General features: G+C 43.1%; 1 protein-coding gene across 3 annotated transcripts; it reads right to left on the reverse strand.

Annotated features, from left to right (window-relative positions):
- Positions 1–7280: 7280 nt before the first annotated feature.
- On the reverse strand, positions 7281–54703 carry LOC144146814 (uncharacterized). 3 transcript variants are annotated; one of them, XM_077678740.1, is made up of 8 exons: positions 54556–54703; positions 44802–44882; positions 37865–37891; positions 37349–37456; positions 27011–27115; positions 24340–24447; positions 14171–14275; positions 7281–7670 (listed from the first exon to the last, which is right to left on the reverse strand). In XM_077678740.1, the coding sequence occupies exons 1-8, from the start codon at positions 54602–54604 to the stop codon at positions 7420–7422; spliced, it is 834 nt and encodes a 277-aa protein (XP_077534866.1). In that variant the 5' UTR covers positions 54605–54703; the 3' UTR covers positions 7281–7419. The 3 variants fall into 3 exon arrangements, with proteins under 3 accessions (XP_077534866.1, XP_077534867.1, XP_077534868.1); XM_077678741.1 differs by lacking the exon at positions 37865–37891; XM_077678742.1 differs by lacking the exon at positions 24340–24447.
- Positions 54704–72089: the final 17386 nt, after the last annotated feature.

The raw sequence follows: 72089 nt of genomic DNA on the forward strand, positions 1-72089 counted from the left end.
GACGAACAAAAAAAGCATGCGAATTTCATTATACCTTTCCCTTGTGCAAGCAATAAAAACGTGTGAGGTACGGTGTTTCTTAACATAATGCGTTCGAGCCTAATAGCTGCTCGGTGTTTTTGAGCTAGTATTACTAGTCCTGAATTTCGCCAAACGAAAGACTCGGATGTACGTAGGCTTAATTCAAAGGAATAATAAAGAGCTAACCGTTAAGAGATTCTAAAAAAACTGCGCGTCCAATACGCTTTCTGTGAGAGGAGAAAATTTCTAATTATATAACATACTCATTACTGATGTGAGCACCTAACCTTTCTTTCTATAATATTGCCTATTTCTGAAGCAGTTTACATTAGGTATGGGGAGGCATTTGCATTGCATACGTGGTTCGTACTTTAAGAGGGTATAATTCAATCTGCTTATTATGCGGCATTGGAGTAATTGTTTTTCTCCCGGTCAACAGCTGCAACCTTCTCATTTGATGCTTGTTCTGCTGGGATGACACGACGCATCTCCAAATGCTATTCTGCAAAAGTGTTTGATGTGGAGTCACTATGATTCCGCACCTGAGGAGGGCTACTCGCCTGATGTTGCGAGTTAAAAAGAGCCACCTGCCCTCTTGTGCTGCAGCATAAATGTCAGATAGTAGCTCGGCTGGGAATAAAGGCGGGCACACGTCAGCAACGCTGAAATGTTTCTTCTAAGCTTCCAATGCCCCTGAACCGCCCACGTGTAGCTTCTGCTAATTATAAGGTGCAAGCAAGTTCTGGTTGCGGCAGTCTTCCGGGAATGCGATATTTTATGGCAACGTGAAATTGCTCCTTTTTTTTGAAAGGCTGGACATGACAGGGAGCATTTAGCCTGTCGATTACGGAACTTTGGTCCTTTTGATGTCTGTCTCTTGATTTTTGTGGCATTCAAATTATTGGTTTTGACATATCGGCATAGGTCGGGTTCACTCTGATAGGATTAGGCGTGGCGGTTCTGCATCAAGGAAATCTATTAGAGGGAACATAATCGTGGGCCTGAAAGATAATAAAAGCCCCCACTCTTCAAAATATTCAGTGAAGTAAATATGTCTATAGGGACAGTAAGTTTCTACTTTGTTGAGGGTACAGAACATTACGAAATTTTTAGTGGGACAGGCATCGCATAATTTCGGTGGGAAAGAAATTCTCCTTTCCTTATTTTCGTCCTCTGAAAACCACCTAGACGTGAACTGAATGGTGATAGTAAATATGTCTCCTCAATTTGTCGTCTCGGGAAAGTGAAATGTGTTTTATTCAGCAGTGGCAAGCTTTTCAAAATAATTGTCGATTCAATAGCATACTTCGTGCGAATGTGAAATAAGCCAGGTTTTTTCGGGCAGTTTTGTTAACACATAAGCTATTAGCATCCATCTCGGGTGTTGAAGAAGCTATAGAGATGGTCTGGACAAAAAAGCACAACATCGTGAGATTACTTTGTAAAAGTTTCGTAAGTTTGTTATCGTTTTTACATGACATGATAAACTCAATTAAAATTGTTGTTCGTTTTTTTGTGAAAAATTATGACAGAAAGTTTCGCAGAGATATTTGATATATGTTCCTTCGGTTCGCCGCTCTCAGATCAGGTAAAGATATTGACAATATTATGTCCTTGTAATTTTCAGCACATTTCAAGCGGAATATTTCAATTGTTGCAAGCTTTAAATTTAGAAATGAACCTCAGAAAAGATATTTTGGACCCCGCCGCAGCTTTTCGTATTTACAGACACTTTTTAATGTTCTCTTATTTAAAATTACAAGAGAAAAATTGCAGTTGTATCCTGCCATCCCACTGATGATTGGACGGAGGTTACAGCATAAAATATTCCTCCAGTTTACCGATTGCATCGCACAGCGAAATCCTAAGCTAATTGGGTGGCAAGACAAAGAAAACTACGTTATACAATATTAAAAACACAAAAGGCGGCTACTCAGCACATATTTGCCACCATAAAGTATGAACGTAAAACTCTCGCTCGAGAGATTGTAACTCGAATTGAAGCACTAAAGTATAAGAATATTTTTGTGAGCTTCCAGTTGCCACTAATAGTGTTGCGATAAGAGCAATAAGCAACGGGCCACAGCGCCGTAGCGTGCGACCAACCACACGATTTGAGACACCAGCTGCTATAAATCAGGGGTATCTTATTCTTCTTCTTTTAGTAGCTCGGTCGCAGCTGCAACAGCATCTACACTTCAAATAGCTACATAAAGCCGCGCCCGCCACTTTGATATCAGGATGTGACGCCTTTGCTGTGCTAAGTGGCTCCAGTTGTTCTTAGAAATATTGCCACCATTGAAAGCGGTAACATGGACTGCACGTCGCATATTGGTTATATAACTATAAAACACCTTTATATTTTTTAGTACATGACGTAAATTGCCAAAGATTATGGTTTTTCTAAACAATATCCTGTAGGGTTTTCCGCCGTTTCACTTTGTCAGCCCACCACAAAAAACAGAAGAACCTTGCGGCTTCTTTAGGTGAAATATTCAGTAAATTTAATGCATGTCTGAATAAACATATTTTCAGCAGGGCAAAGAAGTATCACATATTTAAATTATGTGAGCACGCGTACGTTGCCACCAGTCATATGTATAATTTCCGAGCGATCAAGAGAGTTTATGGTCACAGAAGAAGGCTTACAATGTGACTTGCTAACGCATTCCACCACTTTTCTGGCAGATTATTGACTACGCACCTATTTACAGCAAGAAAATAAACAAACACTTTTTGCTGCTTTCATGCCCCAAAAGTTGAATGACTATATGACAGTCAAAAGGGTACTTTTCGCAATATCTTGCGATGTAGTGGAAGCGTGCTGGGTCCTTAACCCGCAGGTCCGTGGGTCGAAACCACGTTCTGCTACCATGTACCATACCACGTGCTTTCTATTTTTTTTTTTTCGTGTCGCACTTTGTGCCAGAGTACGAAGGTTTTATACATAAAATGTGTTTTTCCGAGTGCTAGTATGTTCTGAGTTTTTCTTATGATCTTTCCGTTGTGCCTACTTGACACTGTAGAAGCTGATACCATTGACACTATAGAAGGCGGCGTCTTCCAAAATTTCACTTCGTTATTCATAAGAGCGGTAGAAAACACGCGGACGCTGACTGTCTCTCTCGCCTGCCCGTGGAAAAGACCAAAAATGACACTAATACCATTGACAGATAAGCGCGAAATGCGGTAAGGAACATAGTACTAGGCTGCTTGATTCCAATTTTGCACGGCCCCACGAAAGTTTTCTAACATTATTTTTCGACTGGGGTAACTTTTGTCAGAAATGACGTTGATAAACTCTCTAATAAGAAATGCTGGCATACTAGCAACAGGGGTTTGTGTTGATAGATTTCCCGATACTTTAGGGTAAAGTGTTGGGATAACTCTCGGAGTTTAAATTCGGTACGAGTATAAAAAGCGCATAGCTGCGAGATCGTTTAATAGACCGTATTTGTGTGGATATTTACTATGATACTGCACTAGGACCAGGAGTGGCCTGCTTTTGACTGAACACACCTTGAGGATTAGCAAGATCCGGGAGCTTTCTGTCTGGTATACAGAGCAGAACCAGTGAGGGGAACTTGACAGCTCTTGCACATCCATCAATCACAATTTTTTAACGAAATCTCTTCAATTGTGCACAGATTTCTTATGGAGGCTTGCGGCCGGAGCCTTGCCACTCACAACTTTCGTGAATACTTTGTGCAGCGCGGGGAAATAAGCATTCAATGACCAAAGAGAACCTCAGTTGCAAGTGCAACATGGCTCTAACAACATGAGCACCCATAAGTGAACTTTACGTAAAAATGTGGCCCCTACGTAGCTGTGACATTCCTGTCGGGTCCGGGAAAAAAGTAAACCGCTCGTTTGTCACGGTAAGCAGCTTGCTCGGATAAAAGAAAATTTGAAGTTAAGCGAGGAGAAAAATGTATGTTATGTCCTGTATTTATTTAAGTGACACCTTTTTATTGCTCACTTGTGTCATTTTATTCGACACATACTGGACGCCATTCAAAAAGATGTTTTTGCGGGACCCACAAAGATTGCGGCAGAAGAAAACAAGGGGAAAAATCTCGACCACACAAAAAAGTTTGCACACGTTTGTAAAATATTTATTATTGCGAAATCACAACACGGCCCATTTTTCGAAACGCCTGGTGAAATGTAAACAGTGGCTTCTTGCACGAACGAGCAGTTCTGTAAAAAGCGTTCCAAAGAACGAGGCGTACCACGTATTATAGTAATATTGTTACAATAACATGATTGTTTGATTGTAGGATTCAACGCGCCGACGCAACGCAGCCGATGAGGCGCGCCGTAGCGGAGGTCTCCGGATTAATTTTGACCACCTGGGGAACGTGCGCCGATATTCCGTACAGACGGGCGTTTTTTCTTTCCGCCTCCTTCAGGAAATAGCGGCCGCCGTGGCTTGGAATCGAACACGCGTCGTCGTGCTCAGCCGCAGACTTTTCAATAGAATAGAAAAACGTTTGGGTTCCCACTAGAAAACGTTCAGCGACATAAAAAGGGGAAGAGTTGCTGCTGCACTCCGACACATATGAAGCGTTCTTCACGCTGGCGCTGGTAAGCGGCAGCAACCCCCACAATTCCTGAGAAGCAATACAGAAAACATTACGCCCACCTGCCCTCGCGGGAACCCTGGGGTGATGCAACGCATCTCATGGGGGGTTCCATTGGCGTTTTCCATCGTATTGATTACGCTTATAGCAGAGATTCTCACGCGAAGGGGAAGTGGGCGTAATTTTTTATTTTCACCATGCAATGCACATGCACTGCACATATGCTCACGTACGGTCTTTATTTGCAGACGAGAATGAGTGCCTTGTGGCCCGTAAAGTGCACAGTTTGGGGCTCGACGATTGCATCAAGCAATCATCGAGTACTTCGAGAAAGTGCAAGCGTAACGCGGACGACCGCCGACTGAGACCGTCGGAGCGCGGCTTGCCGCATTATATTCACAGCGCCCGAAGGAGAGGAGAGCGCGGAGAGAGAGAGTACTGCACATGCGCACCGCGCTCAGTGCCGAGCCTAGCGCCGCTCTCCGGCGCCTAGCAACGTAGTGAGCGCGCGCTGCGCCAACCCGCAGCTGTTTGGGAGACAGTGTTCGCTATCGGAGAGAGGAGAGAAGGAGAGGAGCAGCTGTGCGGACAACGCCGGACAGACGCAGGAAGGACAGAGGGGTGAGCATGAGATGTCTTGCATCTAAAAATTCGTTGGCGCTTTATTTACACTATAGCTTTCGCGTTGATAACTTAAAAGGAGTGTGTAGACGCCCTGAGATTTTTTTCTGTGAAGCAATGAAAGGGCAACGACTGTCTTGTGCTTACCAAAAATGACAAATTCCACTTCTTTTTTCCACAATCGCCATCGCGGCAAACAGGCATCTAAAAAACCTAGCTTATTTTTGTTTAGAGCAAATTCCCAGCAGGTGGATTTGATTCCAGAGAAAAAAACTGTGCCATAATATCTGAAGATAAACCGCACCCTTCAAGGTATTCATTTTGTGTATTTGCTGATGTGGTATTTTTATGAATAGAATTTTACGAGATATCACTCTCTCAATTATACAAGAACGCATCGTTCAAGTATTCTGGTAGGAAATCGCCCGTTATTGATATTCTGAAAAAGGCATGTAACTTTTGAAAAGAAGCATTTGTGAAAAGCACGACATAATTGGGTGGTCTCATAGTCAAAAACATAGGTTCCCAATACAAAACTACACTTGTTGAATTGTGTTGCGTCCGAGCTGTCGTCGAAACGTGCGACGCCTTTCGCGAATCTAATCCCATCGACAGTGAAACATTGGCACCGGTGCTCAAACTAATTCCAGAGCTTAATAACTTCGAATTTGATGATTTGCACTACATTCAGATCCAAGAAACGTGAATGGGTACGAGGGTCGGACCAAGCTACGCTAACAATTTTATGTGCTCTCTAGAAACCGCATTTCTCGACAAACGTTCTCCTAAACCTTTCTATTACAAACGCTTTATAGATGATATTTTTATGATTTGGCCACAAGGCGAACAAGAACTTCTTTCATTCATTAGAGATTTCAACAACTGCCACCCAGAAATTTCTTTCTCCCACCAAATATTCGGCTGAAACAATTAACTTTCTTGACGTCTGAGTGTCATTGCATGACGGAAAATTAACCACAAAGCTTTACAGAAAGCCCACAGATTGCCATCAATATTTGCACTTTGAAAGCAGCCACGTAAAGCTTAACAAGACCAGCATACCTTACAGTCAGACGGTTCGCTTTAAAAGAGTATGCTCGCAAGAAGCCGAATTTAACCAAAACTGTGCAGTAATTCGTGACTCCCTTACAAAGCATAAACACCCGGCACAGATTATTCATGACGCAGTAAAACGCGCTAGCAAACTTGATCGGAACAAACTATTACTCCCAACCAGGCCGCCCCTTGCCCAACCAACTACTAATCTGATTCTAAGTTATTCAGCGTCAGCCCCAAAAGGTACTTCGATTCTAAAAAAACACCCTGTTATTCTCATGCAAAGCCAGAAACTTCAACGCGTTTTTCCACATCCACCCCGCGTAGTCTATCGGCATTCCACGAACCTACGAGATTCACTCACTTCATCTAAAACCACTCGCCCATCTTACACCGGCTGTCTGCCCTGCCAAAAACCGCGATGCCAAACTTGCCCCAATATGACGACTACCACCACAGCCACTAGTAAAGCTTCAAATTTTAAGCCTAATATCAAAGGACATTTCACTTGTGACACAGAAAATGCGATTTATCTGCTAGAATGCGCGCAATGCCGACTTTAGTACATTGGCCAGACCGCCGAATTTTTCAGACAATGTTTCAAGGATCATAAGTCACACATTAGGACTCTTCCCAATCTGCCGTTATCCAAACATATAAACGCAGCTGGTCATTCATTTGATAAAATTAAAGTGACAATTTTTGAATCCGGTTTCCGATCCCACAATGATAGAGAAGGCAGAGAGTCCTATCTTATTCACAAATTTATGATCAGCAGCTTCGGGCCATCCACATATTCGATGAGTATGCCACGACGGCTAAAAACTGCGTAATGTGGGTAATATTTCCAATCTAGTACGTATAATTGTGTGGAAATAAAATATGAGTAGAATGTGGGTGGAGCCGCATCCACCTGAACACCAACAAAATTTTTGCAATATTTCCCGTAAGTGACAGCAATGCATAAATTCAACGCACAGACTATTTACGCAGCTACAATGCCCTTATGTTCAATCCCTTTATTCAGCAACTGAAAGCCTAGACTACGGCATCCAAGATGAATTAAGGCCCAAGCTGTGCCATTGCCGCAACACAAAACTCATGAAACAAAAACAAGTTTCTTCGTATTCTCGTCATCCTATTCTTCATCATCCTCTTCATCCTCGTCGTCTTCTTCATCTTCTTCCTCTTCGTCCCCATCTTCATCCTCATCCTCGTCCTCGTCTTCATCCTCATCCTCGTCCTCGTCTTCATCCTCGTCGTCTTCCTCATCGTCATCCTCGTCATCGTCCTCCTCCTCCTCATCATCCTCCTCCGGATCCTTTTCCTCGTATGTTGTAGATGTCGCTGCAGTTGTTGCAGATGTACTCGACGTACTCGTGGAGGAAGCTGAAAAATGCACAAATGTGGCCAGTATAAATGAAAACTAGAGACTAGCAGCCATGGTTATATAGGAAACGTTACCCCTTTTAGAAGTTTTCTATGAGACATACGAATTATTGGTTTTTCGGGAGGGGCGATTTTGTATTGTTTTTCGTTGCCTTGAATAAATTTATCGTAAGCCTTTCATAGGAAGTACCTTAAAACGCGTACTGATTTAAAAGACACACGAACTAGCTAAATTTAAGAAACTAAAATATCGTAACTTCATTATAACAATTATATATGTAAAATACGAATACCGAGAAGTTTGAACACGTTCTACTAAAATATAAACTACGTGAAGTGTAATCACCGATGAATTTTGTTGATATCCCTGCTGTCCGTTTTATTTATTTAAATATGGCTTACTATAAGAGAAAGTGATTAATGAAGGGAATTGGGTTTAAATAGCCGGCAAAGAAACAATGAAAATCACAGTGTGACATGAGCTCAATCTACAATGGCAGCTGTATCAAGCAAAGAATACACATGAACAAAAAACAAGCATTGCGAATATTCTATCGGTAAATTTTAGCTCAAAAGTTTTCAATATCGCTTGTCACTAATGAATGGGCAATAGCGTCACAAGGGAGGTGATTCTATTCGCTACTAGACCAAGGCCAAAAAAGTCAAATGATGCTTAGTGCTGCAAATGTCAATTCAACCTTTGTGCTTATTGTCCCTGTGATAGGGCTACTAATGAATATGTATAGATGTATAGATCGTTGGTTTCTTTGGTTCCTTTTCGCGCATTACGGACATCTAGAATTTAATGCAGACCAACTGTATTAACCGTCTAAATAGTGTAGTTTTTTTTTAACGGCTAGGCGTATTCCACGGCTCTTCTGTTTTCACGATATTTATATTCGTGTTTCCGTCATTTTTTGAGTGGATTTTGTTATTTTATCATTCTACGGATATGTACAAGATGCAGATTTTTTCATGGTTTGTTAGGTTACGGAATACATTTCTTTTTTGGTAATGTTGTCTTTTTTATGTTCGACATCTTAGCTTCATTTAACAAATGCCAACTAAATGTGCCGCCTTCTGCCCATGACAGGTTTTTGTGGAAACGCTGAACGTTATGCGAATGGCAAATTTTTACTATTTTTATTTGTAATTCCAACTTACTACCTAGGACTTTTTATTCGAGTCTTAGTGTGTGGTTGATATATATAGGATGCCTTTCTACTGCATTGGATCGTTTTTGTGAGTTTTATTTCTTGAATTTTGTTAGTGTCTTTTTTACTGATTCGGTCGATAAAAAATGTTATTTCGGCAGCTACACAGTTAATAAGTGCCTTCGGGTGGTTATAGAAATTTGTGCAAATGCACGGCTTCACACTGCCCTGGCTTCTGGGTTGGGTTACTCGGCAAATAACGACAGACCGCGAAAACTACAAACTCGTTTTATATATGCCAGTGAGACACAAAATGTAATGCTAGTTGTTTATATTAGCTATTATTATTTGAATCTTACGCCACGCATGTAAAATGGGTGGCACACGCTTACGGAGCAGTTCAGAGTCGTTATTGCTGTAGCTTTGTTTCCGTACACTTGGAAAACCACGTGGCGGATGTAAGTTTGCCTTGCGGATAAACATTTGTTAGGCTCGAATAGTTACGAAATCTTCATCTTTGTTGCTACTACGCGCGGAACGTGAGTACTGGATTCGAGAAACCAATTGTGATTTTTTGGGGCTGCAACACAGTGATAATTAATACATGAGAGCCGAACTATACCTAGCCGTCCTGTCTAATAGGAGTGAACAAATCATTATTTTCACTACTTAGGAGATATTGTCAACATTAGAGAGTGCAATTTCGACACCTGGCATCCACTGCTTCCTCCTCCAGTTTCCTTTCATATTTTAATAAAATCCCAAGTGCTTTACTGTCGAAAAACCCGTTTTTTGTGCTTGTCCTGCACAAAAGTGGGATGGCGCTGCAGCAAGAATTGCAGGACATATTTGGTCTCATCGGGTATTGGAAATTGTGCCTCTTTATCAGAAGCTGAGTGCGTTATCACGGCGTAAAAATGGGCACACTTCCAGATCTCTTGTCCGTGCTCTGTAACAGGTGATCATGGTGCGAAGTGAGTAGAACGCGTAGCCACGGAGTGCTATTATTGTGGAGAAGCTGTCCCGTGAGGTGCAGTCAGTGTGCTTGGCGAAGTAATTTGAACCAAAAGAAAAAAGATCGGAAAGCAGAAAAACAAATGAAAAAGAAGATTTAGCGGTAAAAGCGTTTCTCCCCAATGCTTTCCGCAAGGCAATTTTCTTCAATCCATGCAAGCAGACTTAGGCGGCCGAGCAATTTTAGTGCATAGAGCTTAGGCGCAAAAAATTAAAGTTAATATTTGCGGTTATTGCACTTTGGTCTACATAAGCGGTGAGATTTCTCACGCACACAGGGTTGTCTTTAAAAAGTGAATTATATATACAGAGAGCTTCCCCTACTCTGTGGATCGACCTAATCGCGCTCTGTTTTCGTACACTTCCACTGAAACCGCATGGCCACAGTAAACATGCGAATGCTTCTCAAGGTGGCACCTCTTCAGACTGCATTATAATTACGGTCCATATATTCAATCCGCATTTCTTTCATTATCTCAGGAACCATAAGAAGGACGGTACAGCCCGTGGAGCGCTAAGTGCCGTGTTCTGAGTCTCTCCTCCAAACCTTTTGCTTCTCCACTGGGCTCAGGGGAGGATTCCGCAATGCTTATACACGAGGAAATTGCTTCCAAAGGCCTCCTTCACTGTAGGCTCGGGTGGAGGAGGAATTCAGAATACCGGAGTTAAAGCGCCAGCTTGAAAAAAGAGTTACCGAAATTTTATTACGAGAACGTGGGTATTGGATGCTCGAGGAATGTTTTCCAAAATGTTTTTTGTAAACGCAGTTTGGCCGCTCCAACCGCTTTAATTTGGGTATGTGCTACTCTCTAAGTGCCTCACGCTTTCCTAAGCTTCAGAGTGATCACACTTTATTCGGAGTAGTTTACCATGTTTCTCTTTCTCAACTGTGTTAATGCAAATGCTCGCAGCATTTAGCACCGTAATTAAAGTTTCTATCTCACCACAGAGTCTCTAGAAAAGCGCTTTTCCTCCAGCCTGCACTGAAGCTTCCAAAAGGCTGTTCAGTAACCATCCGTGGGGCCACGCAGCTGCGTATGTACCACTGTTATTTTTTCAAAGCTCCAAATGTCAGGTATCTGCTGTATCATCGTAACTTCGGCCTAATAATCTGCTTCGAGGTCTCGCAATGTCAACCTATACTTTCTGCTGAAATTGTGTCAACCAGAGCGACTATTCTACGAAATGCTCGCATTACTAATTTTTGCTGGCCGTTAAACGGCATTTATGTTTTGGTATGGTTCGCAGTACCAGTACACAACCTCTATTTAAAGCACTGATTCTGTCTGGGGCCTGCGCTTGAAATAATCGGTTGTTTTGTTTCAATTTTTTTTTTCGTGCATTCCCCAGAAAGCGTCTAAAACAACCGTGTTCAGCAACACATATTCCAGTTTCTAACGCTTTATGTATAACCCCTCCCATCTTTCCGGTTAAGCTTTCTGCGCGAAAGAGCAGTGACTGTTGCACGAAGAGCAGCGCGAAAGAGCAGGGACTCAGGCCTAACCTTTCTATTTCAGGTGTTAGGGTTTTGCCTACTACTCGATGAATAGGCGCAACATTAGGGAAGTTTGGGCGTTATGACATGACAAGCGAACCAGTACATAGTATTTGTCGACTGTTGGATACTGATTACAGAGTTCAGGCTTAAAACGTGGTGTCCGGCACAACGTGAGGTCGCCTTATCATCATCATCATCATCATCATCATCATCACCAGCCTATCTACGCCCACTGCAGGGCAAAGGCCTCTCCCATTATTCTCCAATTGCCTCGGTCCTGTGCCAACTATGACCAATTTATCCCCGCAAACTTCTTGATCTCGTCTGCCCATCTAACTTTCTGCCGCCCCCTGCAACGCTTGCCTTCTCTAGGGATCCACTCTGTTACCCTTACTGACCAGCGGTTATCTTGCCTTCGCATTACATGCCCTACCCACGTCCATTTCTTCTTCTTAATTTCTACTCAAATGTCTCTAACACCAGTTTTCTCCCTAACCCACTCCACTCTCTTTTTGTCCCTTAATGTTTCACCTATCATTTTCCGCTCCATTGCCCGCTGAGTCGTTCTCAATTTAAGTTGAACTCTCTTAGTGAGTCTCCAAGTTTCTGCCCCGTAGGTGAGTACCGGTAAGATTCAGCTGTCATACACTTTCTTCTTCAGCGACAGTGGTAGGCTGCTATTCACTATCTGAGAATGTCTGCCATATGTACCCCACCCCATTCTGATCCTTCTAATTCTGATTTGAGATAGGTGGCGAGGCACTGAAAGTGGTAAGCGAATATATATAGTTAGGCCAAGTTGTGGCCCTAGATCCCAACCATGAGGCAGAAATAATTAGAAGGGTCGCCTGATATATCCCTACAACTTCTCCATGCCAACCTATCCAAAAGCCAGATTTAGAGTTCAAAATATGGGAACACATGACACAACAAGTTTATTTCACATATTGGCCAGTTTCGTTTTGTTTACAAATGGCTTAATAAGTGAAGCCCAGACTTTCTTCAGCCTTTGTTCGCTAACCACTTATCTCCCTCTAGGTACATGGCGGCATTTTATAGACAATTTCGAATCACGCCATGATGCGCGAGAGCTGTCACTTACCGCCGACTAGTGGTAAAAGAAACAAATAAATATTAAAAGTTTGCCCCTGTCGGTTGATTAGATTATATTTAACTTAGGCCAGTAGAAGCAGCAGTATTTTATGTACGCAATAAAGGCAACGCCCTTAATGAGGCTGTCAAACTTAAACTGGGCCCTGCTGGGCCTCGTCAAGCTGCTATTGCAGCTTTTAGCTCAGAAACTGCACACACACAAATGTATGGTAAATTTCATGTTTAAATAAATCTTGAAAAAAAACTTTCCTGCCAAGTAAATTGTTACGTCTTTCGTTGTGAATGGTAGCGTTGGGAAAGCTCATATTCCTTGTCCTAAAACAAGTACTCAGGCCAAGATGTGTGCACATAAAATAAGTTTATCCGGGAACAAATCTCTATTCTGTGCTTGCGTCAGCCACCAAAGATTATTTAAGAGAAGTCCTGGTGCCGGGCGATTTGTTTGATAAACTCTACTTTTTACGAAATCATAACCCTTATGGCACATGCGCCATCAAACGTTGTATAGTAGTGAACGCGAATCGCCATCATAGACGCTCACTACCAGCGCGTAAGCAGGCCGCACAATCCAGCCAGTGTTAGCTGAAGAGGCTATGCTTATCAGACGGGAGAACCATTAATTAGCGGAATTTGATTATTAACATTGAATGCAACTGACAACCCACCATGAACGCCTTCTTCCAGTGAGCACTACTGCTGACAGAACGTTTAGGTATGGGCGGCATTTCAGGGCTCAGCTTAATGAGTGTTCTCTCCGGGTTGTCAATAGAGACTGATGCAATTCAAAGATGGAGGAAGAACGACTGGTTCTGAGTTGCTTGCGGAATTCGTCACGAAATACAAAGCCAATCATGACAGTTTGGCGGACCGAACCGGGTATAACATAGAACAAGGCTCCCGCTCCAATATACTTTTTGGACAAAAAGCAGGTCGGAGGGCACCCAATGAGGGAAAGGAGAAATTAAAATGTCAGAATGCATTGCTTATTGCTCAGCAAGCAAGGAGTGTCTAGTCGCCTAACGGAATTCTAATGGTCTTTAAAACTGTACGACTGTAAAAGTAATACAAACAGGTATTCAAAATTTTTGCCACTAAAACTCTAGCAAATCCCTCATCCGCAACCTCGGCCAGTTGAAGGGTGATAATACCTTGTAGTGTACAGGTGGTGGAACCTTATTGATAAAACATTTCAAAGCTGGCCCTACCACGTGTTTCGGCTCTCAAGTAGTTAGCGAGCATATCGATAATTTGTTGTGAACATCCTATACTTTTCTTTTCGTGATTCATTAAACAGCGCAGGTTACCGCGCTATAATATTTATGCCGGTATGAACACGTTTATTCGTTCTGAACTCATTTAAACCGTTGATGCAATTTGGAGACCCTTTAAAAACAAGTGCGCTAACTCCACGTAAAAATAAAATATTCGCATGTATGGCTCAGCGAGCCGTAACGTTCAATACACAGACGCCGCCAAGAATTAAACGTGCATAATCCCGTAAATATATCCAAATACGAGGCTTTTCTGTTTACGTTGGTGTTACCCACGTCAATCCAACCTCGATAAAACCCTACACTTACACAGATAAATTACTCTAAAACAAGTTTACTATTTGCGTTATAAATTATACAAGGAGTTTAGGTATATTCGGTGAATGTCTTAGTTTGAATCGTGAGCTGCGACATAGGTGGAGTGCCTCAAAAAGACAAAGGAATGCTTACAGTTATATGCCACACTTGAATTTGTAGTAGTAGGTGGAGATGTTTCCGAAACTGTAGTAGATGGTGGTGCAGTTGTAGTTACAGGTGACGACTCCGAGGAGGGAGCTGAAAAAAGTATAAGAATGGGCAGTATAAGATATAAACATAAACTGACGGGTATGGCAAATAAAGAAAAATAACCTATTCTGAGGCTTTCTGACAGATGTACCCGTTATTCGTTTCCTGATGTTAAGCGGTGTTTTTGTATGTTATATTGGAAAGTTGTTATGGAATGTTTCGCGAATTCATCGAAAAATTTGTAAGAGAAGTGGTTTAAAGGACAAATTGATTTCAATAAGCATACAAACAAGCTAGAAAAATAAAAAAAGCTCAGAACTCTCCATTTTAGGAACTGTATAGGCGAAATGCGAATGCAGACAACTTTAAATACGTTATAAAAATTTTAAAGCTAGCTTTTGTTTCACCCTGGATGAATTAGAACTATGTTCCTGCGATCAGTTTTATTTATTTAGTTATGGTTCACCCAGATCCACAGTCATTGAAAAAAGATGCTGGGTTAAAAAAGGGTAAAACAGACAGGAAAAATTACAGTGCGATATTAGCTCTATGTTCAAGGTTAGCTGTATGAAGCAAAGAATGCCCATGAACAAAAAACACGCACTACAAATACTCTTTTGAAAATATTGGGCAACACAACTTTGAGTGTTTGTTATCACTAATGGAATAGATACAGTGCCACATGGAAGGCGATCACGACTATTCCAGGGTAAAAAGAGCGAAAAATGCTTTGTGCTGCAAATGTATGTAAATTGAACTTTCAATGCGTGGGAGTCGGTAATAGTTCCTAGAGGTAAACTGTTGACTACTCTAGGATGATAACACAATTTCAGAGAGTTACTCGGGATGTGTGAAGCCCCGCAGACAAAGATGGCAGGGCGAGGTTAGATTTCATGGCAGTAGTGCTTGTTTTTTCGGCAGTAGATGGACAGAATAAATCTAGCACAGTGTTAGTGACCTGGTTCTAGGGCAGTTACGATTTTTGCCTGTCTTTGGGCCCTCGCAAAGCGTCTCAATTCTAGATTGAAACTTTTGCAATTATGTAGAGCTTTACTTTCAATGGCGCTTGTGCAAGAACAAATTGAGACATGAAACCCATCGTGCGATTTTTGTTTGTAATTATAAATTTTGTTGGGAGATTTCAGAAAAGCTGTTGTTTTTGCCAATGCCAGGGTATTTGAAAAGTAACTGAGTTTATTTATTTTTTAATATAAAATTTGATGCTGAAGGCCTAGGGGTATAACTACGCAATGCTTCGCTTTTGCCAGTGTTAACTTTTATTACCTGTGTTTTACACTCGTTAAACGCAGCATAATCGGACTCTATGGGGCAGTGTCATTATTTATAGTAATTTTGCAAAAACAACACAGTAGTGTGCCTATTAAAAACGCTCAATCATAAAACAAATGCACACGTCGTCAATATTGATAAACGAAGGCGGCCCAAAAACCGTTACCTGCAGTACACCTGCAGAAACGCGGCGGAAACTTGAGCAATACTGATTTGCGACGCCAAACTGAGGAAATTGTATTATTTTCAAAAAGTAGTATTTAAATATAATCCAAACTTATTTATAGATTAAACTTTTTGTCTAACGTTGCATCTAAAACATTGTTTAAAGTACACTCGATAAAATAGTGTATATAGACACTTAACATAGTACATCACCGCTTTAATGCATTGCGATCGTTTCGGCATATGTTGCAATGTAAAGCTTCATCAAAGATTGTTTACGTTTGTACATTTGGACATGCCCAAGCTTCTGTGAGGATGGCAAGATGCGCAGAGCATGTGTCTATTGCTGAGAGCAAGAATTCACGTTTGTTGACGATGCTGCCTACATTTATCAACATAACAGCGTGTTTCTCGAAAGGCTGTCGGCTGCCCCTGTCGCCTACTTAGGAAACATCGTTTACAGTGCCCGTTACGTTCTTATATATGTCACTGTGTTCATTGGCCTTATTGTTTTGTTATTTATGGTGGCTCTGTGAGTATAGTCGTTTCGTGTTTGTAGGTAGATTTTTTTATCTGTGCAGGAAAAGGGTATTACGGTGTTGCTTTTTCTCGAATTCGGTTGGTTTTTTTCTTACCATACGGGCAGCGAAGGATATCTGCAATACTTTGTTGTTTGGCTTTGTTGTACATTGTTGTACATTGTTTGTTGTAATACTTTGTTGTACATTGTTTGGCTTGAAGAGCTTGTGCACTAAAAATACTTGTTCATTTGTCTTCGAGGTTATAAGTTTGAAAATCATTAGGCACCTTTTGTTTGTGGATAGAATGGCTCGAAGATCCACACATTCTAGTGAGTGTGCATGCCAGTAGTCTACAATTATTCTAAACACTTTAGTTAGTGTGGCTTTATTTTTTCTAAGTTCTTATAGCTCCAGAAAAACTATAATTTAACAGAATATTTCTACCTAAATTATCTTAAATTTCATCAACAGATGGCTGCAAAACATTGCTCTATAGAGCATGCGCGTCAGCAGTCGGTTTTAGTTGCATTTTTGTGCGAAAATGTCGTGTCTTTCCGAACCGTTTACTACATCAAGCTTATTTTAAATTTTTGATGCTTTCAGATATATGCATTTCAGCTTGAAATATTGCTTTTATTTTGCATTTTGCCTCCTAGCAAGCCCTGAAGCTATGCACTATGAAATAAACGTGTGGCAACATCTTTGAGCAAACGAAAGATGCCGCGCTTGTTTTTTTTTGGTTTCCAGGCAAAGCATGTAAACCAAGAAATGCCTCTGATCTATCGCAAGGCCCGTGATTAACTTCTCTGTACCCGGAAATATTCACCGTAAAACCACAGAAAAAAAACTCTGGCAAGGTTTTTCTCAAGTCGTTTGGGCATGTTGTGATGCTTTAAATCCTTTTATACGACTTGGTATTCGCCGGGATTCGGGATGAACTTCACAGAATTACCCATTGTTGATTTGTTGGACGAAGATTATTCTCCAGCATTGCCTCATCAGCAACCCTATATGGTGTTTTTTTCTGTAAAATTTACTGCCGTAAGATTAAAACTCTAAGAACTTCAAAGAATGTTTATTGCATCTATAACCTCCCTTTCTTAAATTGAAAAGATCCTAGGGTTATGAGCTCACTTTTTTGCTCGCCGTTCCTCAGTATTGGGTCAAAGGTAAGTACATCAGATGTTTTCTATCTTGAAGCAGCCCTATTTACACCCTTTCCAGTCTGTCGTCCTGTGCTCCCCTAATGCTGGCTGTGTAAGACGGCACGGCGCAGGTTAGTATACCAGCGTAAAAAGTTTGCCAACATCTTTTTGTCACACAAGAAAAGGAAGTTCCGCCAAATGAAGCTCTATCTTGTTAATTGTCAAAGGCTGTGTAGCAGAAGTCCGAACGCAAGCCCGCTGCTGCATTGACGGCACCTTTACAGCCTAGCGAAGACGGCCATTGAAGCGCACAAATTTGCGAGATCTGTTGATCAGGCAACGAAACTTTCACTCGGGAAATAAAGCTGTATGTGGTTCATTGTTTCAAGGCGGGTCCGAAATACGTGCAAGGGTCATTGAGAGAACAGGAGTAATAAAAAACCTAAATTGACCTTTCAATATGGCAACAAATGTTCGCGCCAGAGTAAGAGCAGGCATTTTTTGAAGTCGACCTCCGAAGTTCTTGCAATCTGACAGATCGACCGACTGAATGACCGACTGACTAACTTGTGCATTCCTCCCCAACGTATTCAGAAACACTTACAGCAAAAGCAACCAGTCAAGTTTGCGAACCACTGCTCACCAGGCAACCTCAGGAATTTGTACATGAGTCCACATACCATTCGTTAGTTTTACCGCACCAATTCTTCGTAATGGGCGTCAGGGCAGGATCTTAGTACCAATTTGTATTTTCCATTCTTTCAAAGAAAATGGGTGTCTGTTGCTTGAAGCACTAGTAAAATATCTACGTTTGAGTACCCCTACCCATTTCGATTGTATCTATCTGTCACCCGTAAAGATGGTAAGAATTGCCCTGCACTTCCTTGGAGGTATTGCAATAACGTAGGTATGTTTGTTTTGCGCACCATTCTCTTTTTCTCTTCTTCATTACTCTTACACCCGAATTTCAGTATGAGTAGCAAAGTACCCTCGGTTTTTTAATTTGTTTTCTTTTCTCCATTATGTACAACCAAACAAATATAGGGAGCAGACCTTATCCAAATAATAATGTATTCGTTCCAAGTGTCAGGCGTTTTGCGCGATTGGTTGATTTTCACTGTATATTTATTCTCGTTTTCTTCGTTCTCTTCATGAGCTCTTTTATTTCAAAATTCTTGTAAAAAAGTTGTTTACAATGCATATCTTTGTTTAGTTTTTATGTTGGATACTTTTTTCTTTCTTATGATATTTTCTGTTTCTTTCTTTCTTAGCATCCTTAGCCCAATAATAGGGCATTCATTCCAAGTGGCAGGCGTCTTGCACGATTGGTTAATTTTCAATATATATATTTAGTCTTCTTTTCCTCGTTCTTTCTGTGAATTCTTTAAGTTTACCATTCTTGTTGAAGTGGTTTACAATGCTACTTTTTGTTTATGTTTGGATACTTTTAGTTTTTTCTTTTGCATTCTGTTTTGTTATTTTACGTTGGACCATTTAGATTCGATCATGCTACACAGGAATAAAAGTTCTACTTCCGACATTTATGTTCTTGTGCAGATGCCTAATGGTACAGTAGTGGCCCCTTTCATTATTTTTATTGGGGTGTCAATTGTTGCTCTCTAAGATGTTTGTTTGAGTTTTTGCGTTTGCCGTGAGATTTAGAAGCAGCATATTTTAACACGAAACTGTTTTATGTTGGGGTACTGCAAGACCTCACCGACGTCATCTGTCACGGAAATTACATCGCCAGATAAAGTTTCACTGACGCGGCAGTGCAAGGTTTTTTCTCACGATCACTCTGCCAAATAGGCTAAGAACAAACGCCAATTTAGCTCTACGAACGCGCCCGATGCCCTTCCGTAAAACGATTTCCATTCAGATAGAGCTGGCACCTAGGAAAGGTGAAGCGATGTAGGTAGTCGTGACGCTAACGAGAACCGATAGTTGGCGCTCCTGCGGGTGTGGAGCCCCCGCGTAAGAAAACTGTCGACGACGCCGACTGGTGAATGTCGCACTCAGTATTGCTTTAGTGCGACGAGAGACGCCAACTGGAAGCGGCAGGCGTTCACGCATTCACGGTGCAAGCTGCAAACTCTGCCTGACGCGTTCCACAAGCTGAGCTCGTCGCAACATACCCGTCGGCCGTACGTGCCACGGAGCACGACCGAAGTGGTGGCACCTTTGCCGAAGTGACCCGCCAGCAGTAATTGGGTCTCCAAGCCCACCCAGAAGACTGCTGTCGACCCGGAAATCATGCTCCTTTTGGTGCGGCGGACCATGAATTCACCAATCGATTCGCTGAAAACTAGTTAGGTATTGTTAGCATAGTTTGCGAGCGCCTGCAGTTTCAGTCGGATTTACGCAATGCACCTGCTCGTGTAATCCAGTGTGTATGGTTGTGTATGGCGGTGCCTAGTGGATGAAATATAAATAGTGTTGTGCAAGTTTATATCGATGCACAATAAGCATCCACCTACTCTTGTGAAGTCGATTTTTACTTTAGAGTTTTCTCGAGTTCTATAAAACAGGGATCAACCACATTTTTTGTGTGATTGCTTGGTGCATACCCCCGCAGCATCAACAATGCTGTTGCAGCAATATACCTTGCACTGTGTAACATTTTACGTACATTTTATCCGGTTATTTGAAGCTTTGCGCGCTTAAGAGCAGCGACTGTATGATAACTTAGACCTTTTATGTGTTGGAAGAACGTTTTGAACAACGGCATTTTGATTAACGTTGAGCCAAACGAGTGCTGTTTTCAATAAATAAATTTTGACGATTTTAAACCACAAAGAATGACGATCGGCCTTCTATCCTTTGCATAGACCGTTCACAGCGCGGCTCCCTGGGTGCGGCCACGTTAGCCCTTCGTCATGGCTAGCCTTTAAGAACGCGTTTCTCGCCGTAGCTGTCGCTGGTGCTCGTGCGCATCGGAGAACGCTGGCGTATCTCAATGAGCGCCTGTGACAACTGTTGCCGAGTGCTGATATGAATGGAGGCTTGTTGTCCAGCTAGGTAGGGAGTCTGAACGTTCAGAGATACCTTAGTTTCAGAATGATCACACATACAGGTTGGTTGAGAGCTGTTTTAATTGGCGTTCGCCGTCTAGTTTCCTATTCACGCAATTTTTTCCGAGTAACGCCGCCCGATGGCATCAGTTTTTCTCTTTCTAAGTATCCTCTTATACTACCATATGAAAGGCATAAGGGCTGTAACATCGTGTTATAAACCACAATACAATTCTGAATGTATTACTAACATTCTAAAGCTTCTTTTGAAAGCTCTCCTTTCCAGCCAGCGCTGTGAAGGTTGGCTGTGGACATAATGTATTATCAATATTAGGGGCTGTAACTCAGAACAGTCCGGAATGGGTATGGAAGTTGGACAGAGAAATGTCGTTACTAGGAACCCCACATTAACGAATTTCTCACACTTACGAACATTTTCAAAATCCCCGACCGATTGCTTACATTGTCAATGTAAAAATTTTTAGGAACTACGAATTTTAGTATCTCGCAAAATTTCAGAATACCACACGTAATATCCTTTCTCCTTTATGGCCGAGGGAGATCAGTATTACGTATTCTGGTAAAGCAACAGCACTGCAACTTTTTCGTGAAACAGAAACCGCTGTTTCTGTTTCTTCCCCCGAGTTGAGTAGCTATCATCATAACCGTGTCGAGTGCGAGTTGCTCGCGCCACCAAAAAGCAGTAGTTTAATGTGAAGTAGCCTAGCCAGCCTAGCCGCATTTGCCCCTTTTCTATCTGGCTGCTTTGGGCGTCACTCGGTGCCTGTCGGTGGTTCAATTATTTCTCATCCTATTGAAGTGTGTGCGCATGTATTTCTTTGTTCTGAGTGATCTTGATGCGAATATTGTGCGAAATGAAACCGTGAATGCGGCTAGTGAAACATCCAAGAAGAAGCGACAGTGTTCATCCTTCTGACGTGAGCGAAGACGTCTCTGAGTGAGAACTCAGAAGAGAATGAGATTGTCTCAGAAATTTTTGTTTTACTGCACATGAACAAAGTCACCACTTGCATCTCTCGTTGCGATGATGTACCCGATGGAGAGTTGCAGAAAGTGGAATTCGTCGTGCGTGCTGCACTTGACATAAGAAAATAGTGGAATTATTCAATAAAGCGGCTTTGAAGTGAGTGCATCGTTTTGATTTAAGAGTTTGCTTGTGTGCACACGCGTACCTTTCAATGTTATGTCATATTTACTCCTACTTATGAGCACTGGTGTACAGGTGCAAGTTTTTCCTTTCAACAATATTTCAAAATATCGAATGATTTTGGGCCGCACCGCGTGATTCGTTATATCGAAATTTGACTGTATTGCTCCCTCACCACTTCTTCATATTTTGACGTGCGCTGAAAAACCTGCAGCGCTCAGCATTATAATTGCCCACTGACTTGCAGCGGACGCAGCCTGTCTCGTATACCTGCTCCGCATTTGCCACCTGTTCTCTGTTCCACGCATGCTAACTTGTGGCAATGGAAACCAACACGTTGCAGCTGCCTTATGGCGCATACAGTGGGCGGAAAAAATCGCGTATGCCTAGGGATTACCGGTAGGCGCGCTCACGCGCAAATTGTGAAATAATAATGAGCGCCTATAGTGAAGTTTATAAACGCTAAAATGGGGGGGTCAACCTTTGTTAGAACATAAAAATATTTCCCGAGCTGGTAAATGACCTGCCTACGTGAGTATTTTTCTTTCATTTTTATATTATGCATTACATCATTACTTCGGTGGGTAAATGTGACATCACAACTTCGTGATATGTTCTTAGCGTTTATTTTCGTTATGCATTTGTGCATTGTTCTAACAAAAAGGTGTTTTACGCTGGTATACAGCAAGACTGAAACACCTTCGTTTTAAAAGGCCAATAGTCGTGACTGTAGTGCTTACGGAGTCCGGAAAAGGCAGGCCTATCTGCTCCTTCTAAACGGTGTATAGGGGCAACGTTAGGTAAATGTGACATTCGGCGTTATGACGTAAGAAGACAACCAGCACTCAATATTTGTCGAATATCGGATAATGGTTACAAAAATGAAACTTCAAACGAAATGTCTGGGGCAACGTGGCGTGCCCTGGAATGCCAGTCACCCCTACTACGGCGCGCCAAAATTTGTGGCAGCGAGATTTAAAGTGCATGATAGGGAAGCTTGCTGCACAGCGAATATTATTTCGCGTTTTCGTCACTTCCCTTTCCCTGTAAAATGACATAATAATTGAAACCTGGACTTCAAGTAGACCTCTATATTTAATCACTTCTCTATCTCCTAGTACTTGACAGTGTTTGAATGATAGTTTCAAACTATGCGATAATGCCCGCAAACGAACAACGGGAGCGTTGGCACAAGCTTTCAATTACGGCCATGTGAAGAAGACATCATCAAGTAATGAAAGTTGGCCTTTGTGGGTTGATTATAGTGTCTTCAATAAGAGTGTCCTCAAAAACCCAGGCCAGTATAAGCAGCAGGACCTTTTTATATACGCAATAAAGCCAGAGCCCTTACTCATGCTGCGAAGCTAATAATTTCGCGATAATTAAGTTATCACTTTTCTAGTTGTGAACGGTAGCGTTGGTAGAGCGCATAAGTTTTGTCCTAAAACAAATGTTGGTGCCCAGATGTGTAGATGTAAAATAACTGTATTCAGGAACAAATCGTTATCCTGTGCTTGTGTCATCCTGCAAAGGTAGTTGGAAAGAATTCCTGGCGGCGTGGGATTTCTTTGTTAACCTATGTACTTTACCAAAATCGTAACACTTAGGGCGTAGTGCCATCAAAGGTTGCATATCAGTGAACGCAATTGTCTGATATAGACACTCACAACCAGCGCGTAAGCAGTCAAGTGGCTGAAGTGGCTAGGCTGATCTAACGAGACGACTATTAATTATTAAAGTTAAATTATTAAACAGTTGAAGAAAGTGAGCACCCACTTCGGAGCCCTTCCAGTGAGCTGTATTGCTCACCTGACGGAACGCTTATATACAGGCGGCATTTAAGAGCGGAGCTTGATGTATTTCCTTCGCGGTGGTAATAGATACCAGTTAAGTACAACAATAGAGGAAGAGCGACCCCCTGTGATTTGCTTCCTAGAATTCGCCAGGAAATGCAAAGCCATTCAGGATAGTTTTTGGACGAACGGAACCGTTTATTACAAAAAGCAGGGACCCGACTTTTTCTGGGTGCCTTCTTACGTGCTCTTTATCCAAAAAATAGACGGAAAAGAAAAAAAAAAACAAATCACGGTATGAAATTCTTTTTTCTCAATGAATAATCAGGGCCTCTTCACTTAACACAAGAATAATGGGATTAAAGACGCACGATTGCAAAAGTAGTTTAGAAAGGTATTCAAAGTTTCCGCCTCTAGCAATCTGGCAAATCTCTTCTCCGAGTGCTCAGAAACTCAAATGCTAGGATACGTTGAAGTGCCCATGTTGCGGCAACCTTGAATTAAATGTTATATTGAAAAGAAATCTCCGAACGCTGGCCTACCGTGCGTTACGGCTTAAAAATGGTTAGTGATCTAATAAAAATTTGATTGTGAACTGTGACGCTAACCGTGCAGCTTTATCGATGTAGTTACAAACACATACAAAATATTGAAACTATATTATACGGATGCAATTAAAAATATTTTACTGCCATTTGCGCTACTGGCACGTAGTCATAAAATATTTTATTCGTTGAAGTTCTTCGAGCCGTAAAGTTGAACCCATGGATGCCGACGAGCTAATATGTGTACCATGACGTAAATATCTCTAAACACGCAGCTCATTTTTTAATGTGTTTTTTAACGTCAATCTGATATTTCTAAGAGTTCCAAAGAACAGGTAAATCAGTGTCAAGCTACTTCAAAGCTTGGCGTAAAAATTTGTAAAAAGACATCTAAATATGTTTGTTGAAAGTTTGGGTTTGCATCTTTATCTATGCGAAGATGGAGTGCCTCAAGGAGGAAAAAGAAACGCTTACATCCTTTTTCCCCGTTTGTATTTGTAGCAGTGCTTTCAGATTTTTGCGGGGTTGTTGTGGGTGGACTTGTAGTTGCTTCAGATGTTGGTGAGGTCGTCGTGGAGGCAGCTGAAATAAAGAGCCAGGATGGCCAGCATAACTAATGAACGCAGCGTGCTGGATATAGTAAATTAGCAGCTGATGCCTTTTCTGAGGCTTTCTGACAACATACAATTTATGCCTTTTTTGAAGTGAATTCTTGTTTTTGTATGATTGCTTTGAATATGTTTATTGACACCTTTGCTAAGTTATCGTAAACCTTTCAAAGAGAAGTTGTTTAAAAGAAATACTGATTTCAAAAAACACAAAACTAGCTTAAAATAAATAACAAACATCTCATCACTGTTCTTTCGAGAACTGTAGTATCTAATATACACTATTTCAGTTTATAGCACTTTATTCCAGTTTATATTCCTGTTTATAGCGCTTTATGTATACCCCCTCGCCTTTCGGTTAGGCTTTGTGAGCGAAAGAGCAGTGACTGTGTTAAGACTCAGGTCCTTCTATGACCCTTCTATTTCAGGTGTTAAGGTTCTGCCTACTATCCGATGTATAGGCGCAGCATTATGTAAATTTGGGCGTTATGACATGACAAGCGAACCAGCACTCAGTATTTGTCGACAGTTGGATACTGATTACAGAGACCAGGCATAAAACGTGGTGTTCGGCGCAACGTAAGGTCGCCTGATATGTCGCTACTACTTCTCCATACAAACCTATCCAAAAGCTAGATTTAAAGTTCAAAATACGGGAACGTATTATTACGGGAACGTAAGTACGGGAACGCCAAGCTGATTTCACATAGTGGCCACTCTCTTTTTGTGTACAAATGACATCATAAGTGGAACCCGGTCTTTCTTCCGCCTTTGTTCTCAAACCACTTCCCTTCTACTAGGTATAAGGTGGCATTTTAATGACAATTTCAAATCACGCCGTGATGCCCGCCAACAAAACACGAGATCTATGCACGGGCTCTTAAATACGGTCGACTAGTGGTAAAATAAACAATTAAATAACGAAAGTTTGCCGCTGTCGGTTGACTATATTATCTTCAATAAACTTAGGCCAGTAGAACCAGCAGCGCTTTTATGTACGCACTAAAGGCAGCCTACAAAAATGAAACTTTGTGGAACTTTGACCGCCTCGGTCAAAGTTCCACTTTTCTGCCAAGTAAATTGTCACATCTTCCGTTGTGAATGATAGCGTTGGGAGAGCTCATATTCTGTATCCTGAAACAAGTACTCAGGCCAAAAAGTGTGCACTTAAAATAACTTTATCCGGGAAAAATCTTTAGTTTGTACTTGCCTCAGCCACGATAGATAATTTAAGAGGATTCGCAGTTGCGGGCGATTTGTTCGATAAACTTTTCATTTTAAAGAAATCATAACCCTTTAAGCACAAGTGCCGTCAAAAGGTGTATACCAGTGAACGGTAATGGCCTATATAGACGCTCACTACCCACGCGTAAGCGGGACACACAAACCAGCCAGTGTTAGCTGAAGAGGCTAGGCTGCTCAGACGGGACAACCATTAATTAGTGCAATTTCATTATTGACATTAAATGCAACTGACAACCCACTGTGGACGCCTTCTTCCAGTGAGCAGTACTGCTAACAGAACATTTAGATATGGGCGGCTTTTCAGGGCACAGCTTGGTGACTGTTCCTCCCTGGTTGTTATTTGTGACTGGTGCAATACAAGAATGGAGGACGAACGACCGGTTCTGACTTGCTTGCAGCATTCGACAGGAAATACAAAGCCAATCACGACAGTTTGGCGTACCGAACCGTGTGTAACGTAGAACAGGGCTCCAACTTAAACGTACTTTTTGGATAAAGAGCACGTCGGAGGGCACCTAATGAGCGAAAGGAGAAATTAAGATGTCAGTATGAATTGCTTATTGATCAGAGAGCATGGAGTGTCTAGTCACCTATCAGACGTCTAATGGACTCAAAACTGTACGACTGTAAAGATAATACAAACAGGTATTCAAATTTACGCCTCTAGAAATCTAGCAAATCCCTCATCCGCAATATCGGCCAATTGAAGGGTGGTAATACCTTATAGTGTGCAGGTGGGGGAACCTTGTTGATAAAAGCTTTCAAACCTGGCTCTATCACGTGTTTCGGCTCTCAAGTCGTTAGCGAGCATATCGATAATTTGTTGTGAACATCCTATACTTTTCTTATTATTATTCATTAGAAGGTGCAGGTAATCGCGGTGTAATATTTATGCAGGTATGAACAAGTTTACGCGTTCTAAACTTATTTAGACTGATGATGAAATTTTGAAGACCTTTTAAAAACGAGTGCGCTAACACCACGTAGGAATAAAATATATGTCTTTAGAGCTCAGCGAGCCGTAACTTTGAATACTCAGACGCCGCCAAGGGTTAAATGTACATAATCCCGTAAATGTCTCCAATCACGAGAATTTGATGTTTACATTAGTGTTACCCACGTCAATCCAACCTTGATAAAACCTATACGCTTGCAGATAAATCGCAATAAACCTAGTTTACTATTTGCGTTATAAATTATACAAAGAGTGTAGGTACATTTGGTGAACGGCTTAGTTTGAATCGTTAGCTGTGACAAAGGTTCAGCGCCTAAAAAGACAAAGAAACACTTACAGTTATATGCCACACTTGAATTTGTAGCAGCATGTTGAGATGTTTCCGAAACTGTTGTAGATGGTGGTGCAGCTGTAGTTGCAGGAGACGACTCCGAGGAGGGAGCTGGAAAAAGCATAAGAATGGGCAGTATAAGATATAAACATAGACTGACGGGTATGGCAAATGAAGAAATATTACCTATTTTCAGGATTTCTGACAGACGTACCCATTATTCGTTTCTTGGTGTTAACTGGTGTTTTTGTATGTTATCTTTGAATGTTGTTATTGAAAGTTTGTGAATTCATCGTAAACTGTGTAAGTTGTTTAAAGGACAAATTGGTTTCACTAAACGCACAAACAAGCTAGAAAAATAACAATAGCTCAGAACTGTCTATTATAGGAACTGTATAAGCGAAATGCGAATGCAGACAATTTTAAATACGTTATAAAAATTTTAAAGCTACCTTTTGTTTCACCCTGGATGAATGAGAATTATGTTCCTACGATCAGTTTTATTTTTTTAGTTATGGTTCACTCAAAGCCACAGTCATTGAAAAAAGATTTTGGGTTAAAAGAAACGTATGAGACATAAGAAATTACAGCGCGATATTAGCTCTATCTACAATGTTAGCCGTATGAAGCAAAGAATGCCCATGAAAAAAAACAAGCACTACAAATATTCTTTTGAAAAATTTGGGCAACAAAATTTTGAGTGTTGGTTATCACTAATGGAATAGATACAGTGCCACATAGAAGGCGATTCTGTGCACGACTACTCCAGGGTAAAAAGAGCGAAAAATGATCAGTGCTGCAAATGTAAATTGAACTTTCAAAGCGAGTGAGTCGGTAATAGTTCCGAGAGTAAACTGTTGACTACTGTAGGATGATAATACAATTTCACCGAGTTACTCGGGATGTTTGGTGCCCCACAGACAAAGATGGCAGGGCGAGGTTAGATTTCATGGTAGTAGAGCTTGTATTTCGGCAGTAGATGGACAGAATAAATCTACCGCAGTGTTAGTGAGCTGGTTCTAGGGCAGTTACAATTTTATCCTGACTTTGGGCCCTCGCAAAGCATCTCAATTCTAGATTGAAACGTGTGCAGTTATGTAGAGCTTCACTTTCAGTGGCGCTTGGGCAAGAACAAATTGAGACGTGAAAACCATCGTGCGGTTTTCATTTGTCATTAAGAATTTTGTTTGGAGATTTTAGAAAGGCTGTTGTTTTTGTAAATTATGAGGTATTTGAAAAGTAACTGAGTTTATTTAATATTGATAAGGTAAAAATTGAAGCGGAAGACGCAGTTAGATAAATGCGCAATACTTTGCATTTAGTAGTGTTAAGTTTCATTACCCGTGTTTTACATTTGTTAAACGCAGCATAAGCGGACTGTATGGGGCAGTGTCTTTGTTTATACTTATTTTGCAAAAAGAACACAGTAGTGTGGCTATTAAAAAACGCTCAATCTTAACATAAATTCACACGTCGTCAATATTGATAAACGAAGGCGGCCCAAAAACCCTTACCTGCAGTACACCTGAAGAAACGTGGCGGAAACGTGAGCAATACTGATTTGCGATGACACACTGAGAAAATTGTATTATTTTCAAAAAGTACTGCTTAAATATGTCCTAAACTTATTTACAGATGAAACCTTTTTCCTGACGTTGCGTATACAACATTGTCTAAAGTACACTCGATAGAATTGTTTATTTAGATACTTAACACATTACGTCGCCGCTTTAACGCAGTGAGATCGTTTCTACGTATGTTGCAATGTTAAGTTTCATCAAAGATTTTCTACGTTTGTACATTTGCACATGCCCAGGCTTCTGTGAGGGTGGCAAGATGCGGAGAGCATGTGTCTATTGCTGATAGCAAAAATTCACGTTTGTTGACGACGCTGTCTACATTTATCAACATAACAGCGTGTTTTTTCGAATGGCTTCGGCTGCCCCTGTCGGCTACTTACGAAACGTCATTTACAGTGCCCGTTACGTTCCTATATATGTCACTGTGTTTATTGGCCCTATTGTTTTGTTATTTACGGTGGATCTGTAAGTGTAGTCGTTTCGTGTTTGTATTTAGCTTTTTTATCTGTGAAGAAAATAAGTATAAACGGCTTGCTTTTTCTCGAATTCGGTCGGAGAATTCGGTTGGAACCAGACGGGCAGCGACACATATCTGCGATACTGGTACTTTGTTTGGCTTGAAGAGCTTGTGCACTAAAAATACTTGTTCATTTGTCTTCGGGGTCATTAATTTGAAAATCATATGGCAGCTTTTGTTTGTGGATCGAATGGCTACGAAGATCCATACATTCAAATAAGTGTGCATGCCATTAGTCTACCATTATGCTAAACGCTTTAGTTAGTGTCGGTTTATTTTTTCTAAGTTCTTATAGCTCCAGAAAAACTATGATTAACAGAATATTTCTACCTAAATGATCTTAAATTTCGTCAATAGACGGCTGCAAAACATTTCTCTATAGAGCATGCGGGTCTGCAGTCGGCTGTATTTGCATTGTTTGTGCGCAAATGTCGTGTCTTTCAGAAACGTTCTACTACATCAAGCTTATTTTAAATTTTCGGTGCTTTCAGTTATATGCACTGTAGCCGGAATTATTGCTTTTAAATTTGCCGGCTTGCAATGCCTGAAGCTTTGAACTATGAAATAAACGTGTGGGAACATCTTTGAGCAAACGAAAGATGCCGCGCATAAGTTTTCTTGGTTTCGAGGCAAAGGATATACACCAAAAAAAATGCGTCTGATCTATCATTAGGCCCTTGATTAGCTTCTCTGTACCCGCCCAATAATCACCGCAGAACCACAGAAAGAAACTCTGTCAAAGTTTCCCTCAATTCGTTTCGGCATGTTTTGATGCTCTAAATCGTTTTATACGAGTTGTTATTCGTCTAAACTTTACGGAATTCTGAACTTTACAGAATTACCCATTTTTGATATGTTGGACGAAGATTATTTCCCAGCATTGCCTCATCAATACCCATATATGATGTTTTTTTCTGTAAAATCTACTGCCCTAAGCCTAAAACACTAAGAAAAAAACGTTTCTTGCACCTATAACCTCCCTTTCTGAAATTGTAAAGATCCTAGGGTTATTAGCTCACTTTTTTGCTTTCCGTTCCTCAGTATTGGGTCGAAAGTAAGCACTTCAGATCTTTTCTATCTTGAAGCAGCCTTAATTACGCCCTTTCCAGTCTGTCGGCCGGTGCTCCCCTAATGCTGGCTGTGTAACACGGCGCGGCGCAGGTGAACATACCAGAGTAAAAAGTTTGCCAACATCTTTTTGCCACGCAAAAAAAGGAAGTTCCGCAAAATCAAGCTCTATCTTGATACTTGCCAAAGGCTGTGTAGCAGAAGTCCAAACGCTAGCCCGCTGTTTCACTGACAGCACTTTTAACAGCATAGCGAAGACGGCCATTGAAGCCCACATATTTCCGAGACCTATTCACGCAGCAAAACTTTCACTCGGGAAATAAAGCTCTATGCGGTTCATTATTTCAAGGCGAGTCTGAAATACGTGCAAGGTACATTGAGAGAACGCGAGTAATAAAAACCTGAATTGACCTTTCAATATGGCGAAGAATGTTCGCGCCAGAGTAAGGGCAGGCATTTGTTGAAGTCGATCTCCGAAGTTTCTGCAATCTGACCAATCTACCGAATGAATGACGGACTGACTGACTTGTGCATTCCTCCGCAAAGTATTCAGGAACACTTACAGCAAAAGCAACCAGTCAAGTTTGCGAACCACTGCTCACAAAGCAACCTTTGGGATTTGTAACTCAGACCACATACCGAACAAGTTTGCGAAGCTGGGTGAGTGGGGCAGGATCCATGATTAGAAACAGCGCAAGAGACAGGACGAGGAAACAACGCCCGTCCTTGTCAGTTTCCTCGTCCTGTCTCTTGCGCTGTTTCTAATCATGAACCACATACCATTCGTTAGTTTTACCGCACCAATCCTTCATAATGGGCATCAGGGCAGGATCTTAGTACCAATTTGTACTTTCACTTCTTTCAAGGAAAATGGGTGTCCGTTGCTTGAAGCACTTGTAACATATCAACGTTTGCGTATACCTACCCATTCCGATGGTATTTATCTGTTACTTGTAAAGATGGTAACAATTGCCCTGTACTTCCTGGGAGGTGTTTGCAATGACGTAGATATGTTTTTTTGCGCAGCATTCTATATCTTTGTCTCTTCTTCATTATACTTAGAGCCGAATTTCAGTATGAGTAGCACTGTACCCACGTTTTTTTAATTTGTTTTTTTTTCACCATTATGTACGACTGAACAAATATAGGGAGCAGCATCCTTAGCCCAATAATAATGTATTCGTTCCAAGTGGCAGGCGTCTTGCATGATTGGTTGATTTTCACTGAATATTTATTCTTGTTTTCTTCGTTTTTTCTATGAGTTCTTTTGCTTAAACATTCTCGTAAGAAAAGTTGTTTACGATGTATATTTTTGTTTAGTTTTTATGTTTGATACTTTTTCTTTCTTATGATACTTTCTTTTTGTTTGTTTGTTTCTTTCTTTATATATCTATTTCTCTCTTCCTTTCTTTCTTTATTTCTTTCTTTCTTTCTTTCTTTCTTTCTTAGCATCCTTATCCCAATAATAGTGCATTCATTCCAAGTGGGAGGCGTCTTGCACAATTGGTTCTTTTTCACTATAGATTTATTCTTCTTTTCCTCGTTCTTTCCATGATGTCTTAGGTTAACATTCTTGTTAAAGTCGTTTACGATGCTTATTTTTATTTATGTTAGGATACTTTTAGTTCTTTTTTTTGCATTCTTTTTTCGTATTTTTCGTTCAACCATTTAGATTCGATCATGCCATATAAGAATAAAAGTTCTGCTTCCGACACTGTAGTTTTTGCGCAAATGCCTAATGGTACACTGGTGGCCAATTCATTTTTTTATTAGTGTGTCAATCGTAGCTCTCTAAGATGTTCATTTGAATTTTTGCGTTTGCCGGAAGATTTATAAGCAGCATATTTTAACACGAAACTGTTTTATGTCGGGGTACTGCAAGACCTCACCGACGTCATCTGTCACGGAAAACAGCGCCAGATAAAGTTTCACTGACGCGGCGGTGCAAGGCTTTTCGCTCACGATCACTCTGCCAAATAGACTAAGAACAAACGCTAATTTAGCTCTATGAACGCGCCTGATGCGCTTCCCTAAAACAATTTCCATTCAGATAGAGCTGTCACCTAAGAAAGGTGAAGTGATGTAGTTAGTCGTGGCGCTAACAAGCACCGATAGTTGGCGCTACTGCTGCGGGTGTGGTGGCCCCGTGTAAGAAAACTGTCGACGACGCCGACTAGCGAATTTCGCACTAAGTGTTGCTTTAGTGCGACGAGAGACGACAACTGGAAGCGGCAGGCGTTCATGCATTCATGGTGCAACCTGTGAACTCTGCCTGACGCGTTTCACAAGCTGAGCTCGTCGGAACGTAATCGTCAGCCGTACGTGCCATGGAGCTCGACCGATGTGGTGGCACCTTTGCCGAAGTGACCCGCCAGCAGGAATTGGGCCGCCAAGCACACCCAGAAGACTGCTGTCGACCCGCAAATCATGCTCCTTTTATTGCGGCGAACCGTGAATTCGCCAATCAATTCGCTGAAAACCAGTTATGTTTTGTTAGCATGGTTTGCGAGCGCCTTTGGTATCAGTCGGATTCACGCAATTCTCCGGCTCATGTAATCGAGTGTGTAATGTTGATGAGTCTGGCGGTGCCTATCAGATGAAATATAAATAGCGGTGTGCAAGTTTATATCCATGCACAGCAAACATGCATCTGCTCTTGTGAAGCCGCATTTTACTTTAGTGTTTTACCAGTTCCTATAAAACAGGAATCAACCACATTGTTTATGTGATTTTGTGGTGCATGCCCCCATAGCATTAACAACAACGCTGTTGCAGCAAAATACCTTGAAATGTGTAACGCTTTACGTACACCTTATCCGGTTATTTGAAGCTTTGTTCGTGTAAGAGCAGCGAATGTCTATTGACTTAGACCTTTGAGGTGTTGGAAGAACGTTTTGAACAACGACATGCTGATTAACGTTGAGCACGAGGAGTGCTGTTTTCAATGAATGCTATTTGATCATTTTAAACCACAAAGAATGACGCTCGAAATTCTATTCTATGCATAGACCGTTTACAGTGCGGCTCCCTGGATGCGGCCATATTGGCCTTTAGTCACGGCTAGCCCTTCAGAACACGTTTCTCGCCGTAGCTGTCACTGGTGCTCGTGCGCATCGGCGAACGATGGCGTAGCTCAATAAGCGCTTTTGAGAACTGCTGCTTTGTGCTGATATAGCTAGGTAGGGAGTGTTACCGTTCTGAGATAACTTAGTTTCAAGAGCATCACACATACAGGTTGTTTGAGAGGTGTTTTAATTGGTGTTAGCCTTCTAGATTCCTATTTACGCGTTTTTTACATTTAAAGCCACCTGATGGCTTCAGTTTTTTCTGTCTAGGTGACTTCTTATATTACCATATAAAAAGACGAAGGGCTGTATTATCGTGTTATAGACCACAATTCTGCATGTATTACTAACATTCTAGAGCTTCTTTTGAAAGCTCTCCTTTCCAGACAGAGCTGTGAAGGTTGGCTGTGGACATAATATATTATCAATATTAGGGGCTGTAAAACAGAAAAGTCCTCATGGGTATGAAAGTTGTACAGAGAAATGTTGTTACTAGGAGCCCCACATTAACGAATTTCTCACACTTACGAAGATTTTTAAAATTCCCGACAGATTGCTTACATTGGCAATGCGAAAATATTCAAAACTACGAATTTTAGTATATCGTACATTTCAGAATAGCGCATGTAATTTACTTTCTTCTTTACAGTCGAGGAATGTTAGTATTACGAATTCTGGTAAAGCAACAGCGCTGCCACTTTTGCTTGAAACAGAAATCGCTGTTTTAGTCTGTTCCCGCGAGTCGAGTAGCTATCATCATCACCATGTCGAGTGACCGATTCCTAGCGCCACAACAAAGCAGTAGTTTAATGTGCAGTAGCCTAGCCAGTCTAGCCGCTTTTGCCCTTTTTCTCTCTGGTTGCCTTGAGCTTAACTCGGTGCCTGTCGGTGGTTTAATTATTTCTCAGCCTATTCAAGTGTGCGGGCATGTATGTTTTTTTGTGAGTGATCTTGATGCGAATATTGTGCAAAATCCAACGGCGAATGAAGTTAGTGACACAGCCAAGAAGAAGCGACAGCGTTCATCGTTCCGACTTAGGTGAAGACGTCTGTGAGTCAGAACACAGAAGAGGATGAGATTGTGAGAAATGTTTGTTTTATCGCACATGAAGAAAGTCACCACTTCCATCGCTCGTTGCGATGATGTACCCGATGAGGTAATGCAGAGAGTGGAATTCGTCGTGCGCGCGGCACTCGGCATAAACAATAGCGGAATTATTCAATAAGGCGGCTTTGAAGTAAGTACATCGGTTTGATTTAAGATTTTGCTTGTCTGCGCACGCGAACGTATCCTTCAATGATATGTCATATTCACTCCTAGTTATGAGCACTGGTGTATAGGTGCAAGTATTTGCTTTCAACAATACTTCAAAATAACGAATGATTTTTACAGTCCAGCGTGATCCGTATATCGATATTTGATTGTATTGCTCTTTCACCACTTCCTCATGTTTCGACGTGCGATGAAAACCTGCAGTGCTCAGCATTATAATTGACCACTGACTTGCAGGCGACGCAACCTGCCTTGTGTGCCTGCTCCGCGTCTACCGCCTGTTTCCTGTTCCGCACATGCTAACTTGCGGCAATTGAAACCAACACGTTGCAACTGCCATATAACGCATACCGTGGACGGGAAAAATCGCGTATGCCTAGGTATTACCGGTAGGCGCGCTCACGCGCAAATTGCGAAATAATAATGAGCGCCTATAGTGAAGTTCATAAACGCGCAATTCGGGGGATAACTTTGTGAGCACATAAAAATATTTTCCGAGCTGTTAAATGACCTGCGTACGTGAGCAGTTTTTTCATTTTTATATTATGAATTACGTCATTCCTTCGGTAGTAAATGCGACATGGCAACTTCTGGATATACTCTTAGCGTTTATTTTCTTTGTGCATTTCTGCATTGTTCTAACACGAAAGTGTTTTACGCCGGGATACAGCTAGACTAAAACTCTTTCGTTTTCAAAGGCCAATAGTGGCGAGTGCAGCGCATGCGGAGTCTGGATAAGGCAGGCCTAACGGCTCGCTCTAAATGGTGTAGAGGGGCAACGTTAGGTAAATGTAAAATTCGGTGATATGACGCAGGAAGACAAGTACTAATTTTTTGTGGTGTAGTGGATACTGGTTACAACAACCAGACCTAAACCGAAATGTTTGGGGCAACGTGACGTGCCCTGGAATAGCAGTCGCCACTAGTACGGCGCGCTAAAATTTGCGGAAGCAAGATTTAAAGTGCATGATAGGGAAGCTTGCGTCACAGCGAATATTATTTTGCGTTTTGGTCATTTCCCTTTCCCTGTAAAAATGGCCTAATAATTGAAACCTGGACTTCAGGTAGTCCTTGTTCTTTGACCACTTCTCCATCTCGTGGTACTTGGCAGCGCTTGAATGACAATGTCAAATCATGCGATGATGCCCGCGAACAAAACACGGGAGTGTTTGCACATGCTTTAAATTACAGCCGACTATGTGAAGACATCACAAAGTAATGAAAGTTGGCCTTTGTGGGTTGATTGTAGTGTCTTCAATAGGAGTGTACTCAATATATCCAGGCCAGTAGACGCAGCGGGACTTTGTTATGTACGCAATAAAGCCAGAGCCCTTACTCATGCTGAGAATCTTATACTTTCCCAATAAGCAAGTTGTCACTTCCCTAGTTGTGAACGGTAGCGTTGGTAGAGTGCATAAGTTTCGTCCTGAAGCAAATACTGCGGCCATGTGGATATCAAATAACGGTATTCGGGAACAAATCGTTAGGCTGTGCTTGCCTCATCCTACAAAAGCAGTTCGAAGGAATTCTGTCGGCGTGCGATTTCTTTGTTGAACTATATAATTTACCGACCTCGTAACACCTAAGGCGAAGTGCCGTCAAAGGTTGCATATCAGTGAACGTGAATTTCCATCATAGACGCTCAGAACCAGAGCGTAAAGAGGCAATAGTAAGCCGCAAAAACAAGCCAATTTTAGCTAAGTGTCTAGGCTGATCCGACGGGACGACTATTTATTATTACGGTTGAATTAAAAAACAGTAGAAACAGGTGAGCATCCAATTTTAGGCCTTTCAGTGAGCTGTAGTGCTGACGGAACGCTTATATATTGGCATCATTTCAGAGCACATGTTGATGAATTTCCTTCGGGGTTTGTAATAAAGACCAGTTAAATACAAATATGAAGGAGCAGCGACCCGTTCTGATTTTCTTCTAGAATTCGTCAGGAAATACAAAGCCATTCAGGATAGTTTTTTGTCGAACGGAACCGTTTATAACAAAAAGCAGGGACCTGACTTCCTCTTGGTGCCTTCTGTCGTGCTCCTCATCCAAAAAATAGATGGAAAAGATAAAACAAATGACAGTATGAAATAATTATTCCTCAGCGAATGAGAAGCACCTCGTAACATCACACAAGAATAATGGTAATAAAAGTGTACGATTACAAAAGAAGTTACGAAAGATATTCAAAGTTTCTGCCTCTAGGAATATGGCAAACCTCTCGTCGGAGGGCTCAGAAATTCAAAGGCTAGGATACATTGAAGGGCCCAGGTTGCGGCAACCTTGCATTAATTGCTATATTGAAAAACAAATCTCCGTACACTGCCCTACCGTCCGTTTCGGCTTTCAAATTGTTAGTGATTGAATGGAAATTTGATTGTGAACTCCCTATGCTTCTTGTTATTCACTATGAAGTGACGCTAACTTTGCAGCTTTATCTATGTAGTTACAAACACGCATAAAATTTTGAATGTATGTTATACCGATGCAATTTCAAAAATCTTTTACAGCCAAAACGGTACCGCCACGTAGTCATAAAATATTTCAGTCATTGAAGTTCTTCGAGCCGTACGTTGAACCCATGGATGCCACCGAGCTAAAAATGAGTACCATGACATGAATATCTCTAAATACCCAGCTCGTTTGTTTTGATGAGTTTTTTTCCTACGTCAATCTAATGTTGCTAAAAGTTCCACAAGAACAGCTAAATCACTGTCAAGCTACGTCAAAGCTCTTCGTAAAAAATTGTAAAAAGACATGTAAATATGATTGTTGAAAGTTTGGGTATGAATCGTTATCTGTGCGAAGATGCAGTGTCTCAAAGAGTAAGAAGGAACGCTTACGTTCATTTTTCCCGTCTGTATTTGTAGCGGTGCTTCCAGATTTTTGTGGAAGTGTTGTGGGTGTACTTGTAGTTGTTTGAGATGCTGGCGACGTCGTGGCGGAGACAGCTGAAATAAAGGGTAAAGATGGCCAGCATAACTAATGAACGCAGTGTACTGGCTATAGAAAATTGGGACCGAATACTCTTTTGAGGCTTTCTGACAACATACAATTTATGATTTTTGAAGTGAATTCTTGTTTTGTATCATTACTTTGAATATGTTTATTGACATATTTACAAAGTCATCGTAAACCTTTCAAAGAGAAGTTCAAAAGAAATATTGATTTCAAAAAACACAAAACTCGCCTAAACTAAATAACAAACACCTCATGACTGGTCTTTATAGAAATGTAGGTGCTAATATACACTATTTTAAATGTTCTGCAAAATTATCAACTACGTCTTAAGTGAGTGCTGATTAATTCGGTTTACGCTCCTGCTATCTGTTTTATATATTCAATTCTGATCCACTCACAGCCAAAGTCGTTACAGGCGGCAGCTGCTTTAAAATATAAGGAAAAGAAACAAAGTGAAAGGCAAAATAAGTTCGATATACAATATTAGCTGCATTGCTCAAAAATGCGTACGAATGAACTAACAAGGAATAATAAGGTTGTATTCATCAATTTTGGGTCAAATATTTTAAAAGAGTCTGTTATCACTAATAGATTAGAAGTAGCGTTTCTTTGACCGACTAGTCAGTAAAACAGTAAAAAATGTGTAGTGCTGAAAAAGGCACTACAACTTTTATGCCTGTTGTCGGTGCGCTAAAATCGGTAATGGGGCTTAGATAATAAATTGATCGCGCACCGCAGGATCATAATTCAATTTGAGAAGTTAAGTCGGGTGGTCTGGTTCCCTACACAAAAAACCCAAGGCAAAATATATTCCAACGTAGTAACACTTACGGTTTGATCGTAGGCGGATAGAATATATGTAACGGAGTTGTTTTGAAAACGTTTTGGTCCGTCACAAGATTATCCTGACTTCGGAACCATACCACACATCTACGTTCAAGTTCGCAACGTACAATTACCTGTCCGTGTTGCCCAATGAGCATTACATTAGGTGCCGGTTTTGCTGGGTAGAAGTTTAGCCGTGAGTGCCAAACGTGTGCTTTGTTTTAGTTATAAATTCAGCGTAATTGTTTCAGGTTCAGCTCTCTGCAGGGCGAATGCCAAGAAATTTGACAGATGTAACCGAATTTATTTTACCGTTTCTAGAATAAAAATGTGTTGCAGAGGTGATTTGTTAAAAGTCGTAATTTTCTCATAATCCTGATTGTTCCTATTGGACGGGTGATACGAAAAATCTACAACAGTGTTTAGATACCAGAATAAGTTATCTATATCAACGAAACCCGGTTCAATAACTGAAATTGCGTACGACAACAAATATTGACATGAAAATCTATTTCAGCGCACTTTTGTCCCTCCTAGGTGTTTTTGAAGACGGTAGTCTTTCTTGGACTACTTAAAGGCAGACATTTTGGTTTGTCTGTCTCTCTCTGTCTGTCTCTCCGTCCTTCCGCCTGTCTGTCTGTCTGTCTGTCTGTGACTCGAATCAGCAACCGGGCCTAAGTGAAAAAGAAACAGCGCAATAGTTTTATGTACCCAAAGCCAAACCAAAACGTCTATGTCAGGTGTTAATGTTCATACTTGTCAACATTTATAAACAAGACATTACGCAAATATAAGGCAGATAAAAATACAAGAGTGATATTTGCAGTGTTGCTTTATTAAAAATGTACGGATGCTTGGTTTTGCGGCGGCAAATAAAATACTGCATCAACTGCAGAAAACCGTCACCTGCTGTTGCCCGCGCTCCCTGGAAGCATAGCAATGAAACGTTCCACTGGATAGGTTCCACGTAGAGTATGGCAACGTGGTCATAAAAACGTTGTAGTAGGGTGCCTGGAATCACTCACGTCTCTGCCGTATGGCGTTCTGGCATCGAGGCACCCGACTTGGAGCAGTGGAACGCGGTAGATTTAAATTGACTTGAGCAATTGTCTAACGTGTTGTCTTCGGAGAAACGAGACGGGAGAAGAACAGTATTGGAGGGGAGCGGGAAAGAGATGTGATTACTTGCCAGATTCACCAGTCGACGATCACCTTTCGTCGACGTTTGCAACGAAAGGAGCAGATACGCGGCCAATTTTTTTTTATTTCAGGAATTCAGCAACGAGAATGTTCTGCTGAAATTTCAAGCCGATAGAAAGAGCAGTATAGCTAGGCGTGGACATACCCACCGCGGGGGCTCAGTAAATAAGACGTTCTGCTGCTGAGCACGCGGGCACGGGGCTGATTGCTGGTCGCGGATGACGCATTTCCGATGGAGGCGAAAAGCAAGAATGCCCGTGTGTACGATATTTCGGCGCTCGCTAAGGACCCCCAGGTGGGCAAAATTTATCTGAGCCCACCACTACGGCGCGCCTCATCCCCTGCGTTGCGTCGGCGCATTAAGCCCTACAATCAATCAATCAATTAGGCGTTGATATCAGTTGTTAGGTGTTTTCGGGTCGTCAGGCGTGTGATATAAAAAAATTATTTTCACTTATAGACAGGCATCACAGGGCGGAATCCCTAAATTGGTTTTGTGCATTGCTATTAGTAACACTTATTAGCAAAAACTAATTGAATGAACTAGGCAGTGAAACATTTATCGGATGATCTTTCAGAACACCCATTTTTCTCAGATGTGCAGAATCGACCAGAGAGTGTTGGTTGGGGGAAACAGAAAAAAATACTTTTTAGATATTCCCAAGGGCTCCACATATCAGCGAAAAAGCACTTCGGTATGTGAATGGGCGGTGAGATAACGGCAAATGTACAAAAACAAAATTTCCACTGTTTCAGTCTGTAGGAGAACAATTTGGGAAAATGCTGCCTCAGTGAGAACCTACGTCATATGACGAATGTTATCCCGAATATTCAAGCCTCTAGGTGAAGCAATTTTCATCTTGCAAAGGCATTTGCCTAGGCCCACAGTTTATTTCTCCGCTTGCGATTACAGAAGTATTCATGTCATGTCGGTGATTTTGTTCTCATAATCATCATGACGATGCAACACTAGAGAAAAACGGTACAATGCGGCTTTCGGAGTTGTGCGTTGTCAAGTATGTCCTATTTTTCTCTGATCGCGTGACATTTTTTTTTCTTTATGCAGCGTGCCACTACTCTCACAAGGAATTGACTGGAACTTTGTTTTAATGAGATGCCACAACAGTTTTTTCAACGTTTTTTTCTAAATCATAAATGCGTTAACAACGGAGTCACCAAACACATCCGAGTACTTATAGTAAAAAGCCACACCGTACTTATAGTAGGAAGCCACACAGCCAAAAAGTACTGCTGTGCGCCTATCAGATAACTTAAAAACCTTCTCAACGTATGAGGCGTTTTTTTTCGAATGAGCCAGATCCACCTTAAGTGAATTTCAGAAATAAGCGGAAGTTTGTTACTAAGCAAAACATAACGGCGTGAAATCTAATATATAGTATAGTTTAAATGTCAGCTGGGGGAAATGTTGGCCACAAGTAATTAAAAAGTATGCCGTGTCTATGAGTAATGTTTAGGTGGTAAAGTTGCATTTGGCTTATATTGAATATAAACACTGAAGTTGATACAAGGTTCATTTGACAACCTTACTGAAATTGACGTTGAAGCGGGGTGCCATTGAGGCTTGGTGGAAAACGCAATAAAATATGCAAGAAGGTTTCCAGTAAAACGATGCATGGAGAGCAGGTGAGTCATATTGGCACCATAAGCAGTTCTTTATGAATTATTCCCTAGGATAATTTTCTTGGGCACGTCTAAAGGTAGTCCCGAAGAACCATGCTCTTCACAGCTTTACATTAATTTCCAGAACTCTTCACAAAAACATGCTCATATCTTCTGATTCACCCTAATTGGTTTGTTCTCTCGGAGGGGAATAGAAATTTTCTAGGGCTCGTAAGTGGCGGCAATTTAACTAAAAACTAAAACAGAAAATATGGCAGTAAAATATAAATATAACCACAACTACTTCATATGGTAGAGTGCGACGAAATGAAATAATTGTTTCACAGCTCTCGGTTTCATGTCGTTCCCTTCATCGTTGAAATCTGAGGAGAGATCTTTCGCTGATATCGTAATTGCTGTCAGAATTTATAATGAGCTCACTCCTAAGAGAAAAAAACACTTCCGAAATTACCCACAGAAACGTCTTAGCACTCAAAACAAATGCAAACGCCCATTGTGCAAATAAATTTGGCTTATTTCAATTCATGAAACAGCATTATCTGGCATACGAACTACGATCTGCGTACGCGTTTTCAGGACGTTATCTCAACTATTTTCTTTACACCTGTTTTTAGGAGGAAAATTGCCGAGTTTTACTTGTCACTGCAGTTTTATGCGATTTAGTTTCGGTTTCTGTATCTGGCTCATTGCGAAAAAAAACGGCTCAGATGTTTCTCTCTTCCCTAGACTTGGCGTTCTTCGAGTGCTCATCCTCAGTACTTACAGCAGTCTAGTTGGTATTAGGCGCTTCCTATCTGTGGCCGCATAAGAGTATTCGATAGCCACTTAAAAAAGACACAAAAGCAAAGCAGATGAAGCAGGCTGTTTCGCTGCGAGAGACAAATCATGCCCTACCGCCCCGTGCTGTTCATAATTGCACCCATGACAATGCTTCCATACGCGAAGGAAAGAGTGGAATCATATATCCGGTGTACTGCACAGTCCCTTTAAGTTTATTACATAAGGCTGGAGAGCAGTGGGGGTTTGGGTTTCATCACCAGACTTTTGCGTGTACATGTCTTGGTTCTTGAAATGCTTGTACACCGTTTTCTCGGACAAATTTCTTGAAATGGTGTCATTTCATCTAGCCCGTTCATCTGCACCGGGTTCTAAGAAGCCGCGGGCTTTTGTTCATATCAGTATTGCAGGTTCAGTTACCCGCAGGAAAGTGCCAGTTCGCTCAGAACGCCAGTGACTCAGAGAGAGATATGCGTAGAGTGTCGTTTTCGTGAAATCTTCCCATGTTGTTGGGAAATGTTGTTTTCAGATTCAGAAAATTGTCTAGACCACTGGTGGCAGTTCTGATCCATGCTAGCCCAGCATCGAGAACTTGAATGCCTTTGACTGCCATCAAAGAACATTTTATTTCAGAAAAAAAACAGCGGTACCTTTAGTTTTCGAATAAAACGTTCGACTACATTCTGGAGTTACGCTGACGTGCTGAGGGTTTTGTGTGCTATGAACTTCTTACATGGTAAAAAATGCTTGATAAAGAGAGTGCTTGATAATGCCTGATAAAGAGAGACTTTATCTGCAGCTAAATTTGTCGAGGCCATTTTAGCTAATTGGCAATTGTAGTTGTGAAGTATACATTCTATGGTTCAACCACTTCCGCAGTGTTCACGGCTACATACTAAATTGCACCCGGGCCGTAAACAAGTTGTGAGGCGAATTTCTGAATGCTTCTTACAGTGTAGTGCTGCGCTTCCCGATCCCTATAAGAGACGCGCACGTATGGCTGACTGACTGTCTCACTGATACATCAACGCCCAGCCAAAGCTGCAACAATTAGAGACTTGAAATTTCCGGAGCATATTTGTGTCTTCACATAGGGGTTCGTTAAGACGGGATTTCTGAAATTCTACTTCTCAGCAAGGATGAAGAGGAATTGTATTCACGTAAGTTCGCGATACCTCGCTCAGTGGTAACATATCCAAGTGCATTTGGCTGACACGTGTAGCCCTTATGAATATCTTAACAGTACTTAGTCTTACGGTTTTCCTCCCACCAACACTCCCACGGCGGCTCTACATTTCTGAAAAAAATGGGTGTTCCGAAACAATATCCCGTAACTGTTTCACTGATTCAGTTCTTCAATTTGTTTTAAGTGCGAATGCACTTTATAAGCGACCCCAAACCATCCACCGCCGCCGGCGGCGGCGGCGGCGGCGGCGTCCGCAGCGCTCCTCTATATTTAAAAAAGAAACAGCATCCGGCGCCAGGTTTCGATCCGAGGACTTTGCGGCCGCAGCGCGACGCTCTACCGACCAAGCCACGGACGCGACGCTGATATCAGTGTTAGTGACGCGCCTTATATCTTTAACGCATTCAAACTACGTCTTCAGCGGCGTGCGTTGGCGACTCAGCGGCGTTATAGCGGCTTAATAACTGCGTGGTGTACACGTGATACTACAAACCCGATGGAAGAGATGGAAGAGAAGGCGGCGAGGCGGTGGGCGGCGGGGGCCGAGCGCAAGCGCCGCAAGCGGGCCGACAACCGTGCATTCGCACTTTCACATTCTCCCCCTCGGGGAAATGCGGGGAAATTTTTGCTAATAAATGTTAATAATACAAATGCACAAAACCCTGTTTACGAAATTTACCAAAAAATCCCGGTAAAAAGGTGTGAAGATTTTTTAAAATCTCACGCATGATAAGCCGAAAAGGCCTAACAGGTGATATGAACGCCTTGTCGAACTGCTCATTCAAACGGTTCGAAATTTTATGAGCACATTCATATTACGGTGTAGAAGGTGAATATTGCTGAACGTTTTAAAAACTACACCATGAAGACAGTGAAGAGCGCTGAAATATATTTCGATAAATTTGTTTTTTTTATAAAAGGCCAATTCAGTTATTGGACAGCTTTAGGTTGATATAGTAGCATATACAGCTATGTACACCCTCTTTTAAATGATCTTTCTATTCCACCCACCTAATAGAAACAATGGGAATTTAGCGAAAAAAAATGTTTTCCATTCATTTGTCAAAAAACGAATTTCCGTATTTTGTCCTAACACGCGCTCAAAGACTCGAGCGGGACTTTTTTTATCTTACACTACTCTGTACGTGAACTTTGTTTATTTTCCAATGTTCGCATTGGTCTCGCCATCAGATAATAGTTTCTGAAACCACGAGCCTCCCTGTCACAGCCTAATTTATTTATCATAAAACTGTAAGGAAGAGTGCCCTTCATTTATACTGATATATTCCTTCCCCATGGTGATAGCCTATTTTATTTATCGTTAAACTTTGAGCGGTGAGTACCGTGTATACGTACTCATATAACACTTCCCGTGGGTAAGTACTCGTTTGAGCGCACGATCTCAGTACAAATTGTACGGAGAGAGTTCCAAGAAAACACGAGTTCAATCCTTTCACATTACCACACGCCTCAGCTAGGAGCTCATGTCTCGAAAGCACGCGAGAGTGCTTAATTGTGTACAATTTCAAGATAAACTACCTAATTATGAAAAGAAGTAACTGAACAGGTGCTATGCCTATTAGTATCATTAGTGTAGTTGCCAACCCTGGCATAGCGGGGTACGGCCGCGCGATTTTATATAATATTGTTGTTACAATACTCTGCCAGGAAACAGCCATGTCTCCGAACGATAACGTAATACTTACTTTCATTATGGGTGCTTGAATTCGGAGCACTAGTTGGAGATGTTAATGGTTGTGTTTCCACCGGTGTGCCTGCTGCGAGAACTGAAAGGAAGAGCACAACAGTGAACAGTACATCCAGCCCATTTGCTGTTCACGGCTTAGAAATCTCAGGATCCCCTCTACAATATAGGTTGCCTTCCACAAATGTTGAGAACCGTTATTTATTTGCTTGTACAATAAATATTTTTTCTTCCTTTCTGTCATTCCGTGCATCATTGAGGGGGTTGGGAATTTATTGGCAATAAAATCGTTTTCGTGTATGTATTCTTTTGACTCTAAAACGTTGCACAAGCTGAAGCGCAGCAAAAAAATTGTTTCAATTTTCTTTAAAAGAATTTACACGTCAGTTTTGATATACACGTCGTTGTGACGTCATCCAAAACATACAATACAATAATTCCGTAATATCATTTGACATACATTCGTGGAAAGGTAATGCCGACACAATTGTACATATTAAATTCTGTGGCTACGCTGCAACTAATTTTTTTCGCCAAGAGGAGCTCTAACCCACTGCAGTTACGCATTGACGATTTGTCGCGGCTTTTGAAATCAGGGTCTTTCGTTTTTCGAATGCTGACATTCAGATCAACTGATTGTAGGGTTTAACGCGCCGACGCAACGCAAGCGATGAGGCACGCCGTAGTGGAGGGCTCCGGATAAATTTCAACTACATAGGGATCTTTAACCTGCCCCGAAATATCGCACATACGGGATTTTCTTTGCCTTTGCTTTTCGCCTCCATCAGAAAAGCAGCCGTCGCGGCCGGGAATCAAACCCGAGACCTTGTGCTCAGCAGCGCAACGCCTTAGCCACTAAGCCAGCGCGGCGCCTAACATATGAGCTGAAATTCCCGCAATGAGCATCAACTGATACGAAATGTAAGATAAACATTTTTCGGGTTGGGGCGTTCATTTTCTCCAAACAACGAGAAAACAAGTGATTTTCGTAGTCTAGCAAAACAATTTTTACTCCGTAGCAAGAAATTTGCAACATATAGGTGTATGGATTCGAATTTTAAAAGTATTATTGCCTCGCAAAGCTTATTTTTCTAAACTGGAAGATTTGTTTAAAAAAGTATGGTTGATCACTCTTTCATAGGAACCTGTAAAACGCGAAAGTGAAATGTGCCTTCACAGCAGCAGTCGAATGTTTATTGTTCATCGATATTAACTTCCACATTAATTTTTTATAGTTCATCCACATGGCTTCGTTACACCGATCAACATTACACACCGAATTACATGCGCCGTCGCATTGCCTAAATCCGAATGAAACCACAGGAGCTCGTAAAGCATGCGAACAACACCGAACTAGTTTTCAGCGAATCGTTTGGCAGCGCTATGGTCCGCTTCAGCGACAAGGGGATGATTTGTAGGTTGGCAGCTGTTTTTGGGTGTGTTTGAAGACGAAATGCCTGCTGGCGGGTCGCTTGGGCAAATGTTGCCACCACTGGGTTCCTGCTCCGTGGCGTGTATGGAGAACGGTTGCGGTGCGACGAGCTTAGCTTGTGGAACGCGAGAGGGAGAGGTCGCAGCAAGCACCAATTATGCCTGAACGCGTTCCGCTTCCTGCTGGCTTCATATGTCGTACAATGCAATATTAAGTGTGACATTCTCTAGTTGGAGTCGTTGGCAGTTTTCTTACTCGGGGCAATCACACCCTCAGTGGTAGCGCCAACTATCGGAGCTCCTTACTGTCACGATGCACTACGTCGCTTCCCCTCTCTTGTTGGGCAGCCCTATCTGAATGAAGATTTTATAGGGAAGGACATCAGGCGCGTTCGTATAGCTATATTGGCGTGAGTTCGTCGCTCAGTTGGCGGAGCGTCTCACACCTACTGTTGCGGGCAGAGTGATCGTGGGAAGGAAACCTAGCCCCACTGCGTCATCGGAACCTCTTCTGGCGATCTCATTTCTGTGAGAGATATGACGTCGGTGCGATCGTGCTGTAGGGGGGATTAAAGCATATGAACCAAGGCCCAGCAACTGCGGCGTGGGAGTGACTGGGGGAGTGGGTACGCACATTTCTATTTAAGACATTCTTAATGCCTTGCGGTTGAGGGCGCCACAAATACCTGCCCTGGGGCTCGGGAACACATCACATGTTGTTCAGATTGTGTTCACCACGAGAAAACGCTACCCAAGCACGTAATCATCCCGTACAGGCGGTACCGGGTGTACAACTACATTAAAACATTCATGCAGTGAAAAATTTAGGCTTCATGAGCGCATGTCTGAAGTGTGTAAACGTTCCTTGCGGGTTTCCCCTTACGGTTCCAGCCATGACCTGGCAGGTTGTTGCGCTGCAAGGTTTGCTGTCTGAACTGCAGCAAAAACCTCTAATTTATATCTCCTCAGTGGTGAGCCCGGTGTGCTGAGAAGGCTACTTTGAAGCTGAAATCTGCAAGCAATACTTAATACAAGTAGGCAACCTTTAAGGAAGGGTCTGGTACTGGGCGAAAGGAAGATTGGACCAACCCGTACCGCGCCTACAACGCCGGCCACAACAGGCGACCCCTGCTGCATCAGCACTGACAGACCGCTCTCGAGCAGATTAGCACAATTCCACCTCAATGCACGCAGAACCACCTGCACCTACAGGGGTTCCTGTGAAACCTTCGGCTACGGCTCAAACTATGCGGACTTCAATGTCTGTTCGTCGAGCATCACTGCAACACTAGCGTGAAAGAAAAAAACGACCGAAACACTAGAGACTGTGTTCGGTGCTGTCCTGTCTCGTGGAGGCGTTGGGAATCCTGGTCGCTCCCATTTCATCTCAAATAGCCGCGGTGGCTTTGGCACTCATAGACTTTGTATTGCCTTTTCTCGTACATTGGCTGTAGCAGTCCCTAGAGGGAAGCAAATTGGGGACAACGCAAAGATGTCGACGTCAACTCACCCATGAACGTTACAATGCAATTGCCGGGCCACCGCAAAACAATATCGGAGAACTGAAATGCCAAGTGCAATACAGCAAACTACGGATATAACAACTGGTCTTGCAGGAACATAACCTATTGCTGTCACTACCTGGATTTGGGGGGTATCATGTTCATGTCATACCCGATGAGCGGAAGAATGTCATGGATGCTCATCCCCTCAAGGATGCCAGGAATATACCTACTCCACACCCGCTTACACAGATACACTTGAATATGTAATGTACAACTAAACAAGGGGTAGTTGCTGTTTACGAACGTCTTCTGCACGGCACGGTGATACTCGTATTGGCTTATACACGCCCTGCACCATACAACCATGTATATTTTGGGTGGTTTGCTCATTTACAAAGAACGTACCCGGGCGCCGGAATCTTCGGGTGACTTCGTTGCACCGCACATTGAATAAGGATACGCAATGACCTCGCGGCCTTGCACAAATATTTACGAACTTTTTCCGATGTGGTGTGTCAGTTTCTCAATGCTTCCTTCAGGCCTACCTCCGCGAATACTACAAACTCTCCCCATCTCTTGTGGCGGATGGGACAGATGCCCTAGAGACAGGTACAGCCAGACACCTCAGGCGGGGATCTTCTTCCCATCGTTGTTGATCTACGCAACGCAACCTACCTCCAGTCCAAATACAAGGCCAGTATTTCCCACTGGGATAAGTTCCACTTACTGACTGCGAATGTGATGCTATCTGGCTCTAAATTATGCAGAACACTGATTCAAAAGCTAAAATAGCCTACGACGGAAACGTGGGTACAAGATGCGAAACCGAAAACCGAAGGCATGACATGCTGCCTAATTCATGAGCCGCAAGGTTAAGGACGCATAATGCTGTTCGGGGAAACCTGGACTCTCTCCAGGACAGGATCGAGGTTAACCGTCTCACAGCCAAAGCCCGGCAATACGTTTAACGTAAAAGGTGTCTATAAAATGTGCGATGATATGAATGGCCGTACATCAAATAACACACTTTCTAAAACATACCGAGCAATGCTACACGTGCGTTGACCACCCCACCCGGTGCCACACTCCCGCTTTGTGGCTCAGGAGACTACAAAAGAATCTGCTGAACGGGCAGCTCGACAATTCTTCCCTCTATACGATGTGCCACACACGATCCGCAAGAACTACTATATCCAGCATTAGCCAGGGACGGCTTTTTTATTCGCTTTGCGCTCGCGAATCTAATCGCCGCTTTTCAATGTTCCAAAAAAGGTACCACATCATGGCTCGGAAGGTATAACGTACGAGGTGCACGTAATACCTTAAGGGAGATATTCCCAGTTATAATATAGATATAATTACATGCAAAAAGATGATCGCTGGGCGAATTGGGCAGCGTGAGGTACCGGCCTGCCTTTCTGCACGTGTCATCTGCTTTATTACTGTTTCTGCCTCCAAGACAATGTCGAGGGCTGCAGTTTCTTTCCAAGGGATTAAGTGCGCACCTTAACAGTTTTTCCTGACTTATCTGTCGTTATTTGTATCTGAAAAAAAAAAACTTGTCTACCGTACTGTCCTTAAAAACTGACCACGGAACTCACTTCCTTCGCATTGATGACATGATTGGTTGTAAAAGGTAGGGCAAAGAAAAGTATAGAGCAATCTCCACGTTTTGGTGCTTCTTTTTACTTAATCGGTTTTAACTACTTTTTGCGTAATGTTTAAACGAACGTGTTTCGCCGTTTCTTTTTTGTTGTTTTCCGTGTACACACATTAAAAAACTGGAGCATTTGATGCTCCGTGCTATAACTCTGCTCCGAGGTGCAGCTCATGTTGCAGGCCGGATGACTTACTTTAACCAGCTGGTCATATTAAACGTGGATCAAACTCTCGATACACGGACGTTCTCGATTTCCATCTACTTCAGAAAAACGGTCGTGGGGAAGAGAGATCGAGGCCACTTGTGGTCAGCCGCAAACGGGTTAGCCACTGAGAGCTCCTGTGATCACACTAGTGAAGAATTACAATTTGCAGGTGTCGGACTTTTTAAACTAATTATGAAATGCAAAAAAGTTTGTCCACATCGGGACTGGGCTTTCGCTGTTGCGCAGTGGAACGCCCCTGCAGCTGATTGCTCCAATAAAGCCGCAGATACGAAAGGGCAAAGCCGTTTTATATCCCCCGCAAACTGCCAAGAATGACATTTCGTTTGGTCAGCTTGCACTACGCTCGCGTTTCCAGCAGCAACAGACGATTGCTACATTGGTGCTCATAGATTTGCCATGTTGTTACACAGAGCGTGGTAGCGTTCAATTGTATGTAGAGGAAAGTGCGCGTGCGGGTACTATGTTGATGGTACGTGAAAGAAAAAAAACGCCTCAATCGCATTGACTGTGCAGTACAAACAACGGAGGGTCGAACCGCTTCGGCACAAACTGGTAACCGTTATTTCTTTTTTCGGTTCAGTTCCGATTCGTGTTCTGCGGGCTCAAAAAAAAACGGTTCGGGTTCGGGTTCAGTTCCGGCAAAAATACCGGTTCACTTCCGGTTTTCATGCCGGTTCGCTTCCGGTTCGACACCCTTGTTAACATTAACAACATTAAAATAACGGATCCTCTAACTTTAGCCACTTTTATAATACAAAGTTACGAGGTTGCAACAAACGCCTTATTCTATTCCGGCATTGTCAGCCCCGCATTTCCAATTATATCCTGAAAAATTGTACCAGCAGAAGCCAGCCTTTTTCACAAGATATCCAAAAAAGCTAGCAGAGCGAAAAACTGCAATTGATAGGGCAACTTGATTGATTGATTGATTGTAGGGTTTAACGCGCCGACGCAACGCAGGCGGTGAGGCGCGCCGTAGTGGAGGGCTCCGGATTAATTTTGACCACCTGGGGATCTTTAACGTGCGTCCAAATCTCGTACACACGGGCGTTTTTGCTTTTCGCCTCCATCAGAAAAGCGGCCGCCGCGGTCGGGAATCGAACCCGTGATGATAGGGCAACTTATTTCTTAGCACTGAGAGTTACACTTATAAGGTTAAAGCCTTAAGTGCCCCATGCGACAAAAAAGGGCCGTTGCTCTTGTCAGGTCCAGAAGATAACCATGGTGCAAACAAGTAGACGAACAAAAAACATGCATGATCAGTATGGAAGTCAAGTCGCGTTTTAACAGCAAGAGCATGACGCTCTATCAGCACTGCTATTGCCGAAACTACGAGCAGTATAACAAAAGTGGTTGTTGCTGTTTGTTTCATTATAACACATGTCCACATGAGCGATTGTATGGAATAAGGTGCTTTGTAGGTTTAATGTGGCTGCTTTTCAAAACTCCCAAAACAACTGGAAAGGTAACATATATAGAATAGTGCATGCCGAATGATACCTGAACGCGATTGACGGCACGTGATTAGAAAAGAACGCACACTATCGATGCGGATTCCCAGTTCTTGGTTGGTGAAGCAATCTTCTGGCTGAGGTAATCCAATCACTCAGTGATTCGATTGCCGGATCACTCAGCTTTCCAAAATCAGGCTAACGATAATTTTTACGAATAACTGTTTGTTTAAATTTTATTTCATTACTGTGTGCCTGTCAGTCAACGCTAGTGACATACCGTTTTGAATAGAGCTACTCAATATATTGAGTACTATGGGTATCACGTCATTACCTGCAGACAAACATACTGCCTTTCTCTCTGAACTGGGCAGTCTAATAATGACAGGTCACCCGCAGACACGCAGGTACACAAAGAAAGGTCACGGGAGAGCGAAGTATTAAGGAGCCATTAGTCCGATCTCGGAGAGCTGGGTAACCTGGTACACCAGACGACCGACGATACACACTTACTGGAATTGGTAATGATGACCTGTGAAAAACATTGCATTATAAAAACAACTTGGTTTTTGTACGTGGCTGCCGAAGTACTTAAAATTTAGTAGCGTTTATGGAAGATGCGCAAACGGCAGTCGACAGCTGAGGTCAGCGTGACGTGGTATACTAGTACCTTGGCGAGGCTTTTATTGATTTTTTATTTCATACTTTAGGCCATAGGTGGCCCAACCATGAGTGTGTGTTTACACAAATTGTTAGATTGACAGTATAAATAGACAACCAACGTAAACATAGGGAAGTGCACGTTTACGTTGGAGAAGTGTTGTGGTTTTCCTTTTATTCTTGTTTAAAGTCGTTGCGACTTCAATATTCCTGATCCGCGTTCCCGCTAATGTACGACTCTATTACCAGACGTTACATGTAGGTGCAGTGTAGCGGGTACCATTTCAACGCGTACTCAGCCACCACAAATGTGTCGCAGGGCTATACTCTTAGGGTTCTTTTGTTTACACTGCTTGTAAAATAGGATTGGAGTGTAGTTTGGTACTGACTGTTCTTAGTATAGGCAGGCGTTGTGAAAATATTCCAAGTATTTTGCAACATTTCCGATTAAACTGCTGCAATGTTACACCGCCGCGTTTTTGGACTGGTGCAACAAAAAGAGTTTGATACTCAACAGTGCAGAAACCAAATTAGTGTCCTAAACATGTAAATATACTGCATTAGTTTACCATTCTTATATGTGAAGAAGAGTTATGTCGGGGGTGTCTAATTAAATATTTGGGAGTTTCTCCTATTCCAAACTCGGCTGTTTAAGACATACAAATGGTAATAACATCGTGCTTTACTAACACTAGGTTAAACTTGTTAGGTCTTCAAACAAGACGACTATACAGAAAAAAAATTGTTCAGCTGTATACTTATTGGTGTGGACTTTCATTGGATGATACACGAATGGTATGAATGCAACGTGTAAGTTCAACATGGCGGATATTGGTAAGCCCTACTATATTTCTGTCAACGCTGAAACACGGGTATGCTATTTCGTATGGCAGAGACTAACCTGCTGTCAATACTGCCAGCTTGCTTTTAATAGAACTATCACGTACTGGAGGGTTAAGGCTGGCCTACAATTTCTGTATACTGCTCCAAAGTATGATAGCAGGTAGGGAGTTGTTGGGTGCCGTCAAATTGAGACCCCCTATAGGCAACCCCTCACCACCTATACCATTCCAAGTCCTCTCACGGGCCGTTTACAAGTGTCTCCTCGCACATTCAGTACCTAAGAAAGACACTCGAAGAAAGGTTGGAAGTATTCCGCCGTCCCTTTAAAGCTTATTGTACGGAACTGTGTAGTTTGATGTAATTTCTACTGACAAACACTCTGCTGATACCGTTATGTTTCTGTATGGAAGTGGGCGTATAATTTTTATGTCTATTATCCGTATTTATGTTAGCTTGCTGCCGTCATTGTCGCCTGATAGTAAGTGATAGCGATTTTTATAGGTTATTCCTTTTACGGGTGCAGCGTTTTAACTTATTTTGTATTGTCCTTAAAGGTATTTCTTCTGCAAACTTCATTCCCGTTTTTGAGCTTTACTCTATGACACGTTCAACCCCATTCTGGGATTTCTATCTTTATTCTGGGTTTCTCGTTTCATCATCTGTTGCTTGAGATCCTTCACTGCGCAAATAACTGTGACAGTACCAAGATCGTCTTCTTGTTCCACCGCGCTCTTATAAATATCGATTGATTGATTGATTGATTGATTGATTGATTGATTGATTGATTGATTGATTGATTGATTGATTGATTTCTTGTTCCATTGGATGAATGAAGGAAGGAGTGATTGATCGAAGTATTGATGAGTAAAATTTTCTGTACCTATTTGTGACCATCATGAGCTATTGACGAAACGTGTCTCGTAGTTTTTTGCCACTTCATTTGCCTCCTTCAACCGTGAACTACCCTCCCTCGTTACGCTATGTATGACAAAACTGGTGCGGCCGTTTCAAGTCGGGCATGAACGGCCAAATTGGCCGCCCTTTTCATAAAAAAGACGCGTTTTTTTCTTCTGAATAGCTGGTAACTGTCCATATTGCTCTTGGTGTTAAGCGCAATAGCTCACAATGTACGACCTTCGTGTAACGTTTCGGTGTGAACGGGGCAGCGGGTTTCTTAGAAAAATATTTACACATGCCCATTTATCGATGTAAGGCCCTGTGTAAGGAAGACGACGATACTAAATACGATAACGAGGGTAACTGCATGAACGCATAAACAATTCGCCGAAATGTCATAAGGCAATAGGTCTGAAAAAACAACATTCATCATACAACGTCATAAAGTTTTATCCAGAAACGGCGAACAGTTTTTATTTTTATTGAACGTTTGCAATACCACTTGCATCAGACAACCACGATGCTTTTGCTATAAAACGCAACGAACTAGCATGAAAGGTTTATCACCAACTATATTTATTTAGTTATAAAACTGGGCATTGACTTATATGACACAGTAATTAAAGCAGTCAGTCGGGGATAATCAACGAACTAGAGCTGAAGATATCGAGTTTCCTGTGCACGAGTATCAAAAAACGGAATATTTTATCGGAACGAAAGTTTAGAAAGCATCGAAAGGCTTTAAATATCTACGTTTCAATAACAAGGTAAGCTTTAAACAACACTATCCTGAGCAATTTATTTTTTCACGCTATTTTTGAATCCCAGCTTTTTTTCTGCCAACACCGTCATTTATCCAACAACCAGTCGCAGTGCAATAAACTTTGTCTAAAAAAAACTTCAAATATTTAGTTGTCGACATAGGTGAAACCAAGTGAAAATCGCACTAATTTTTCATATTTTCCTGCACTCTCGTTAAATCCACCCAGCTTGGATTCCTATGATATATCATTGTTAATACCCACATAAAGTGCCTTTGGTATCCGAATAGAAGGTTCAGTTTTAGAAATCTCACTACTCACCGAAAATGAAATGTGCAGCAAAAATAGGCAGACACATGCGGCAGAACATTATGGTCGTTGCTACTTTTTCACGAGTGCAAAGATTTCAAAACCGGAGTACCATTTTATATTCTGGGTGGTCAATTCTAATTCGTCAAGTCGTAGACTCCCTTCGTTTGGACATGACGTAGACTCCCTTCGTTTGGACATGACACAGGCGGCTGAGATCCCGGCAGAATAAAAAGGTTTAAAAAAAAAACAAATTGACATTTTAAAAAGAACAATGACGTGTCCTCTGCACTTATGTTAAAGCGCGTTCTAAGCAATCATGGCGCGTTACTTGCTATTTATAACGCGTTATGTCGCACCTGCGACAAACATGTCAATTTCTAGGTTCAGATTTGTCAGCAATTTCAACCCTTTACCTGAAATTATCACGAAAAGGGGTCGCTATTTTTTCGAACCTTCTAAATTGCACAAAAAACCACCTAGGTGCCTGAATGCCATGACAAAATCCGACAAGGATACGTCTTCTGCTTGTGTTTCTACCACCGCGGGTAAAATTAGGAGACGGTAAAGTACAACAAAAAAAGTCAGAAATTAAGGGTCTAACGTATTGTAGCCGCTTTAAATAACTCGCTGTCTGCTATATAATATATTACACTGTGCTTTTCACAAGCCGGGAAAGTAAAAAAAATAGCAAATTGCGAACCACAAGAATGCATGTTGAATTATAGTGCCTGTGTATATATCCGTTTTTATACCCAATTTGGCATACCGTATTTTGTATTTTTTATTCTTTGGGAATTTTTGCCTGTCAGATGGAAATAAATAACAAACCTTCAGCTAGCGGCGTTCAAAATTAGCCACATTAGCCACAACACGTTTTCGTGTATTATAATTTCTCTACAATTCATTTTGACCCATCGGGCCAAAACTGCGACTGTGCCAACGTCTGGCCAGAAAAGCGCCACACATGTCTGCAATAAAATGAAGTTGCAGAGATGTCTGGCCTTCTGTGTATCAACTGTTTGAACGACGTCTTCATGCGGCAAAGATGAGATTAATATTTAGAAATAAAACCAGACGTAGTTCCGTGGAATGATTTCGGAGTTTTGCCGCTTTAAGGGGCCATGTAGACAAAGTACAAGTGTGTTTTATTCAAAAGATTTTGTGCTCCCGCAGCGCTTGCCAAGCAGCAAACGATGCGGTATTTATTGAAAACCTAATCAATTTAAGTTAAAATTTTCATTGTCCCTCTAAGTCGTGTGTTTTCGGAACCTCAGCAATGAAGTCATAGGCGGGCGTATTCATAAAAACTTGTACTCCGTCATTCGGCTGTGCAGCCTGGCTTACGGTCAGTCCTCAAAGACGGAGCTATCGTGTCAGCCGCGGACCGTTGTCCGCCGTTGCTTTGTGTTTGACCTTATTGCGCCTGTTTATGTTATGGTAGAAAGCAAGCATTTCGTCAAACATGGGGTATGCTCGACACACAGGCTAACGTAAGACAACATCGCTTACGCCATTCGACCAGTGTCATGTAAGAAAACTCCAAAGCCTCTGCTTGCTGTGCAGCTAGAAAAGCATAGTGCTCCCAGAACCAACAGCAGTGCGCGTCTGTACTTGTATGTTTTCGTGTATTTTCCTAAATTGCATTGTTTACGACACCATTCTTACTGCTGTAAGATGAATATGCATTACATTAGGTGCAAATACCTCCTTGGGCAAGCTAATAAGTCCTGTTTATTTGCGTTTCCTTTTGCCGGCTTCCGCCAATCGCACAGCTCGGCCTATATCATCATATGTCCTGTTGCGAGAAATAAGCTAGTGGGTGGCATGACCGTTCAATTTTTCTAAATTATACAATTGAAATATACAGCGTTCAAAGTTGTGTCAGTGGGACTCCAAGAAGCAATCGTTTAAATAAATGGGGCGCGACACCGCCGGACGCACTATGTGCTCACCCCTTCTAGTAACACAGGTAGGTCTTGCTGTGTGGCTCGGTTCGCCTGGAATGGTCGTCAAAGGTGCTCCAGGATCAAGTTCATCGGAAGAAGTAGCTTCCACACTCGGGCCCTTAACCCAGCTGGGCAACCTGCAAGTCGAAATCGCCTCCCAGCCAAAACTGGAGCGCGTCAGATTCCTGTTCTGGCAAACCGGAACCCCAGCAACAGTATTTAATCGCCCACCTACCTACGCCGCACTCCTCGGGGCGCGACACCGCCGGACACACTATGTACTCACCTCTTCTTGTAAGACAGGTTAGTTTTAGGAGCCATTGCACATGCATAGGAACTTAATGCCATATGTTGTTTAAGGTGTCGTGCCCCAATGACTCCAAGTATTGGCTATTTTGGTTTGTTAACCGTTGTACGTCTGCGGTGTGTCATATTGCGTTATCAACGTTCCATTCAGTTGTATCAGGCCATGTGGAGTCGAACTGAGGCCCTACTGCAGAATGTTGTTCCCAGAGCGATGCAGGAGATATCTCTGTTGTCGCACAGAATCTTACCAGGCTTCAGTCAGGCCAAGAAAAAAATTTGTCGGATTTAGTAGACATGCAGATTCACCAACACACGACTGACGAAAAAGTGAAGAACCTAATTGAGCGTGTCGACCTATTAGAGCAAGTTCACTTGTTCTCCAGTAGCTTTTCGGCCGCCTATGAAGCTCCGCCTGCAGAACTAGCTGCTTTAAAAGCTTCCACTGATGATTGGGAAAATAAGCTACAAAGGAACAACCTTCTTTTCTTCGGTTTTGATAATAATGCGTCTGAAATCTGGAAGCAACCCGAAGAAACTGTTGTAACGTTCTGCTCTAGTAAGCTAGGTGTATCGCTTGATACACATAATATTGATGCAGCTCACAGACTGGGCGCTTACGTTGAAGACAAAAAGCGCTCCACAATATTTCGCTGTGTTAGATTAAAAAATATAGATGAGTTTTAGGGGCGGGCACGAAGTTAAAGAAAAATGGCATTTATATCACGTAAAACTTCTGTCATTCAGTGCACCCAGCTCGCCGGAAACTTACCGAATTTCCAAAGGCTCTGTCGTCCTCGTTCAAATTGTGCTACAATGAGCTTCGTGTAGACGGTCGAGACTACATTTACAATGTAGATGCTGATAATGTCCTACCGCTGGAAAGTGAACTTCAAACGGCGTCGAGCAATATGTATTACTAGAAATAATGGCTCCATAAGCGTTCCAAGAAGCCGCGTCGTTCACCATATGCAGTGCCGTTTTTTATTTGTAGACGTAATACGAATCAACTGACGAGGAGTCGAGAACAGAACCGACGAGTTAACAGGACTCCTATCATCATTTAGCTTTGGCATTGTTATCGGGTCTGAATCTTGGTTAAATGATTCGATTTGCAGCTCTGAAATATTTCCTGCGGAATACCTGGTGTATCGCAAAGTCCACAATACCCACGGTAAAGACGTGTGTGTTCTACCCAGGAAGGTTTTCTTCTTTAATAGCGAAAATTACTGTGGTATTTCAGGAGGGCTCCAGTAAAGCCGAACTATTTCTGTTGCTGAGTTACGGCTGCTGTTTAAATAAAAACTTTTAGAGCGTATTGATTTGCATATTCGTTCTAAAAAAGAAAAAAACTAAACAAGAAACCCTGGTTTTATAATCACAAAACAATTCTACTTACAAAAATCAATCGTACATTCACACTCCATGGAGAAAAGCCCAATCCACTGCAATTTTCTAGATTTCGAAAACTTGGTATCTAAATCAAGGTAAAATCAGAGAATAAAAAAAACAATATTTTCACTCTCTCTGCTGTTAAATAAAGAGAATCCAACGAAACTGTTGAAACTCGTAAAATAAAGCAGAAAAAATGGCGTTGGTATCCCTCTGTAACCCACGCTTGTGCACCTGTTACTATCGGCACAGATAAACCAAGTTTTAGTGGTTACCTTCCGTGTGTGTATTCCACGTCGGTTTCCCAACATCCTCAAGTATTGTTGTTCAACGTACTTAATTTTACTGGACATTGATATTCACTACATAGGAATATTCACCCTCCTCAAAAACTAAAACCAAAATCGGCACCAGATCCAGATGGGATACTTAGTTTTGTTCTGAAACCCTGTGCACATGTCATATCAACGTATTTATAAGTTTTGTATCGCAAATTCCTTGAATGCTCAAAATTACCTGTAGACTCGAACATGGACAACATTGTTGGAACTCATAAAAGTGGTCCCCGGGACACTGTAATGAATTATGGACCTATATCTATAACATCTGTGAGTTGCTAAACTCTGACCAAATAATTTAAACTAACGTCTTTAGCCACCATCAAAACAACAGTTACTTTGTTTCTTATCAACACGGTTTTACAGCTGGTCACTCATGCCTAACTCCGTTAGTAGAATTTACCAACGACATATTTACATCAGTTGATAAAGGTTTGCAGACAGGCTACGTAATATTGAATTTTCAGAAAGCCTTCCACGAAGTGTCCTATGTTCTCTTACTTCATAAGCTTTTCCTTCTTTGATTACCAGAGAAAATGCTTTATTGGCTCAAAAACTACTTGACTGGTCGCTCACAAACGTACTGAATAAGGGCGCAGACTAAGAGTATGTATGTGTATCTTCTGACGTTGCGCAGGATTCTGTTTTAGGTCCTCCTTTATTTCTTATTTATATAACGGACGTTGGCCCGGGTGTCACTTCGCAAATTCAGTTGTATACAGATGATTGCGTCCTTTAGACTAAAGAGAAATAAAAGTGATTCTGACCAGGTAGCATATCATACGGACCTGAATAAAATTTATTGCTGGGGCGATAAGTGGCTTATGCTCGTGAACATCTCCAAATGTAGATATGTTTGTTTTACCCGTGAACGAAAACCTATCAGCACACAGTATTACTTGAACGGCTCCCAATTATCAGAAAAAGGTCACGCAAAATACTTTGGTGTCATGTTTTCAGCCGATATGACTTGGAATCGTAACGTACGAAGCATGGCTATAAAGCATGGCCAGTACTTAACATCATTACACGAAACTTTAGGCACGTGCCACTCCACGTCTCTAGAACCCTTTACCTCAGCAACGTCCGGTAGACTCTCGTATAAGCATCGGTTGTGTGGGATCCACATACGCAAATTCTTGTCGACAGTATACAAGCCACACCGAAACGTGCTGCTTGATTCATAACCGCTATTTACTCATTCCCAAGCAGCTTCACAGAAGTAAAACGGCACCTATGCTTGGAGATCTTTCACAGCACTGTGTTTTTTTTCGCATCTCTTTCCTTCCAGATACGGTTTTTATTCGCATACCACTAAACAAAGAGGCATATCTGCAACCACCAACATACACATCCGGGCGTCACGACCCCCACTTATTATAAAAGAAATATGCACGCGTACAACCACCTACTGAATATTCTTTTTGATTCACTGTAGTGTGAGCATCAATCTGCACGATGCAGTAATGCCCACTTCGAGAATACACGAACAAGTGCTCTTGTACTGTTGTGGCCAATGCACCGTGTACTTCGTCTGCTTCTCACGAAAACTATCATCATCATGCCGTACCTCATCTCTTCCTCATACCCATCCTCATCATCATTCGTGGCGCTAGAGTACTAGGTTGCCGCTCAGAATAAACGTCTTGTTTCGACTGCCTCTGCGACGTCTCTTCTGGTGGACGGCTGCCCTTGACGTCTCCCTCAAGTGGTAAAGATGCACCTACGTCCGTCCTCTGTCTTTCCCAGTCGCACACCTGTAGCTCCGTCCCAGTGAACGCTTGCCTCGCAGAATGCAGCACGAGAGCGGGAATAACCCTCTCTGCCTCGACCCCCCCCCTCCGGGGCGTCAGCTGCCGTGCGTACTGCGCTTACTATCACCAGCCACCAACGCAATCCGCCAGGTTTGTCTGGCCGTCGAGGTGAGGACTTTTACGACTGGCTGGATTTTTATAATCTAGTCAGGAGGTTTAGTCGGTGGGATGACGCATTCAAGCTCCCAATCGTCTCCTCCCTGCACGAGGCAGCCAAGAAGTTGGTTCCGTAACAACGAACACACTATCACAGACTGGACCAGCTTTACTCAGAAGCTACGAACAGTTTTCGGCCCGCCGTCTATTCGCGCCCACGCAGCCAGAAAAAAGCTTGCCTCTCGCATTCAACACCCTGATTAGACATTGGCGTCATACATTGACGACGTTGTCGCTGTTTGTCGCTGTGTGGATGAAACCATAGCAGAAGCTGACAAGGTGCGCCATATATTGAAAGCTATCGCTCCGCTTGCTTTTAACGCTCTGGCTGTGGAAAATCCTGCAAGAGTTAGCGATGTCGGCAAGGCTTGTCAATGGCTGAACCAACTACAGTCTATGCGCCTTCGCCAGGAGGCTTGAGCCGGTGAACAATACGGGGATTCGGACCTGCGCAGTCTCATTCGCACGATCATTCGCGAAAAATTGCAGCAACATGACTCGTCTCGCTCGTTGCGTGACCATTCTCTCACTAACGCGCCGAAGCTTCGGGATATTGTCAGAGGAGAGCTAACATCAATGACGGGATATTCACCCGCGCGTCCTGCTCTTGCCACCGTCTCCACGCAGTACTCTTCGCCAATGACCCCTTCCTTGGCCACTGGCTACGCGCCGTCCATCTCTGCAATTGCAGCCAAACCACCCTTGCAGGTTGAGCCACCTTCGCCGCAGGCCGATGTGGCAGCGATTGACGCAGCACTCTCTTCCCCGCCTTAGTACATCTCCATGCGACCGCGCCGGAAACGGTTTCCTGGGATGGCCCACTGTGCTCCTATTGTGGGATCAGGGGACACATTTCTTGTTTCTGTCGTCGCGCCAGCAAGACGAACGAAAAGGATGCGTCCGATTAAACGTGACTAATCCCGGTTTCCCTGTGGTATGGGCGTTTTGAACACGTTTCCCCTCCACGCCATCCTTCGTCGCTTCCAGGGTCACTCGAGCCTGCCAGTTATCGTCCTACACTCCGCCGCTTCCCTTCGCCGTACCGTCGTTGCTTCTCGCCGCTCCCGTCCTGTCAACCACGCTACTAACACCCTCCAGGAAAACTAGATCCTTTAGAGTTTGGTGGGAAAACTGCACTATACGTAAAATCGACAACTCCTCCAGACAGACGCTCGAACACTGTAAGTACCGAAGTAGAAGGAGTTATTGATGATGGGTTAGTAGAAACAGGAGCCAGTACTTCAGTGGATAATAAAAGTTATTGTTGGAACTGCGCAAAGTTAAAACCACCTAAACGGGCCCTTCTTAATGTAATGCGAACCAAAGTTTCATCGTTTATTGCACAGTGCGTGTTTTCATTGATGGAACCCGCCACCACATACAATGCGCTGTGCTGCCACATTGCGCTTATCAGCTTATTTTAGGGTGAGTATTTCTCTTGTGGGCATCTGCTGTTATATCCTGTCACCGCACCGGCATCAAAGTGACGGAAACAGATTACTCAACTATTGATGACGCGCTGCAGCAGCGCTCAGTAGATAGAGCGGAATACGTTCATGTTCCTGCCTGTGAGGAAGTCATCTCGGTTAGTTCAAATAAATTTTGCGATGGTAACGTTCTCATCATTATCTGTCCTTGATTTCTTACTAAAGGGCTGCTGGTCGCTTCGAGCCTGGTGCGCTTTTAACAGCGAACTTGTGCTCTTATCGTAGTTAACACCAATCATGAGCCAATAATTCAAACTCGATGCACCACAATTGCTACTGTTGCTGGCTCTGCTGCCGCCTGTATATTCTATATCTGTGCGGTCTCATGTTGTACTCATCTGTATTCCGACTCTCCTGACTCTGCTATGACAGCCACATTAAGCTCTAACCTTTCTCCGGCTGAAACAGAGTCGTTACCACAGCTTCTGAAGAAACATAAATCTTTATTTCACTCCCATTGTACCGTACTGGGTAAGACGTCGGTGGCAGCGCATCGTATCGAAACCGACGGGTGTCGCATTATTCACGGCCATCCTTAGCCTGTCTCTTCATCACAATGAAAAGTTATGAGCGACAACGTCACCGAAAGGCTTCTCCAGAACATTATTCGGCCATCAACTAGTCCATGGTCTTCTCCGGTTGTGCTAGTGCAGAAGGACGGATCGTTGCGATTTTGCGTCCATTATCACGCATTGAACAAAATTACCCGAAAGAAAGTTTACTTGATGCCACGGATTGACGACGCCCTAGATTGCTTACAAGGTGCCGAATATTCCTCAAGTCTTGATCTGCGGACGGCGTGCTGGCAGATCCCCATGCATGAGGGCGATAAAGAGAAGACCGCTTTCGCCACCCCCGACGGGTTCTTTGGATTTAACGTTCTGCTATTTGGGCTTTGCAACACCCCTGCAAGATATGAACGAATGGTCGACACAGTCCACCATGGTCTCAAGTGGAAAACATGCTTTTGTGATCTCGGGGACATCGTTATCTTTGCTTCAAACTTCTCTGAGCCCCTAAAGCGACTGGATGAAATTCTCACCTTTATTTCCTATGCGGGTCTTCAGCTACACACCAAGAATTGCCGCTTCGCTGGTCGAAGCATTATAATTTTGGGGCACGTAGTGAGCAAGGACTGTATTCGGCCTCATCCTGAGAAAATGTCTGCTGTAATCAACGTTCCGTGCCCGTTACAACTAAAGAATCTGCGCAGCTTCTTATGCCAGGCTTCGTACTTCCTTCGCTTTGTCTGGAACGTTGCTTCTATTGCCACCCCCATCAGCACGCTCATGCACTCCGGAACACCTCATGGGGTCTGATGAGAGGGAACAGGCTTTTCAAGAGTTGAAACAAGCACTTACTTCCGGTCCAGTACTCTGTTATTTTGACGAGTTCCGACCGGTTATTCTGCACACTGATGCCAGTGGACATGGCATTGGTGCTGTGCTTTTGCGGGCCGATGACCAACACAGAGGAAGGGTTGTTTCCTACACCAGCTCTCGACCGACCTCCGACAAAACCCAGAACTCCGGATTCAATCCCAAAAACCACGCCTCCAAAGTGGGTGTTCAAGGAAGAGCGAAAACCCCTTTCAACCCCTTTCAAATATTATTATGAGTCATTGAATGGCCACAGGAATCAACCAATCCTACACATGTCGCCCCTTGAAGTCAAGAGACCCAAAACCCTCTCTCATGCAGTCATGGTACGTTTCCCGCGCACGTTATTCAAACCGACAAGCAAATACAAGATATCTGCCACCTAAAGCCATTGACTACGCGAAGTGGACACACCATTACGTTGAGCGGGCGGCATCTTCTCGAAGGCCAAAGCATGAACCCTTAGAGCGGTCTTTGCGCGGCTAACATTTTACAGTGTCGTCGCTTTCCCACGCTGCCTTTGTCGTCGCGCCCGCCGGAACAATGAGGGAGTCGTTGCTAATGCCTTCCCAGACTAAGGGACGTCGCTGTCCGCTGTGTGACTGGCGGGAAGAGCCGCTCCAAGCCCAGGTGACCATCTTGGAGACGAACGACCCATCAACGAACAGCGCCGACGCCGGCTTTGCAAATCCTCAAAACTCACGCCGTACGACCCTTCGACACTAAGAGACGGCACCCTTTCGCGTCCCGTCAGCTCGACACGGAACTACCGCGTACCAACGCAGGTACTCGGGCTGAGCAGTCCCGTCCGTTATACGTCTTCACAATTCTTAATGATCGCTGCCGGGATCTCCGTTAGCTAGCCCTAATGGGGCCGCTAATGGCTTGCAAAGCAGCATTGATGCGATTTTACGCGACGCTAGGCGGTCGTTAAAACAACCACACATCATAGGGAAACGTTGCACGTAATGGCGATAAATCCCAGGCAATGTGATCGCCAATTCCAAATCTTTTTTTATGTTCCCCCAACCAAAAGGTGCCATACCGTTACGGTGTTTTTTTCCCGGCTACTAGCTTCTAGGATATCCCAATTTTTCCGTAGGTACGTTCAGACTTTTCTAATATTTATCTATGTCCGTATTATATGTTTTACGATAACCTAAAAACGTGGTGACGAAAGTGTGCACCCAGCTGCAGTGCGGGCAGTCCAATAAGGAGGCGCCAATTGGCGGTCAAGCCACTTGGGTCACCGTGGCGGCTTTATCTCAGCGCTGGGCTTAGTGAATTCTCTTATTCACGCTGCTGCCTTTAGCCAAAGTCGCCTCTATAACGAATTTCCAACGTGCGAGAAGCTAACCATGAAGGAAATCGTGGTGGAATCCCAAGAAGCAGCGCCGGGGTTCGACGAAGCCTCCGAGAAAGATGGCGGCGACGACGGTGAGGAAGTGGTAGCGTCTCCGGCGGCCGCATGTGCGCAGGCGGTAGCCGCCTTGGAAGTGGTGTGGAGTTTCTTTCATGCGAACGACCATCACAGTGCGGACAAAAGACTGAAGTGTTTTATGGGTGGCTATGGCGCACGTCGGGAGAGCCCTCGTTTGTTCAATTCACACATCTTGCGGGCATTACCAACCTAGTGGAATAACAGTTTCGCGTAAAAACTGGCCATCAACCCACTGAGACCATATAAAGGCAGATACAGAAAAAAACTGGATTTCTGAAACATTGGCTGACACGCTTCAAGAGGAAGTACGGCCAACAGTCGGGTGTATGATGGTGATTGGATGGTAATGGCCCAAGGCCAACGCCATTTTCTTGCACATAAAATTTTCACAGTGCACTTCCGACTCTCACTTGAAACCTTCTCTCTGACAAGCAACTAACAAGGGTGTTTAACATGTTACCAGAGACACGGAATGACTTGAGGTCACTAAGGATTCCATAACTCCAAGCGGTGTCGTAGGCCTTCTCGACGTCGAAAAACAGTCAAACAATACTGCATATGCACGAAGGCATCCTTCATGTACAAGTCAAGTGCTACCAGTTGATCGTTCGTCGATCGCCCCACCCTGAAGCATGCTTGGCAGCTCTCGAGAAGGCCGTTGCACTCAAGGAAGTACAGTAGCCTGAGATTTATAATCTTCTCGAGAAGCTTGCATAGGCAGCTCGTTAGGGCTATAGGGCGGTAACTTGACGGGGACGACGGCTCCCTCCTTTAAGAACGCCACTACTATGGCCTCCCTCCAAGAGTATGAAATGTGCCCCGAAAGCCATTATTCATTATATAGATTTCAAGTGTTTCAAGTGTGTCTGCCTGTAGGTGGTGTATTATTGTATATGTGCTGTTGTTTGGGCCTGCAGCTGGTGGTTTACACGTGCAAAAATCAGCCCTCAGCTGATGCATTGAAAACACTGAGTTATAAAAAGATGTTGACGTACTGTTATCTAGTATAGGCTTCTTTTCGGCCAATTGTTTAATTTTTGAGAAAGTGTTTGTGTAGTTTCCTGAACTGGACACCTGTTGGAAATGTGCGAGTGTGTCAGCCTTGTCTTCGAGTGTGTGCCCTGTTGTGCTTCCCAGAGGCAGGCTGTGTGTTTGTTGTCTTTGAGTTTGCGTATTCGTGTCCATACTTTTCGCGTGTCGGTGTATGAGCTTTTGGATGTTATGAATGAACCCCAACTTTCTTGTTTTGCCTTACGGCGCAAACGTTTTCTCATTGCCTTTGCCCTTTTGAAAAATAAAAGGTTTCCTGACGTAGAGTACCGACGGAGGATGCCCCACGCCTTGTTAAGGGCCTCTCGCGCCTGCCAACAGTCTTCATTTCACCACGGCCTCCTCTGGTTGCGCGGGGCACCAGAGGCGTAGGAATTGGCCTTTCGGCGGCGTCGAGGATCTGCGCCGTGAGGAGTTGGGTAGCTCCTTGAACGTGTAGGTGTCCTATGGATGTGTGGTGTAGTTTGGATGTCTCTGTAAATGTATTCCAGTTTGCTCTTGCTTCATTGAACTTGTTCTGGGAAGATGGACTGCACGGGCCTTTACATGTATATTTGTGAGGTGTCGAAATGCTAACTAACATATAGGTTTTTGCCCCCACCCCACTCAACATATGGAAAGAGAACTGCGGAGCCAATAGCCAAGTCAAGAAAAGCGTGTGTTGTGTTTATTATAATGGTATGTAGGCTGTTTCTTGTTGAAAAGGCATGCTCCAGCTGATATTAAAATCTTCTCTATCACGCAACTTCGCCAAGCCGTGCGCGAAGAGCCCCAAAAAGAATTGTGTGCATTGAGGTCACCTGTGAGGATGTATGGTTTGGGCAGCTGGTCAACCAGCGCCGCAAAGTCGGAGCTGGAAAGTGCAAGATCGGGAGCAATGTATATGAAGCATACCTTTATCAACCTATTAAATAATATTGTTCAGATTGCTACAGCCTCAAGGGCAGTGTTCAAAGTGACAGGGTGGCATGCTAGGTATTTCCGGGCGATTATGGCCGCACCGCTAGAGGAGTGTGTGCAGTCATCCCTGCCCTTTCTTATACCATGTAACTAATAACGAAATTTGTGGGTTTGGAATTCAAATGCGTTTCCTGACCACACATTACTCTTGCTGATTAGCATTCATGACCTCGTAAACGAGATCTATTAAACCTCAACGTCATCAAAGTAAACATCGTCAAGGTTATTAAGAAGGCTCCTGCAGTTCCATTGCACAATATTTTCTCTTCCCATTATTAAGTGTTCAGAGCTACTGGAGTGTGACTATTTATGTAAGGCCTTTACTGGCTTGGACTCTTGGAAGTGTTTTTTTACCTTCTCTACTGACCTGGACGTCGCCGCCTGTTTTTTTCGCTGCGATGAAAGCAGAAAGGGCTCAACGTCCATGTGTTCACCTGAAGGCAAGTGGTGCCCAGCGGAATGGGCCCCCTTGACTTGGTACTCTTTCGGGTGTTCTGTGCCTGCACTGCCAGCGCCGAAGCCGTCGAGAGCCCCAGATATGACACAGGCTGTGAGGCGGTGGAGTGGGTCGCTGTGACTGCCTCCGTCTCCATCTCTTTCATGTCCTTGCGTGTGCTTCGCGCCACTGGAGAGAATGCAGTGCATGCAGCGGCATCCCCAACAGGCGTGGTTGCCACCACAGCCGCTGCTGACTGAGCGATTGGTGCAGAGGCGGCTTGGGCTGCGCGGGGCAAACCTAGGGGGTGGAAGGACCAAGTCCGACTAGGGGAAGGACCAAGTCCGACTCGCGGTAGTGGGTCCCCGACCACCCGCCACCCGGTGAGCTGCGTCGGCGTACCTCCCCAGGAGGAAAGAGGCGAACCTCTTCCGCGCCTCTGGAAGGTGATGTTTTGTGTGACTCGATGTTTATTATTTTCTTTTCAAGTTGCAACTTCACATTTCCTAGAGTACGCCGCGTGTGTGCCCTGACAGTTATAGCAGAGGAGTTGTTCTGAACTACAATTATCTTTGGGATGGTCGTGTTGGGTGCACTTGGCAACAAGTTATTTGCCCCCGGCACGAGTTAGTACCATGCCCGAACCGCTGACCCTTGAAATAGAACCGCGGGTTCGGGATGTACGCTCCGACGGAGCCCCGGATGAAACCAGCATTGATGTGGTCTGGAAGGACAGTACGATCAAATGTCAGGATGACATTCTTCGTGGGTACTACCTTATCGTATCTTGTTATGGTTATGCGCCTGACAGCCGTCACACATTCACTTTTGAGGCCTTCACTACGATCGGCCTCTGTCTCGTTTGCTAGATCTGGCTCCGAGATCACGCCCGGCGAGCTGTTGAGGCTGCGGTGGGGCATGACCTTTATGTTGAGATCGGCAATTCGCGTCTGCTTCAGGAGTTTTGTGGCCTGCTGTTGATTGTGTACCTCAACCAAGGTCTCGCCGTTTTTTGCTTCTTAGCTTGTTAAGATTCCCGCATACTACTTTCTCAGAACTTCGAAATGAAGAACATAAACTGTGAAGCAATAGGCTTGGTTTGTTCAAGAGATTCAATTACCAAGAAGTGTGGGTAGTTATCCGGTTTGGGAATTGTCTTGATAGGAAGAAATTTTCTTGGTGGATAGGATACTTCGGTGCGGCCTCTTTTAGGGGGCCGGTCATTGGGTTTGGGAAATTAAAAAAAACACAGAGCACGAAAAAAAGCAGGGAATGGGGTACTTTCTTCGTGAGCCTTACCCGGAGCCCATGCGCCGGAGCTTGATTTGGGCTCCGACGGCCATCGTTTGAGGTTTCTACCCCTCACCTTAAAACTCATTAACACGGACGGTTACAGCGTGAGTATGGGGGCTCGGGGTCCGCGGTGTCGACAATACCGTCACCAGGATTGCTCAACGTGCCTCGTGTGGTGAACAGTCGCGTGTAACAAGTAGCAGGCAGAACCATGTGCTTTCGTCTACATTTGCGCTTGATCATACTTTATCGAGTTTTATGTAGGGCACAAGCACCTTGTTTAAATTGTGCCATAGACGTGGTTTAATTAGCGCCTCCTTTTGAGGCTTTGTTTACAGTCTGCAGGTGCCTCTCGTGTGATCAGCTCAACTAGTCTTTCCAGTAAATACTCGCTAGCATGTCCGTATTTCCTTTGGCCTCTGTTTCATTGCAACGTGTCCTGTATACGTCAAAGAAGGTCAGTGACCTTTTCTTCCTGCCGGCCATTCCTCGGGCATAGGTATTGCAGTTATACATTTTAACGGTTGGAAAGTCTTCAAAAAATTCTTCGTCCGTAATATTAATACCGAATTGTTCGGCCGGCCACGTCATGAGAAAGTACATCTCTCAGAGTTAATAAAGTATACAGAATCAAGGTAGGCATGTGTAACTTTGCTGTACTGTTACGAATTATTTTGCGCCCATTAAACTGCCCATTAAACACATAAAAACCGAGAGACCTCAAAATCTAAAACTGACGCCGGGCGCTGCAGTGGCAAACGGAGTCATCGCTAGAAAGTGATTACGTAGCAGCAAACCTCTTGTTGCCCATATAAGAGGGATGCCGCATTTCTTCTCTGCTGGGCAGGGCAGTAGGTGTTTACCTCACAAATACTAGAGGCCTTTGAACTATTAAGATCATCCTTTTTGAAGTTCAAAGCCGGTAGCATAGGCGTTGATGAAATGTTTGTGTTAGCAGGAGGGGCGTCTTTTTTGAGCAAATATAGAGCTTGCGCACTTGCTCTGTGGGTTCCGGCACTTCATTTGAAAACACAAAAAGCTGATAATGCCAACATTCCTTTCAACGTACAGATACTTTGTACATGACAGGCTAAGTCCGAAATACTTTTATCATCCACAGTTGTTTTCAAAAAAGATAGCGATCCTTTGTTCGTGTGGACAGTTTAAAGAGCCGCTTCTCCACAAGTACCTCTGGGTTATAGCATTCTATAATGACGGCATATCTGGAATACAAAGATAAAAACTCCCTAAAGATAAAAACTCCACATAGCTGTGCGAACCTTGCGTCTCGTACCTCCAGTTCTTAGCCTTGTGCTAGTATTCACTAAAATACGTAAAACCATTATTTGTTTCGAACAGAGAAAGAATTCAGCGCTTAGCAGCGCAGCGACGATAATTTTTCTTAAGGCGGAGTTCTGGTCAAGTTGGTATCGCATGCTGGACATGCAAACCGCAACACAGCGAACAAGGATGAAGGAGACGACAGAGAAATCTTCTGAATCATCCCTCTCGTCCGAATTGTCCTAGGCTGACTTTTCACGCTTTACACGTTTAATCAGAACGTAAAATTTGATGCCGTTTTTTTCGCTAGCGGTTTTTGGCGGCATCTTTTGCTCTCTCCCCGAACTTGCTCATACTCTACTCTTTCAGCAGAGATCGACTTGCTTCAATTCTTTCATTTCGTCCTACTGACCGAGGAGTTACTGACAGAGCAGACTGCTTTTTGTTGTGCAACCTTACAGCCGCCATTGTGGCCAGCAAATACTAACTGCGTCGTGGGTTTTGCTAAGCAGTTGCCCAAGACGCACTGGAAAGTGTTGAAACATTTTCTGGAGGCTTCTTGTGGCCTCAACGATATGCACTATCTGGACATGTCTGAGTTGGCTGCTGAAGTGGTGGCAATAGGCCAGTTGGCAGCTATCCCACGCTGGATGAGCTCATTACCGAAATGTGTGATTTGGGTGTCGCTGGTTACCTGACACCACCGTGCATCCCGGCTATAGGTACCTGCTTGAAAGCAAAGGAGCAGAGCTCTCCTAAGCGTGCAAGAAGTGTCGCTCTGTGACACGAGTGATGATCTTTACAGACGACCTGTTTAATGGTTCCCCGTGTCCGTTGATGCTACTAACGCGCGGGAACGTACCTGGTTGAGTTGACAAATTTTGCCACAACCTCGACGGCTTTCCAGTGACCAACCTCGGTACTAGGCTCGGGTGGCGGGTCAAACCAAATGAATGTACTCCCATGAGCAAACACGTGGCGCCATCATTTCGAAGGCTGTCCAGTGCGCAATGTCTGATCATGCACCATGGCACGCGTCCCACGTTCAGTTTCCTATATATGCACAAGTAAAATACGGGGTTTCCGTGGGTGAGCTTTGAGTGCGTACGTACCTTGTGCGGTGGCGTTGTGCGCTACCTTCTCCGCGGCAGAAGGTGGGGGCGAGAGCTCCGAAGTCGCCAAATAGCACTGCCGTAGTCGAAATAAAGGTTGCCGGAAGCGATCATGACGTTTTTTCCTTCATTCCTTCTGCCGTACTCATTCCTTCTGCCGTACTGACTACCGCCCGCCCGTCCGCTTAGAACTCTTACAGGGGACCCACAAGTGCTCCCTAGATGATTCGACAGGCCTTCAAGATGGCGATCAAGGCTCGATCACCGCCGCGTGCGGTGCAGTATCACCCGGAAAAGTTGGACACATAAACAACCAGACCTCCGTTCGTCAGCTTCGAGTACGTATAGTCTTAGTCAAAATTTTGTAGGCCAAGCCGAAAGTACGCAGGCTTCTAAAACGTCAATGTACAATCTGATATCCCGAGGTAAGCTGAAACGTGCAATGCCGGAAAGGTAGAGAAAACACAATTCATTCATACTACCATATGTTGGACACATATAACGGGAACGCTTATTCTTTGAAATCATTGTGGTCGAGAATGCTTACGTTTTGCCTGGAAAATTCGGACAAAAGCTGTGCATACCGCCACGAGTAGCATTTTCAGCGACACCAGCGCTATGGGAGACTGCCGCCAACGTTCCAAAGTCAGGTGCGCTGTTTCAGCAGATTTCAGTGGCGTGGAAGTAGGTTTAATTTTCCTAAAACCTAAAAATTCACGTATGACAAGTAGTATACACCGTGTGCTTGTAGATGGTTCGGTAGATTGCGTGCAGACAACGGGGTTGTTGAGAAAAAAATTTCAACACTTCTTTCGTGGTAATAAAATGTACTGTGCACAAACGACGTATGAACGAGTATCCGACCTTTTCCTAAGCCCAACCGAAAAGTCTTGCTCCTGCGACTCATCCCTGTGAAAGAGGCAACCTTTTTTTACAACCTTAGCTATGCTGACAAGAGATTTTTCTTACTACACAACTACGCCTTCACGAGCACTCCAGCCATACCACGCGATGTTACTCCGGCACATCTCTGGCAGCAGCTGCTATCGTTTTGCGCACGTGCGCCTCTCCGCACCGGAGATAGAGAGAATAAAAACAATAATTTGAGAAGTGCTTTGCATTCGAAGTGCCGCTGTCAGTAAGAGCGAGATATCG

This window comes from Haemaphysalis longicornis, unplaced genomic scaffold, assembly GCF_048455015.1.
Source record: "Haemaphysalis longicornis isolate Haplotype H1 unplaced genomic scaffold, Haemaphysalis longicornis Haplotype H1 scaffold_7, whole genome shotgun sequence".
Classification (NCBI taxonomy): domain Eukaryota; kingdom Metazoa; phylum Arthropoda; class Arachnida; order Ixodida; family Ixodidae; genus Haemaphysalis; species Haemaphysalis longicornis.

Coding starts and splice junctions, on each gene's coding strand:
- LOC144146814 (XM_077678740.1), bottom strand. CDS start 54,604: ATGTTCTGCCGCATGTGTCTGCCTATTTTTGCTGCACATTTCATTTTC. Junction 37,892..44,801: donor TTCAAGCACCCATAATGAAA/GTAAGTATTACG, acceptor TATATTTTAAAG/CAGCTGCCGCCTGTAACGAC. Junction 24,448..27,010: donor TTCAAGTGTGGCATATAACT/GTAAGTGTTTCT, acceptor TCTTTATTTCAG/CTGCCTCCACGACGACCTCA.